Here is a 72,089-nt window from a genome sequence, read left to right as displayed (position 1 = left end):
TCAAAAAAGAAATTGAGGAGGACTTGATAAAATGGAAAGACCTCCCATGCTCCTGGATAAGCAGAATTAACATTGTGAAGATGGCAATCCTACCAAAGGCAATATATAGATTTAATGCAATTCCAATTAAAATCCCTACAGTGTTCTTCAGAGACAGAAAGAGAGAGTCAGTACCCAGACAGTCAGCGTATCTAGTGCCAGAAGGTGCTATATGGGCGACTGGGGGAAACAACCAATATCTGTCCAAGCAACTCATGGTCCAACCTACTTAGCAGCAAATAACCTGTTGTGATGCCCACACAAGTGCAATAGTGGAACACAGCCATGGTGGGGAACCAACTGCTCTTGATTCGGCTAACTGATCCCCTCAGTTGTATGAGACCCATAGCTAGAGCTGGGAAAGAAGTCAGAACCATATCCAAACATAAGCCCACTCTCCAATATCAAGCTACCATCAATCGTGGGCTACAAGAGGGCATACACCTATTAAACTCTCTATAAAAAAAATAAGGGCTATCTCATTTGTCCTGGTGCTAATTTACTCTCTGTTGGAGAATCTTCTTCTCTTTTTCAGACAGATGCAGATCCTAAGGAGAGAGCCACCCCATCATACTTCAAAAGGGCCCCAGCTGAAACTAAGGAAAATTGGTGAAACAAGCACGGGTGCTGTTTTCCTGATGAACCGGATACCAGCACAAGGGGGAAAGAGATCAACACAGAGAAAAATCAACACCTACCAAATCAGAGAGCCAGAACCCCAGAGGCCCCCAACACCTCATCACTGAAGCAGACCAAAAATGAACCCAACATGGCTCAGGAAAATTTTGCAGAAGAGGGGGTGGAAAGAACATCAGAGCCACATGTTGTGTCATGATATGCAGAGACATTTATCATACCAATAACTGAGGGCTAACTCCACAATGCACGACCCATGTACCTCAACAAGGAGGGGCCATTGGGGAGGGGGTAGGTCACAGATGAGCCTAATTATGGTACCAAATTGCCTGTACTTGCAGAATTGAAAACTAATAAAAAATAAATAAATAAATAAACAACAAAAAAACACAAACAAAATGATATCAAATTTCATAAGGAAAGGCAGAAGGCCTCACATATCCAAACATATCCTCAGCAAAAGAAATACCTATGGAGGCATCACCATACCTGATCTAAAGGTATATTACAAAGCCATAGTAATAAAAACAGCATGGTACTGGATAAAAACAGGAGTATAGACCAATGGAACAGACTTGAGGACCCAGACTTTGGGTCAAGCAACTATAGATACTTGATATTAGACAAAGGCCCGAACAATATAGGCTGGAAAAAAGACAGCATCTTCAACAAATGGTGCTGAACAAACTGGATAACCATATGCAGGAAACTGAAACTTGATCCACACATTTTGCCATGCACTATATTCAAGTCCAAATGGGTCAAAGACCACAATATAAGACCAGAAACTTGATGCATACTGGAAGAAAATTTAGGAAGTACCTTACACGATATAGGAATGGAAAAAGACTTCCTGAGCAAAACCCCAGTAGCTCGCAATCTTAAACATTCATTCAACCAATGGGATCTCATGAAGCTGAAGATTTTCTTTACAGACAAGCATACAATAAGTAAAGCCAATAGATTACCCACAGAATGGAAGAAAATATTTACGGGTTATCCAACTGACAGAGGTGTAATCTCTAGAATCTACAAAGAACTCAAAAATCTAAACAGTAAAAAGTCAAACACCCTACTCACAAAATGGGGCAAAGAGCTGAATAGTCAGTTCACAGAGGAAAAATTACAAATGGCAAACACACACTTAAGAAAATGTCCATCATCCCTAACCAGCAAAGAAATGCAAATTAAAACAACTATGAGATTCCACCTTACCACAATAAGAATAGCAAACATCAAAAGATTAAATGAAACTGATGAATGGATAATGAAGTTGTGGCACATTTATACAATGGAGTTCTACTCAGCGGTAAAGAACAATGAAGTTATGAAATTTGCAGAAAAATGGATGGACCTGGAAAGGATTATACTAAGTGAGGTAACCCAGGCCCAGAAAGCCAAACGCCACATGTTCTCTCTCATATGTGGATCCTAGCTACAGATGATTGGGCTTTTGCGTGAGACAGAAAATACTTAGTAGCAGAGGCCAGTAAGTTAAAAAGGAGATATAAAGGGAAGAGAAAGGAAGGGAGGAGTGTACTTAATAGGTTGATATTGTATATATGTAAGTACAATGATTGAGTTGGGGAGGTAATATGATGGAGAATGGAATTTCAAAGGGGAAAGTGTGGGGGGGGGAGGAGGGAATTACCATGGGATTTTTTTATAATCATGAAAAATGTTAATAAAAATTTTTTAAAAATTGAAAACAAAAAAAGATTAAATGAAAATAAATGCTGGCAAGGATGTGGAGAAGTAGGAAAACTCATCCACTGTTGGTGGGAATGTAAGATGGTATAACCACTTTGGAAAACAATATGGAGTCTCCTGAAAAAGCTGACTATAGAGATACCAACAGACCCAGTTATTCCCTTACTGGGCATCTACCCTTAAACCTTCAAACCACAGGCCAGAGAGATTTGCTCAACTGTGTTTGTAGCAGCTCAATATGTAATATCTAAGAGCTGGAATCAACCCAGATGTCCATCACTCAAAGAATGGATAACTAAGATGTGGTATATCTACAGAATAGAATTTTATACAGCAGTAAGGAAAAATGACACAGTGAAATTTGAGGAAAAATGGTTGAACTTGGAATAGATCATTCTCAGTGAACTTACCCAATCACAGAAAAAAAATCACCACGTAGTCTCACTCATCTACAGCACCTAACCTGAATCTACCCAAGATGCCTTACATACCCAGCAAGCATCTCATGGACTAGACAATAGGATGGGTGGTGAGGGAGGGGAGGGCAATGGAGGGATGGGAAACACAAATCTAGACCCAAATGGCAATGATACCATAAAATTCTACTTCCTAAAAGGCAAACCAAATGGCTGAACCTTCACCAGGCCCTTAGAGGGAACACCTGAGCCACAAGACACTGGAGAGGGTATGATGAAGACCAACCTTAATCTTCTACAGCTTCCCTCCCTCCTCCCCCTTTCTCTCTCTTTCTCTCTCTCTCTCTTTTTATTCTCTCTAATTCTTGTATATTAGTTATCTTTTTCTTCCTTTTCTGACCTGTAACTCCCAGTACCAGCATGTGGCTATCATCCACAATGAGCTTTTGGTCAGAGAGACCTACATGGTTTCCTAAAAGAAAGAGAGATTTCTGTCCGAGTACTTGATGACCCACCAAAGGTTAGTGGTAAGACCCTACTGCTGAAGACACTGTATGTGGTCAACACATAAAATGGAACAGCATGGCTGGAAGCTGGAAGAGAGTCATTCCCCAGACAGTCATCGTGTCTAGTACCAGAAGGTGATACATGGGTTACTGGGGGAAAATTACCAATATCTGTTCAAGCATCTAACCTACTTAGCAGCAAATAACCTGTTGTGATGTCCACACAAGTGCAATAGTGGCACACAGCCATGGTGGGGAACCAACTGCTCTTGATTTGGCTAACTGATCCCCTCAGTTCTACGAGACCCATAGCTAGAGCTGGAAAACAAGTCAGAACCATATCCAAACATAAGCCCACTGTCCATTATCAAGTTACCATCAATTGTGTGCTACAAGAGGGCCTAGACCTATTAAATTCTCTATTAAACAAGTAAGGGTTATCTCATTTGTCCTGGTGCTAACTTACACTCCTTTGGAGAATCTTGTTCTCTTTTTCAGATAGATGCAGAGCCTAAGGAGAGAGCCACCCCATCATACCTCAAAAGGGCCCCAGCTGATACTAAGAAAAATTGGCAAAACAAGCAAGGGTGCTGTTTTCCTGATGAACCGGATACCAGCACAAGGGTGAAGGAGATCAACACAGAGAAAAATCAAGTCCTACCAAATCAGAGAGCCAGAGCCCCAGAGGCCCCCAACACCTCATCACTGAAGCAGATCAAAACTGATGCCAACATGGCTCAGGGAAATTTTGCAGAAGAGGGGGCGGAAAGAATGTCAGAGCCACATGTTGGGTCATGATATGCAGAGACATTTACCTATCCATAACGGAGGGCCAACTCCACAATGCATGACCCATATACCTCAACAAGGAGGGGCCAAAGGGAGGGCTCAAGTCACAGATGAGCCTAATAATGGTACCAAACTGATTGTATTTGCTGAATACAAAACTAATTAATAAAAAAAATTCACAAAAAAATACATAAACAAGAGATTTCATTGCTAGCATTCTGAAAATCTGTATATTATCATGAAAATTAATGCAATATATGTATAAAGCTGTTTGCTAAATAATTATTTGCAATTATAAAAACAAATACAATGCTATGAATATATGCTTTGTTAAATAATGTATGGTATAGTCACACAGTGGAAATAATTTCACATGTTAAAACAGTGAGTTAAATTTATATGTACTTCCATAGAATCATGGTTGCAATACATCCTGGACTAACACTATAATATGAGACATTATGTTTATATATGAATCTATTACTGAAGATACAAAAGTGTATGTACATATAGATATTATGTGTGCAGTTTTTCAAAAAGTTGTTAGAAGAAACTCAACATCAATGTTTATAGTTATATATGGGATTAAAGATGATAAAATTTCATAGCACACTTATCATTACAAAAAAATAGAAGAGAGACTAGATAAAAAGAAAGGTTTCAGCTGTGTGGGGGGCGGGAGAAGAGAAAGGGAAGGGATTATGATCATGGTATATTGTCTGCATTTATGAAGGTTGTCAATAAAAAGGTTTTGTTAAAAAGAAGACATGAGGGCTGGAGAGAGATGGCTTATTGGCTAAGGCATTTACCTGCAAAGCCAAAGGACCCAGGTTAAATTCCCCAGGACCTATGTAAGCCAGATGCACAAGGTGGCACATGCATCTGGAGTTCATTATAGTGGATAAATGCCCTGGCATGCCCATTCTCGATCTACCTGTTTCTCTCTCCCCCTCTCTCTCAATAAATAAAATAAAATTTTAAAAATTTTAGAAAAAAAAAAGAATAGATGAGTAACAATACAAAATGCCTGCGTAGATCAGTGGAATAGAACTGAAGATCCAGGTATGAGTCTAAGTAACTACAGCTATCTGATCTTTGACAGAGAGATCAAAAACACTCACTGGAGCAAAGACAGCATCTTCAGCAAATGGTGCTGGAGAAACTGGACAGCCACGTGTAGAAGACTGAATTTGGACCCCTTCCTTTCACCTTGCACAAACAAATATCAACTCCAAATGTATCAAGGACCTCAATATAAGACCTGAAACTCTAAATTGACTAGAAGAAAAAGTAGGGAGAGCACTCCAAGATATAGGCATAAGGAAAGATTTTCTGAGCAAGACTCTAGTAGCCCATGGAATCAGGAAAACACTCAACAGGTGAGACCTCATGAAAATTAAAAGCTATTGTACAGATAAGCAAACCATCAACAGGGTTACCAGACACCCTACTTAGTGGGAGAAAATTTTCACCAGCTGGGCTGGAGAGATGGTTTAGTGGTTAAGCGCTTGCCTGTGAAGCCTAAGGACCCCGGTTCGAGGCTCCATTCCCCAGGACCCACGTTAGCCAGCTGCACAAGGGGGCGCATGCATCTGGAGTTTGTTTGCAGTGGCTGGAGGCCCTGGCGCACCCATTCTCCCTCTCTCTCTCTCTACCTGCCTCTTTCTCTCTCTGTTGCTCTCAAAAAATAAATAAATAAATAAATAAATAAATAAATAAAATTTTCACCAGATATACCTCTGAAAAATGTTTAGTATCTAGAATCTACAAAGAACTCAAAAACCTAAACAATAAAATAATCAAGCATCCTACTCAAAAAGTACAGCAGGGAATTGAACAGATCATTCTCAAAGGAAGAAATACAAAAGGCCATTAAACACCTAAAGAGATGTCCAACATCGGTACTCATCAGGGAAATACAAATTAAAACAATTATGAGATTCCATCTCACTCTAGTCAGAATGGCAACCATAAAAAAAAAAAAAGTCAAGTTACAGCACAGGCTGGCAGGGTTGTGGGGAAAGAGGAACCCTTATCCAGTGATGGTGGGAGAGAAAACTTGTACAGCCACTATGGAAATCAGTATGGAGAGCCTGAAAAAGCTGCAAATAGAACCATCAGATCCAGCTATATACTCTTTTGGGCATATACCCTAAAGGCTCTACTGTATGCCACAGAAACATGTGCTCAACCATTTTTATTGCTGCTCTATTCACAATAGCCAAAAACAGGAAACAGCCCAGATGCTCATCAACAAAAAGATGGTTCGTGAAGATGTGGTACATATACACATTGGAGTTCTGCTCAGCAGTAAGGAAAAAGTGAAATAATCAAATTTTCAGGAAAATGGAAGAACTGGCGAAAAATTATGCCAAATGAGGTCGGACAGGTTCAGAAAGACAAACCCTGTATATTGTCTCTTATATGTGGTTCCTAAGCTGGACCAGCATCAATTGACTATGAACCATTATAAATATCAATAATATGGACACAGTACTAGAATGAAGATAGGAAAAGGAGGAGGGAGGGAAGAAAGGGCTACTCAACAATAAGCTAAAGGTCAGCAAAAAGAAAGAAAGAAGAGAAAGAGAGAGAGAGGCCTGGAGGACAGATGAAGGGGAGAAGGGAGGAATACACAAAACTAATGACAAAATGAACCAATTTCACAGAAACCTTCTTCCTGGATACCAGTCTACAAGTCATTACCCTCAATAAGGGGGAAAGGGGACCCAAACTGAAGAGCCCCATAAAAAGTGGAGAAAGCATAACCCTAGAACCATGGGCTCTAGCAGGCAATTCCCGGGGCTAGAATTGGATCCCCCACCACCACCTCAGTGAGTTTGTTGGTTAGGGAGACACAGGTCCCTAAAGTAATACAGGCCATTGCATACACACTTTGTTACCTGGAAGAGCTAAAATGTAAGTCCCTATTGCTTATGACACCACAACTTGCAGCCACAGGACATCAAGTGACCATGCTGGAACCAAGAGGACATCCAGTTCCCTCCTGGCTAGCCCTGATAGCACTAGAAAATACAATGAGAACCACTGGAGAGTAACAGTTGCCAATAGAGTAATTAAGCAGGAGAGCCTGCCAGATTCAAAAATCAACCAGCCATGTAAGAAGCACACACTTGTGCAAGAGTGGCACACAATCTGCCACACACAGGTAACCAACTGCTCATGGATTGAACATGAGACCTGCTCAGGAGGGGAGAACTCATTTTTGGATCTGGAAGTCAAGCCAGATTTCCTAGGACAGGAAACCAATAGGCTCCAGACAGAAGCTCCACTGCTCTTCAACTAACAAGAGTGGACAAATACATCAACAAGCCTCTCTAAAAACCATGCTTATCTCCTTTAATTCAAATTGCTCTCACTTTTGGTTGGAGAATGTATTCTATCTTATAGATAGTGGAGAATCAGGGTAGAACCAGCATACATCAATACCTCAAGAAAAAATAGCCAACTGTCTTATCATAAGATGGGTCACCTCTGCTTCATCTTCCAGGGTCCATAAGTCATTATAAAGGAAGTGGTAACATGAATACTGCTGTCATGGCTAGCCTGAAAAGCAGTTCCAGGGAAATGGGCAACAGACACTGCGTTCACTCAAACCTCATCAAAGCAGAGATGTAGAGGCTACAGAGAAAGCAACACTAGATCACTATCTTGCCCACCAAAGTTCAGCTAATACTTTGGAAGAGGGGCTAGAAAGACTGTAAGAGCCTAAGGGTGGGAATAGCCTGAGGCTCAGTGTTGCATTCCCACCACCACTGACTGAGGCCTCTTGGTCCCCGCAATGAATACCAATAACTCCAACCAAAGAAGACTCTCTGAAGAATTAGGGTGAGAGAGAGGGGTGCCTAAGAGTACAACCATTTTATTTAAATATTCAATAAACAATATTTAAAAAGCTTTAAGTGCCTGGATACATGGCATGGGAACTAGACTGACCAGCTGAGCCCCCAGTGAATTTCCATAAAAGGCCTCAACCAGAGTCATCAGGCTTGTTTTCCCCTTTCTGGGGACCCCTTCCTGCTTTGCAACAGGAATTCTGCCTTTTCTTCTCCTAAGCTCTATAAACACAATTCTTTAAAAACTGTATCCTGTATCTGTGGATTTTATTCATTGAATTAATTAAGACAAGACCCTGGATACCACCAAATCAGTGGAAGCTCTGCATGACTGTGACTGTCTGGCACCTTAACTCTTGGGTGAAAGCCCAACCAAGAGCCAGGAATGGTTTCATCACTCTTCAAAGACACACTAAATTTCCATATTAAGGGGACACCCAGGAAAGAATGCTACAGACAGACTGGAACTGGCCTAGGGAAGTTACATGTGCTACAGGCAGCAAAGCTGTAAGCCACACCCACTGGAGGGCACATGACATCATCACCAGCTCCAAATGTTAGATATGGACCTGCAGGAGCCGGTAGTTGCCTTACTGAGTTTTGGTCTTACTTTGGCCTGATCTTTCTTTAGGATGGCCCTATTCCTCCTTTTCAAAATGGATATGTTTATTCTATGGAAGTATGTACTTGTTTTATTATTGTTGTTGTTGTTTTTATTTTATAAGGGTTCATAGTGAAGAAATTGTCTTGCATTTTAGAAGAGACTTTGAGCAATGTTAGAAATTGTGAGACTGGGTGGGGGAGACTCGTACTCATCTGAACTAAGTACATGTAGCTTTATGAGATGGCCATGAGCCTTTGAGGACCAGAGGTAGAAGACTATGGTCTAGAAACTATGGGTTTGGGTGTCAAGTTGACAACAGGGACTTGAGATAGTTAATCTTCACTGTCAACCTGACTAATTTGGAATCACCCAGGAGACACACTTTTGAGGTCATCTTAGAAGGAGTTTCCAGAGAGGCTTAACTAAGGAAAGAAGACCTATCTTGAATATGGGTGACACCATTCCATGGGGCCAACACCCCAGACTTAGTAAAAAGGGGAAAAAAGGAGAAAATCAGTTGAAAATTAGCATTCATCTCTCTCTTCCTCTTCTTGCCAATACACTGTGACCAGCCACCTCATATTCCCACCACCGTGACTTTTCCACCATGATGAACTGTATCCTATCAAGCTGTGAGCCAAAAGGAATCATCTTCCCTTAAGTTGCTTTTATTAGATATTGTGTCATACCAACAAGAAAAGTAACCAACACAATTGCTTATTTTCTGTAATCCATTCTTGGTATGAACATCAAGAACAAAGACTAAGTCTGTCTTCCTCATAAGCATATTCCTAGTGTTCAGGACTTGACTTATGTGTTACAAAGTCCCTTTTAAGTGTCGTTAAGATGAATATTTTTGTAGGGTAATATTTCAAGTCATTTTTATAGTCACCTCTTGAATAAAGTATCTTAAAATTTTATTCTAGTCTATGCAATATCTTTTTGCAATGAGTATTGGATTTCAATAAAACTTGCCAGTATGGTACCAAATAGTAGGATATTCAGTGATGAAACTATTCTGAGTTCCTGAAGAACACTGGTCTGATAGGAAGACAGGCTTATAAGCAACTATAATACAGTATGGCATTTAATAAAAACAATGCACAAAATATAACTGAATCATTGTAGGGATTTGTATGTAAATGTACCTCATGGCCTCAAGTGTTTGTGATTAAGCTCCCTACTCAGTTCTCAGTCACTAACCTCAGTGGAGGTTAGTGAGTGGACAACCTTTGGGGTTGATTTGTCCAGTCTACTGGATGTTCAGAGCTAGTTCATTCAGACATCTCTCTCTACCCCTGCTGCTGCTATATAATTTACGCCAGATACCCTGCTTTCTTCACCAGGATGTAGCTTCTCCTTGTAACTATAAGCCTGAAATAAATCCTGTCCTAAGCTGTTTCTGTTCAGGTGTTTTGTCTCAGCAATCAGAACGTAACTGCTGCAGAAAACTAGCAGCAGGAGTGTGGTCATTACTGTCATGAACTTGTTCACAGTGAGGAATATGGAAGGATGTGATAGTTTAGACTTGAAAAGCCTTATTATGCTCTAGGCAAAACTTGCTGGGCCATTCTAATGAGAGTTTGAAAGAATATAATGTAGAGAGAAATGTGAACTATAAAGCTCTGGTTTATGAGGTTTCAAAGGTGGAAAAAAGGATCTTTTGGGAACTGGGATAGAGGCTGGCTGTATTCTACCTATGTTCTGAAATTTTGAGCAGATTTTAATTCAAAAATAAATAGACTGATATGCTTGACAAAAGAAAGCACAGAAGAAAAATACATGAAATATGTAAAGTTGATTTAGAAAGAAATGTAAGCCACTTTAGTCACAGGCACAGAGACTGGTTTTAGGCCACTTAAAGACGCAATTGTGGGGCTGGAGAGAAGGCTCATCAGTTAAATGTGTTTGCATGCTAAACCTGATGGCCTGGGTTTGATTCTACAGTACCCACACAAAGCCAGATGCAGAAAACAGAGTGTATGTAGTTTGTTTACAGTGGCAAAAGGCCTAAGTGTGTCCATCCTCATTCTCTGTCCTTGAAAAAAAAAAAAAAAGGATAATTAAAAAAAAAAAAATTTTCAAGGTAGAGTCTCATTCTAGCCCAGGATGACCTGGAATTCACTATGGAGTCTCAGGGTAGCCTCAAACTCATGGCAATCCCCCTACCTCTGCCTCCCAAATACTGGGATTAAAGGCATGCACCACCACACCCAGCAAGTATAAAAAATTTAAAACGATACAGCTGTTTAAAGAACCACTATTAAAGATGAGAAAAGGGTTCTACTTTGGGACAATGCAAAAGATGCCCTAAAGGCAAAACCTGGCCCACTGAAGGCTTAAGCTAATAAGATTTCAAATTATTTTGAAAGAATGGGATCTGAAGGAAAAATGGTAAAGGAGTGCCTACTTCTCATGGTCAAACTTTATTCCTCCCTGGATTTACAAATAAGGTGAAATCCACCTGGTACTGGTTTTGAAAGCAGGAGAAATGGAAGAAATAGGTTCATGAAGTTTACTCAGTTTTGATGATAGCAATGTGAGGCAGAGTCATAATCGCTGCATGGAGGCCTTATGAAGCCATAGTATAGAGCTATAAAGATGAAACATGGGGGCTGGAGAGGTGGCTTGGCAGTTAAGGCGTTTTCTCACAAAGCCAAAGGATCCCGGTTCAACTCTCCAGGACCCATGTAAGCCAGATGCACAAGACGGCGCACATATCTGGAGTTCATTTGCAGTGCCTAGAGGCCCTGGCATTCCCTCTCTCTCTCTCTCTCTCTCTCTCTCTCTCTCTCTCTCTCTCTCTTTCTCTCTCTCAAAAATAAAATATATTTAAAAGACATAAAAATAAAATAACAATAAAACGATGAACCACAGGTTACAATGGAGACCCCAGGATTTTGGAAATTCCAGGACTATGGGATGCCCACCAAAGAAAGCTGCTTGTTGTGGCTTGGGTGGAAAGCAAGCAGCCCAGTGGAAGCCAGGATTGGGCCCTTAGGAACCAGAGGACATCACTTCTCCACGTGCCAGACATAGAGCTATAGGGTTTGATATTTGCTCTGCTGGTTTTTGATCTTCCATTGATCCAGTCTTTCCTTTTTATGCCTTCTTTTTGCAATGGGAATGTTTTACAAATATATAATTTGTGTTTTAATTGTACAGGTTCATAGTTAAAAGACTATATTAAATTTCCACCAGGCGTGGTGGCGCACACCTTTAATCCCAGCACTTGAGAGGTAGAGGTAGGAGGATCACTGTGAGTTGGAGGCCACCCTGAGACTCCAGAGTGAATTTCGGGTCAGACTGAGCTAAAGTGAGACCCTGCCTCAAAAAATAACAACAACAGCCAAAAAAAAAAAAATGGCAATATTAAATTTCAGAAGAGACATTAGACTTTTCAATGGTGTTGGGATTGGTAAAGACCATGGAAATTTTTATAAAAATATTTATTTATTTGTGATAAAAAAGAGAGGAAGAGTTCAAGTATGGGCATGCTAGAGCCTCTGCCAATGCAAATGAGTTCTGGATGCATGTTTCACTTTGTGCATCTAGCTTTAGGTGGGTACTTATACTAGAACCTGGGCAGGCTCTGCAAGCAAGTACCTTTAACCACTGACCATCCCAGCCCCAAAACTATGAGGACTGTCAACATTGGACTGAATACATTTTCTATTGTGAGGTAGTCATGATTGTATACTGTCCCAGGGAAGAATGTTGCAGTTTGAATGTAAAATGTCTCCCACAGTGTTTGTGATTAAACTTCCTTCTTAGTCCTGAACCTGGGCTGGAATTAGACGCTGCCTCAAAAACTTAAAAAAATAAAAAGTAAAAATCTCCAGCCATGGTGGTGCACACTTTTAATCCTAGCACTCGAAAGGTATAGTAAAAGGATTGCCACCATTAGTTCAAGGACAGCCTGGGACTACAGAGAAGAGTGAGACTCTACCTTAAAAAAATCTATGTGTGGGCTGGAGAGATGGCTTAGCAGTTAAGCGCTTGCCTGTGAAGCCCAAGGACCCCAGTTCGAGTCTCAATTCCCCAGGACCCACATAAGCCAGCTGCACAGGGGTGCACATGCATCTGGCATTCATTTGCAGTGGCTGAAGGTCCTAGCGTGCCCATCCCCCACCCCTCTCTCTCCCCCTCTCCCTCCCCCTCTCCCTCTCTTTCTGTCTGTCACTCTTAAATAAATAAATAAATAATTTGAAAAAAATCTGTGTGTGTGTGTGTGTGTGTGTGTGTGTGTGCATGTGTGTATCTCACAAAAAATAAAACTAAAAAAGAACCTAGGTGAAAGTGAAAGCAAGCCAAAGAAATTATTTCAATTCCCTATTTTCTTAGTCTCACACACAAAAAAAATTTCTAACCATTTATTGCCACATTAAGTGATAAATCACTTCTCATCCTTTTGGCTAAAGTCAAGTGTAAAAACAACAACAAAAAAGAAAATATAATTATTCACAGAACATGAAGAAAGTAAACCCTTTATACATTATTGGCAGGTTTGTGGTGTATGAACTCCTTGAAAGAGTAAAAATAGGGCTGGAGAGATGGCTCAGCAGTTCAGGTGTTTGCCTGTGAAGTCTAAGGACACAGGTTTGATTTCCTAAGACCCACATAAGGCAAATGCACAAGGTGGCACGTAGGTCTGGAGTTCAGTGGCTAGAGGCCATGGTATGCTCATTCTCTCTATCTGCATCTTTCTCTGCCTCTCATAAAATAAATATAATATTTTTAAAAAGAGTAAAAATATCCCCAAACCCTGCACAGCTAGTGTGTTCCCTGGGGCCATGCACACCCCAAGCAATCCATGTGCTCTTGAGTCTCCCTAGCACTCTTGGGTCATGGACACTCCAAGCAGCCTGCATGAGCCCCTGTGAGTTGGCCCCCACATGCCATCCTTGCTGCCCCCACTATGCCAATGTCCCCATCCCACCCAACAGCCTCAGTCTATCTTTCTGACCTTGGTTGCTCCTCTGATTTCTGGCCACCACCCCATACCAACACCCCGCATCAACCAACTCCCTGGTCTGACCTGATCTGTGGAGCCCAGCAACCCCTACAACCTCCTCACCTATTTATTTTCCCCCTTCCAGCAACCACTTTGGGCATCACCTCTGCCCCACAAGGGGAGCACAGGAAAATCTGGAAACCACCTGCCAGGGGGAACTAGTGAGTCCTCCATAACTTGTCTAGCTAGATACAATAGGGGAGCAGGGACAAGTGCTATTGTCCCTGTGCCCCACATGAAAGTCACAGCTGATCGAAGGCAAAGAGATTCCAGACCTCCTACTTCAGTCTTGATGTCAACCACCAGCCCAGAGCCGCTGGTGCATTTGTACCCTCCACAACTTGCACATCCATGCATACAATGCCATCCCACTCTAATCCCATTCAAGCACAAAACAGAACATTCACTGAAGGTCCTACAAGGGCAAATACTTGCTTCCTCCTTAATTAAATAAGACTTTTACCAGGAGATGACTAGACCCCAATGCAAAAAAAAAAAAAAAAAAAAATGAAATAACAACAAACTGAGAGATCTCCACCAAGGTTGTCTAGTTCTACAATGGAAGTCTCCAATGGAAACATAGAGGAGTCAACAGTAATAGAACCCCAAAATTAAAACACAATAAGGTATGTGACCCTGACCAAGCAAATTCCTGAACTGGAAACAAATCATAAATATCTAACATCCCATAAATGAAAGGCAGTAGAATCATCTCTTATAGCACACAGTTTTTATCACTAGGCTTAACTTGATTGAGGAAAACAAGAGAGATCTCAAAAGAGAAATAAATGAACTGAAGGTGAGTAAAAAAAAAAAAATAGAGGACCTCAATAACCAGCTGGCTAAGCTTAATGAAGACATGATTAAATGCAAGATTGAACTCCAAAGAGCATTAAGAAAATCAAACCATGACCCAAAATTGGAACTCGACAAAGTGATGGATATGATAGAGAAAAAGGCAACAAAAAATACAAACTGAATGGAGCTTATAAAAGCCTCTCTAGAAACCCTCACTAACATAATTAATCATGTGGAGGACAGAACCTCAGATCTGGAAGACAGGACAAAAGAAATAGTGCATGAACCCCAAAATTGGTAAATTCAAAAAAATCACATGACAAGGAAAGGAGGAGGGGGAAAATTTAAGAGGATGGTATTGTATATACGGGGGTGAAAAGGCCTAAGTGAGGTCAGGGGAGAGGTTGAGTAAAGGAAGGGCGGGAGGAGGGCTAATCAAAATCTAACAGGGTATGAATAAGTCATTTGGAAACCTACTTTTCTGAACAATGGCACACCCAGAAGCCATAGACTGCTACTATAAAATTTTCAGTGCCAGGGATAGGATACCCTCCAGTGAGTTGTTGGCCAGCAAGGTCCCTGATGCCCCCAAAATATTATTGGCCATTGCCAAAACTTTTGGTTTCCCACCAGGGGTAGATGGTAAGACCCTATCGCTGAAGACTCCACATGCTTGGGCTGCAAGGTCACGGAGAAATCTTGTTGGAGCTGAGCTAAAAACCATCTCCATGTAGGCCAGCTGACAGAAAGCTAGAAAAAAAAAAAAAAAAAAAAAGCTATGCTGCATGCAGCTCCACGAGAGATAGAGAGAGAGAGAAAAGTCATCAGTGGAGATAAACAAGAATGGACAATAGCCAGGTGTGGTGGTGCACTCCTTTAATCCCAGCACTCGGGAGGCAGAGGTAGAAGGATTGTCATGAGTTCAAGGCCACCCTGAGTTGACAGAGTTAATTCCAGGTCAGCCTGGACCAGAGTGAGACCCTAACTCGAAAAACAAAACAAAAAAAAAAAAAAATGGACAATGCAAACCTTATGTTTGGCCAGCCAGGCCAAATGAGCCAGTGGATGCAATAGTAGCATGTCTGTAATGGGAGAAAAGAACCACTCTCTTATTGGACTGGAGGCCTGCTCCATGGGAAAGAATACATTCCTAACACTGAGAAACCTATGATGGGGGAAGTCATGAGCCCTAGGGGTGAAACACCTACTGGTGTCTATATAAATGCATATATTATTCTTACCAAACAGCCCAGTAAGCACTTCACTTAATGTTCATATTTATATCTATATCTATATAGATATGTATACATATAGATATATATATATAGTTTGTTTTGTTTTTAAATATTTTATTTTTATTTATTTGAGAGACTGAGAAAGAAAGAGGGAGAATGGGCATGCCAGGGCCTCCAGGTGATGCAGTTGAACTCCAGATGCATGTTTACCTTGTGCATCTATCTGGCTTATGTGGGTCTTGGGGAATTAAACCTGGTTTCTTTGGCTTTGCATGCAAGTACCTTAATTACTAAGCCATTTTTCCAGCCCTTTAACCATATATTACTATTACTCTCACTTTTGGTTAGAGAAGCTTCTCTTTTCAGATGGCAGTGACCTCTATAATGACTTAAAGGGCTAAAACAAAGTGAAAGAGGAGTGCTCAGCACTGAAACATCTTATCACCACTTCCAAAGCTCAGGATCCATTGCAGAAGAGGTGGAAGAAAGAATGTAACAGCCAAAGGAAGGGTAGAACTCCTTATGATGCACTCTTTCAGAAAGAAAATGGCCTGGATATCCATGACCTCACAATGCCTGTCACTACCTACACAAGACTATCATAATAGGAGGAAAAGATGATGACATCAAAATAAAAGAGAGACTTATTGAAAAGGGAAGTAAATATGATGGAGAGTGGAGTTGTAAAGGGGAAAGGTGGGGAGGGAATTATCATGGCTTCTTGTCTATAATTATGAAAGTTGTTAATAATTTTTTAAAAAATCAAGTGAACAGAATATGAAGGAATTGTGGGATACCTTAAAAAGACCAAACATCTGGATCATGGGTATGCCAGAAGAGAAGAAATTCAGGCCAAAGGTAAGAAGAACATATTCAACAAAATTATTGAAGCAAACTTTTCCACCCTCTCAAAAGAGACCCATCTAGATACAAGAAGCTCACAGAGCACCAAACAGTCTGGACTAAAAACAAACAAACAAACAAACAAAAACTCTAAAAGGCACATCACAGTTAAAACTCTAAACAATGAAAACAAAGAAAGATTGCTAAAAATCACAAGAGAGAAACAATTCATTACATACAAAAGCAATTCCATCAGAGTTACCTCAGGCTTTTCAATGGAAACCATGAAAGCCAAAAGGGCTTGGAATGGAGCACGTCAAAGCCTAAAAAATTATGGTTTCCAACCCAAACTAGTGTACCCAGTGAAATTTTCCCCCATAAGAGATGGAGATAGGAAAAATTTCCTTGACAAAATCAACTCTATGATTGTATGAACACAAAGCCAAACCTACAGAGAATACTTCAGGGAATACTCCACACAGAAGAGTCAACCAACCAACCTCAAGAGTCTACAAGAGGAAGATCACAATAACCAAAACTACAGCAGACTTGAAAACATACAAAGCCCAAGAAAGTACCAAACCCCATAAGGTCTCCAACATGCCAAGGACTAAATCAAACCTCACAATTATAACCTTAAATATTACTGGTCCCAAGTCTTCCATCAAAAGACACAAGCTACCAGGTGGATCAAAAAATGGACCCTTATACCTGCTGCCTTCACCACTAAGGACAGAGACCTCTTCAGGGTGAAAGGATGGAAAATGATTTTCCAAGCAAATGGAAATAAAAAACAAGTGGATCTGGCTACGTTAATATCTGACAAAATAGACTTCAAACCAAAAGTAATCAAAAAGTCAAAGAAGGCCACTTTTTACTCATCAGGGTAATGATATAACAAGAGAACATCACAATTATAAATCTATATGCACCAACCACAGGTGTACCACATTTTATACAACAAAACCTACTTGACAACAAACCAGAAATAAATGTGAATACCATCATAGTAGGAGACTTCAATACCCCACTGTCATCAACAGGTTTATCAACCAAGCAGAAAATCAACAGGGAAATAATAAAGCTTAACAACCCCATAGATAAACTAGACCTAACAGACATCTACAGAACTTTCCACTCCAATTTACAAAATACACATTCTTCTCAACAGCCCATGGAGCCATCTTCAAAATAGATCATATATTAAGGCATTGAGAATGCCCCTGTAAATTTACAAAAATTGATTTCACTCCCTGCATCATATCAGACCACATGGCATTAAAGCTCATCAGCTCCTGGACACTTGACAACACACTATTAGATAATGAATGAGCCATGGAGAACTCAAAAAGAAATTGTAAAATTTCTAGGACTGAATAATAACAAAAACACAACATACCAAAACTTATGGGACACAATGAAGGCAGTCCTAAGGGAAAAATACATAGCACTTAAATGCCTTTTTAACAAAGACAGAGTGAGCTCAAATGAATAACCTAACCATCCTCCTAAAGACATTGGGAAGAACAATCCAACCATAAGAGTTCCAGATGAAAAGACATAATTAAGACCAGAGTAGGAATTAATGAATAGGAAACTAAGAAAAGTGATGAAATGAAGAGCTGGTTCTTGGAAAAAAATAAACAAGGTTGATAAACCCCTGGCCAATTTCATCAAACAAAAAGAAGTCTCAAAATCAATAAAATTAGAAATGAAAATGGAGAGACCAAACAGACATCAATGAAAATGGAAAAATAATCAGGACATACTTCTAAAACCTCTAGTCTACAAAATTGATTAACCTGGAAGAAATGGATGAATTCCTAGATACATACCACCTACCAAAACTAAATTCGGAGCACATAAGTCTCCTAAACAAGCCTATTCATCCATTGAGATTGAAAATTTAATTTAAAAAATCTCCTCAAAAGGAAAAGTCCAGGACCAGATGGTTTCTCAGATGAATTCTACCCAACCTTCATTGAAAAACTGAAACCACTTTTCCTCAAGCTGTTTCACAAAGTCTGAGAATAAGGGATGCTTCTAATTCCTTCTATGAAGCTAACATCACCCTAATACCAAAACCAGACAGAGATCCAACAGGAAAAGAAAAGAAGATCTATATCCCTCTACTAGGTATGTACCCTAAGGGCTCCATACTTAACTGCAGAGATATTTGGCCAACCATATTTTTAGCTGCCTAATTCATAATAGCTAAGAACTGGAATCAAACTAAATGCCCATAATTGAACCAAAGGACAATGAAGATGTAGTACATCTACACAATGAAATTCTATTCAGCAATAAGGAAAAATGATATAATGAAATTTGTAGGAAAATGGGCTGACTTGGAACAGATCATACTTAGCAGACTTACACAAGCACAGGAAGACAAACACCACATGTTCTCCCTCATCTGTGGTTCCTAACCTGGAACAGCTTGAGTTTCAGGCGTACTTGACAGGCAACTCCAGTGACAGACAGGGTTTGCGGGGGGGGGGGGGGATGGAAACGTGAGGAGATACACATAAAACTAAATCCAAAATGAATTGGTACCATAGAAACCTTTCTAGATTAAAAGATATACCCCTCAACAGAAGTTTGGGGGAGGGGGGCTGTCTTGTAAGAAGTGCCCTGGAGAGCATGAGATGAAGCCTAACCTTAGAACATTTGGCTCTGGCCTGTTACTCCCAGTACTTGAAATTGGTTACTACCCACATTGAGCTGTGGATTGAGACCTCTGAGATCCTCCAAACAAGACAGGCTTCTGTCAAAGCACTTGATTACCCCCTGAAGTAAAAGGTAAGACCCTATTGCTGAAGACAACACATGCTGCCAACACAGAACATCAAGAGGTCTGGCTGGAATCTGGAAGGAAGCAGGTTCCCCAATGGTTAGCCCATATAGTGGTGGAAAGCACTAAGTGAGCTGCTGGGGGAAAGTGTCCAACAATGCTGTAAGCAAGCAAGGCACACTACATATGAAAGTAACCAGCCTGACAAGATATGCACACCTGTGCAATGGTGGCACCCAGCCTTCGTGAGTAACCAATGTTTTTCTGATTGGCTGAGAGATCCACTCAGTGAAAAGGAATCCATAGCTGGAAGTGGGAACCAAATCAGAATCATATGGAGACCAAGATTATTGTCTCCAATAACAAGCTTCCACTAGTTTTTAGCCAAAAAAGGAGCTTCACTCATCAAAATCTCTCAAAATTAACAACGCTTATCTCCTTTAACCTGTGCTGATCTCACTTTCCATTGTAGAATCTGCTTTTCCTTTTTAGAAGGCAGCAAGCAACAAGAACAATCAAAATCTTTCAATAAGAATAGAGAGCTGATTCCTTGCTAGAGCTACCACTTGCACATCAGCCAGGACCCAGGCAAAACCAGAGACACTGGTGAAATGAGCAATAGTGCTAATTCCATGGCAAGTCTGACATCTTGCCACAAGGTGAAGGAGACAGACACTGAGGATACTCAACACCTATACTCAAAGCAGAAATACAGAAATTTCTGAGAGCTCAACACTAAAGAAGATTTAAAATATACCCACCAAAGCTCAGGGAATTTTGTAGAAGAGGGGACAGAATGATTATAAGAGCCACAGGGTGGGAGGGACTATGCAGAAGCATTGCCCTCTACTCTCCACAATGTCTGACTGCTGCTCTCACAACTCATAGCCCACAACCCCATGGTGAGTACCAGCAATCCCACTGAGGAGGGCCTTCAGTAGAATGCAGGAAGGGAGGAGGGAAATGATGTACTGGTACCAACACATGATGTGTCCATACAAAGGTTCTCCTTAATAAAAAAATAAATTGATATATTTGTATTATGAACCAACTATTCTTCTGTTAGGTATAGAGCCCCAAAGAATTGAAAACATGTGTTCTAACAAATATTTATAGAAACATTATTCATAAGTAGTAAAAAAAAAAAAGGAGGGGAATGGATCTGAAAGGATTATACTTAGTGAGGTAACCCAGGCTCAGAAAGCCAAACTTCACATGTTCTCTCTCATATGTGGATTATAGCTACAAATGATTGAACTTCTATGAGTGTAGGAATTAAACTCAGTAGCAGAGGCCAGTAAGCTAGAAAGAGGATATAAAGGAAATAGAAAGGGAGGGTGAGAGGGGACTCAATAGCATGGTATTGTATATATGTAAGTAGAAGAACAGATTAATGGGGGTGAAAAGGCCTAAGTGAGGTCAGGGGAAGAGACTGAGTAAAGGAAAGGTGATGGGAGGGCTAATCAAAATCTAAGAGGACAGAAATAAGTCATATTGAAACCTACTTTTTTGGACAATGGAAAACTCAAAAGCCATAGATTACTACGAGAAAATTTTCAGTGCCAGGTATGGGATACCTTCCAGTGAGTTGTTGGTCAGGGAGGTCACTGATATACCAAAACATTACAGGCCATTGCTGAGGCTCTTGGTTTCCCACCAGGAATAGATAGTAAGCTCCTATTGCTGAAGACTCTGGGTCACTGAGAAATCCTGCTGGAGCTGAGCTGAATACCTCCTCCATGCAGACTAGCTGACAGAAAGCTGGGGGAAAAAAGCTATGCTGCATGCATTTCAATGGGAGAGAGAGAAATCACCAGTGGAGACACTCAACAGTGGGCCCTACAAGCCTTAAATTTGGCCACCCAGGCCAAAGGAGACAATGGGTGCAGTAGTGGCATGTCTGTTATGAAGGAAACCAACCACGCTCTAATTGGACTGGAGGCCCACTCCATTGGAGGGAATACATTCCTGATCCTGAAAACATACAACAGGGGTAGTCATGACCCCTAGGAGTATAATGTCTGCTGATGCCTGGCTAAATGTATATACTATGTTGACCAAACTGCCCAGTCAGCACTTCTCTTAGTGTTCATACACATATATTAATACTACTCTCACTTTTGGTTAGAGAAGCTTCTCTTTTCATATGGTAATGACTTTGGGATGACTCAAAAGGCACCATGGTGCTGAGAAAAAGTGACAAAGTAGTGCTCAGCACTGAAATATCTCTATCACATCTTCCAAGGCTCAGAGTCCATTGCTGAAGAGGTGGAGGAAAGAATGTAAGAGCCATCTGAAATGGTGGAAACCAACTGCCCTCTAATTGGACTGGAGGCTTGCTCCATGGGAGGGAATACATCCCTGCTACTGAAAACTTAAAACAGGGGTAGTCATGAGCCCTAGGGGTGTAACATCTGCTGTTGTCTGGCTAAATGTATATACTATGCTCATCAAACTGCCCAGCAAGCACTTCTCTTAATGTTCATACCTATATATTAGTGCTACTCTCACTTTTGGTAGAGAAGCTTCTCTTTTCAGATGTCAGTGACCTTGGGATGACTCAGAAGGCACCATGGTGCTGGGAAGAAGTGACAGGAGTGCTCAGCACTGCAATATCTCTATCGCACCTTCCAAGGCTCAAGGTCCATTGCAGAAGAGGTGGAGGAAAGAATGTAAGAGCCAAAGGAAGGGTAGGACTCCTTACAACGTGCTCCTCCAGACACAAAATGGCCTGGATATCCATGATCTCAGAGTGTCTGGCACTACCTACACAAGACCATCATAATAGGAGGAAAAGATAATGACATCAAAATAAAAGAGAGATTGATTGAGAGGAGAAGGGGATATGATGGAGAATGAAGTTTCAAAGGGGAAAGTGGGGGGAGGGAGGGCATTACCAAGGGATATTGTTTACAATAATGGAAGTTGCTAACAATAATAATAGTAATAATAGCAGCACTAGGGAGGCTGAGGTAGGAGGAATACTGTGAATTCAAGGCCAGCCTGAGATTAATTTCAGGTCAGCCTGAGTTAGAGCAAGAACCTACCTCAAAAAAACAAGCAAAAAAATGGATGGTCAAGCATGGTGGTGTACACTTTGCATCCCAGCACTTGGGAGGCAGAGGTAGGAGGATCACTATGAGATTGAGGCCAGCCTGAAACTACATAGTGCATTCCAGGTCAGCCTGAGCTAAAGTGAGACTCTACTTCAAAAAGCAAAACAAACAAACAAACAAACAAAATACCAAGCATGCTAGCACACACCAGCCTGAGACTACATAGTGAATTCCAGGTCAGCCTGAGCTGGGCTGGAGCAAGATCCTGCCTCAAAAAAAAAAAAATCAGAATTATTTGTAGTCCATGTCATTGTTCACCTAGATTTGTCAACCTCCACCGACAGGAGCCTCATCACCTCATCTTCTCCAGGGACAACCCACTTCCTCTTCAGATTATTCAACCATGAAGGTGTTTATTTATATTTTACTGTTATTTATTTGTAAGCAGAGAGAGATAAAGAGGGAGAATGGGCATGCCAGGACCTCAAGCTGCTGTAAACTCCAGACACATGTGCCACTTTGTGTATCTGGCTTTATGTGGGTACTGAGGAATCAAACTTGGGTCATTAGGCTTTGTAGACAAGTGTCTTAACCACTGAGCTATCTCTCCAGCTATCCTTTTTTGTTGTTGTTGTTGTTGTTTGTTGAACTAGGGATTCACTATAGCCCAGGCTGACCTGGAATTCACTGTGTAGTTTCAGGCTGGCCTCAAACTCACATTGATCCTCCTACATTGGCCTCCTGAGTCCTGGGATCAAAGGCGTGCACCACCATAACCAGCTGTTTATTTGTTTTGATTTTTTAATTTTACTTTACTTTTTGGGGGGGTCTCGCTCTAGCCCAAACTGACCTGGCACTCACTATGTAGTCTCAGGCTGGCCTCGAACTCACAGCGATCCTCCTACCTCTGCCTCCCAAGTGCTGGGATTAAAGGGGTGTGCCACCACACCTGGCTTGTTTGTTTTTGAGACAAGGTCTCACTCTACAGCCCAAACTGGCCTAGCACTCACTGCCTAGTTCAGGCTTTAACTTGTGACAATCCTCTGCCTTGGCTTCCTGCGTGCTCAGATTATAGGTGTGAGACATTAAAGAGCTCTTTTTACTAAACCCAAAGTGTGTTCACTGGGCTGTGGATGTAGCTCATTGGTCGAGCACTTGTCTAGCGTGTGCAAGGCCTTGGCTTCCAGCCCCAGCATTAGTGTGCTCTCATTCCACCCAGTGATTACTGTTTGTCTACTAACAGTTGCTGCCAATAGCTGAGATTATCAAATGTCAGTCACTTTGCCTGTGTTCCCTCATTCAGGCTTCTCAATAACTTTGAAGGATTACTTCAGAGATTAAAAAAATAAAAACAGGGGGCTGAGAAGTGACAGAGGAGTGCTCAGCACTGAAACACCTCTATCACACCTTCCAAGGCTCGGGGTCCATTGCAGAAGAGGTGGCAGAAAGAATGTAAGAGCCAAAGGAAGGGTAGGACTCCTTACAACGTGCTTCCTCCAGACACAAAATGGCCTGGATGTCCATGACCTCACAGTAAGCCTGACACTGCCTACACAAGACATCATAATAAGAGGAAAAGATGATGACATCAAAATAAAAGGGAGACCAGTTGAGGGGGGGAGGGTTATGATGTAGAGTGGAGTTCCAAAGGGGAAAGTGGGGGGAGGGAGGGAATTACCATGGGTTATTGTCTACAATTATGGAAGTTGTCAATAAAAAAATAAATTAAATATAAAAGATAGTCAAAAGGTACAACCCAAATCTACATCAATGGCAATTATGGTTAAGACATCAAACAATAAAATATTGACTATTAAAAGGGATGAAGTGCTGATACATGCTACAACACGGTTGAACTTGGAAATACTATCTTTGTGTGTTCGTATGTGTGTGTTTATGTGCTTGGATGCAAGCATGTGCATACCCCGGCACCTGTGTGGCATACCACGGCACCTGTGGGGCATCTGAGGGTAATTTCAGGGGCCCATCATCTCTTTCCACCTTACTTGAGGCACTGTCTTTCATTCTTGTTGTTCAGGGCTGTTTCACCAGGCCAGCTGATGTGTGAGCTTCTAGCAGATTCTCCCGTCTCTGCCTCCCTTCTCACAGTAGGAACACTTGGACTACGGATGGCAGCCACAGCATCCGGCTCTTATGTGGTGGGTTCTGGGGATCTGAACTTGGGTACTCAGACTTGTACAGGAAGTGCTTTGTTCACAGGTATCTCCTCAGCCCAAGAAAATATTGTCAGGAATGAAATAAAAAAGGCAAAATACCATAACTCAATGTACATGAAATGTCTAAATAGGCAAATACAGAGAGACAGAAAATAGGTGGTTGCCAGGATGACACAAGTGAAAGCAGAGTGGCTGGTTGCGTGAATCAGCTTTCTGTCAGTGTGACACAGTATCTGACAGAAACAACATAAAAGGAAGAAAGGGGATTTTTTCCACGTTTTTCTCTCTCTGGGGACCCCTTCCCGTTGGGAGGGGAAAACTTCTCCCAGCTTGAAAGCTTGCCTGCTTTCCCTCTTTCTTACTTCTACCTGCTTAAAATAAGTTCTTCATAATTTACCAAAGCAAAAAAATGGAGAAAAGATTTTTGGCGCATGATTTGTTGGCCCCATCACATTGGACTTATGGTAATGCAGAACATTATGGTGTAGGGCAAGGCACGGTGGAACCAAGCTGCTCACCACAAAGCAGCCAAGAAGTAGTGAGAGAGGAGGATGAAAAACAAGGGAGCAAGGGAGAAGTCAAGCCAGAAGCGGAGGGCAGCATACACCCCCAAGCAGGTGTGATGGCTCCCACCTTCTAACCTCAGCACTCAGGTGGCCAAGTCAGGATTGCAGTGTGTTCAAGGCCACCTGAGCTAGAATAAAATCCGGTCTAAAAGAACAGAACAAAACAAAAAGCAAAACAACAAAGGAAAGGCCCCCCCATTATGCTTCCTTCAACTAAGCCTCTCTTCCTGGAGCTTTTCCCACCTCCAATCCCCTCATCAGCCCTGGCTTCGTTTGGCATCCACACCCTAACACTGCTAGTATACACTGTTTCTCAGCGACTCCTCCAGGCGTATGAAATGACAAGGAAACATTCCAAGCAAAGTAGTAATTGGCACAAAGGCAGAAAAGAGTTTAAGAGAGCATGCCACCTTAGCGCCACAGCTTGAGAAGGGGGTAGGGAGGTAGGGTAAAATGTCAGGGGGCAAGGGTTAGGCCCAGGATTGTTTTAGTAGACATGTCAGATCACAACAAAAAAATTTACTCAAGCTGGCTTACCATGAAGGGAAAGAGAAAGCAGTGAACAATGTTGAGCCTGCTAGAAATGACATTTATATATATATATATATATATATATATATATATATATATATATATATGATCTGAGAGGAAGTGAAACTCACAATTACCCAGAAATGAAAATAACAATAGCTAACTAAATTTAGAACCCTTATTCTCTGCTAAGCCCTTCCTTTGAAGCATCTCACTTAATTACTAAGTAAATGACACTTTTTTTGTTTTCATTTTATAGATGGAACTCACGTGACTTGCTTCCTGTACCACTTGAAGTCTTTTAGGCAAATGCAGGTTCCTCATGCTTTCCCTGTTCCCTTTACTTTCTCTGGACCCTCAACTCTAACATGTCTGACTTTCCAAATATTGTTTAAAGAGTCTCTTCTCACACTAGAATGAAAATCAACTTAAAATAATTTGTCAGGCCCACACCTTTAATCCCAGCACCCAGGAGGCCCAGGTAGGAGGACCGCTGAGAATTTGAGGCCAGTCTGAGACTACATTAGTGACTACCAGGTCAGCCTGGGCTAGATAGAATGAGACCCTGCCTTGAGTTTTTCCGTGAACTCTGAATCTCCAGTGCCTGCCACATGCTTGACTCCCAAAATATATCCTTGAGTAAATGGATACATAAATACATAAGAAGCGTTATTAGTAGTAAATACGAAACAATAAATCCAAACGGACTGCACATCTTCAGCGGGCGGCCTAATGCATGTGGGGATGAGTAGGCAAATATAAAAAGTCCACAAAAAGGGCTGGAGAGATGGCTTAGCGGTTAAGCGCTTGCCTGTGAAGCCTAAGGACCCCGGTTCGAGGCTCGGTTCCCCAGGTCCCACGTTAGCCAGATGCACAAGGGGGCGCACGCGTCTGGAGTTCGTTTGCAGAGGCTGGAAGCCCTGGCGCGCCCATTCTCTCTCTCTCCCTCTATCTGTCTCTCTGTGTCTGTCACTCTCAAATAAATTTAAAAAAAAAAATTTTAAAAAAAGTCCACAAAAAATGTTTAAGTGAGGTAAATAAGTTTTTAATTCTCATGTAATATTTTGGGGGAGGGGTTGATATAGGGTCTCACACTAGTCCAGGCTGACCTGAAATTCACTTTGTAGTCTCACGCTGCCCTTGAACTCACAGCCATCCTCTTACCTCAGCCTCCGGAGTGTTGGGATTAAAGGCCCCCACCACTATGCCCGGCTTGATGCTATGTTTACATCTTACATATCTTACCATGTAACCCTAGTTATTCTCGAACTCACTACTCTCCCCCACCTCAGCCTCCTATGCTGGGAATACAGGTGTGCACCACCACGCCTTGCCTCTCAGATACCCTTTAAGGCAGATGTTCAAAGCCGACTGGGCTGCATGTGTGGTCAGGCAATGGTAGTAGCTACAGATTTTCTGGTAGGTAGCAGTCGCTTACACAACTGCCCATCAGTGTGGAAGCAAGTTTTTGGCACTCAGAACCACGGTGGCAGGCCCGGAAGGCACATGACCGCCAATGCACGGGGGGCGGGGGGGGGGGAGAGGGTTACTCTCGTAAACCAGGAAGCTCGAGCCTCAACCGACTCTTAACTCCCGGCTCGGCTCCGGTCTGGCGGCCTCCGGGCCGCAGGGGGCGCTGTAGGCTTGGCCGGGAGCCGCTAGGCCGGAGCAAGCGGCGTCTCCGGTGCGCATGCTCACCCCCGCTGCGGGCTCGCTTTTTTTTTTTAAATGCTTTTTTTTTTTTTTTTTTTTTTTTTCCGGGCGGCCCCGGCGGCTGCGTACTGGCTGTGGGATGGGAAGTGAAGCCCCAGCGAGCGGCTGCGGCGGCGGGGCTGTGAGGAGCAGCCGGGGGGAGGCGGCGGCGGGGCGGCGGTGAGCAGCTGGAGCGCGCGGAGCCGGGCGGAGGGAGCACCTGCAGGCACAGGCGGCGGCCCCACCATGGCGATTCGCAAGAAGAGCAACAAGAGCCCGCCCGTGCTGAGCCACGAATTCATCCTGCAGAATCACGCGGACATCGTCTCCTGCCTGGCCATGGTCTTCCTGCTGGGGCTCATGTTCGAGGTGAGCCCGCCCTGCTTCTCCACCGCCGGGGCTCCGGGGCTCGATCGTCGGCCGCGGCGTCCGGGAGGGGTGGAGGGGCGCTCGGAGACCCTTGGGTGCCCCGGCCCGGGCCCGGTGCCCGCCGGCGCCCTACCGCCCGCGGCCGGCGCGGCGATGCGGAGTCCTCCCCCGCGGGCCTCTCCGCCGCCCGCCGGGGCAGTGCGGGGTCGGCAGCGCGTCGCCGGGGACCCCCGCCGCCGCCGCCCCCGCCCGCCGGCCGGCCGCGCAGTTCCTGGTTCCCGCGAAGGGTTACGTGGCAGCCGGCGAGGGGCCGGCGGGCGGGCGGGGGCGGCCCGGCGCGGTGGGCGGATCGGGGGGCCCGGCCCATCGCGGCCCTGGGGTATAACGTTCGGCCCGCCCCGGGACTGGGGTACCGGGGAGCCGGGACCCCCGGAGGTACCGACGTGGTGGTGGGGGGGCGTGCGACCCCGACCGAGCGCCGAGGCTGCTGCCTGCGGAGGGCGGGGACCGCCGGGCGCGCGCGCACACACACGCACACGCACACACTCACACTCACACTGGTGGTTTAAACGCTTCCCTTACCACCACTTTTCCCAACTTTCTGTCCTGACACTTCTTGCTTTTGCCTCCCTTAAAGAAACAAGGACTGAGCCATCCTTAACAGCTGTGCCGAGGAGCTGAAGCTGCAGACGAGGAGAATGTCAGGAGTGTGTAAATTCTCTTCCCACAGATCTAGTATTTTGATGACTTATTTAACAGCTGTTGAATGTGGGTAATAAACTTTGCAAGGAGAACCTGTAACATCCTACGGGTTTTTTTTTTCTCCTCCCTCCTTCCCTCTCCAGTACATCCGCCCACTTCTTTTCTTTTCCTTTATAATTTCTATCTACAAGCTTCTGTGTCTCATGAAATGTACCGATTGTTTTGCTTATTTATTATTTTGTTTTCTCTCCCACTGCCATGTAACCTAGTCACAGTAAAGATTTTCATTGATTTTTTTTTTTACTAGTCTGAATTTCCACTGTCTACAACAGTGCTTTAAAGATAAGATTGAAAGTGAGAAAAACTGGGAGGAGAGATTGCTGGTGACCAGAAGTTGAATAGGTTTTGTTTTGCATAAATCGAGCCCATTTAAGGGATTTTTAAAAAGCTGTTACTGGATAACTGACTGCTTTATTTTTGCTTCTCTTGGAATACATTTTTCCTCATAGTGACACATATGGTTGAAGCCACTACCAGGGAGGTAGCAGGTATAGTTGAAGAGAACATAGAAGGAAAACTGACGTGTCACAGACTCACTAGGTCAGCCAAAGGCAAGACTTATCTGCCCTTGATAAAGAAGTGGAAATCGTTTGTACTTCTCACAGCTGCTGTCTCAAGTATCAGACAGTATGGCATGAAAACATCTGTCAGTTTCACAGTGGGGTGAATAACTCTGTGGTAGAATGCCTGCTTTAGTTAATTATTTGTTGGAGATCGAACCCAGGGCCCAGAGCAGGTTAAGGCACAGGTTAGGCAAGTGCCCTGTCACTGACTTATCCCCCCGGTGCCCAGTGCTTGCTTTGTTTAGCATGTACCAAAGGCAGCTGCAGCGTGTGCATGCGCACGCACGCACGCGCACACACACACACACAAATAATAAATTCAGAAGTGTTCAGCATTGTGTGTGTGTGTGTGTATTCCACTTTGTTATTAAAAGTAATACTTTAACCAGAAGTCGTTTGGGGCACATGCCTGTAACCCCAGCACTGTGGACGCTAAAGCAGATGAATTGAGTGCAAGGCCAGCCTGAACTACATAGTGAGTTCCAGGCCAGGCTAGGCTACATAGCAGGGCCAGCTCAAAACAGAAACAAAGAAAAAATAGTAGTGGAGCATAGTGGCACACACCCTTTTATCCTAGCACTCAGGAAACACAGGTAGGTGTATCACCCTGAGTTGGAGGCCAGCCTGGGGCTACATAGTGAATGCCACATCAGACTGGCCTAGAGTGAGACCTTGCCTTGAAAGAAAATAATAAGTACTTTTACGTATACATTGAACAATTCTGTGTTACTTGCTGTATTCCATCTCTATATAATAAGAATTCCTGACTTTAAACTAGCTTTTCTTAGCAAGACAAAGCTGAAAAATGAGAAAAAGTTTCTGCCAGGTGTGTTTTTACATTAATTCTGAGAACCACTTTATTTTGGTATTATTCCCATTTGTTAATGGTGAGGAGCCCCCCCCCCCCACACACACACATATCCACAAAGGTACTCAGTGGAGCATGAGACTCTTAATCTCGGGGTGTGGGTTTGTGCCCCACATTGGGTGCCAAAAACTTTTTTTAAAATAAAAAAATGTCCTAACTTTAAAGACCTAATTTAGGGGTACCATAATCTGTAAAGCATATTTATAATACTTTGAATAAAGTGAAATAGAAATTAAAAATTCTGACACTTAAATACTATAACTTTGTTTTTATGTAACTGTTTCAGTCTTTTGCTGTATTTACCAGTTGAATTTCACCACTCATACCCTTTTTTTATTCTTTTTTTATTATATATATACATTTTTTTATTGACAACTTCTATACTTACAGTGAGAAAACCATGATATTTCCCTCCCCTCCCCCACTTTCTCCTTCATAGCTCTGCTCTCCATCATATCCCCTCCCTCTGGCCATTAGTCTCTCTTTTAATTTGATGTCATCATCTTTTTCTCATCCATTATGAGGGTCTTGTGTGGATATTGCTAGGCACTGTGAGGTCTTGGATATTGAGGCCAAATTCTTTCTGGACAGTTCTACGTAGGGAGTGGTACCCTTCCTTTGGCTCTTACATTCTTTCTGCCACCTCTTCTGCTGTGGACCCTGAGCCTTGGAGGGTATGAGATGTTTCAGTTCTGAACACTTCTCTGTCCCTTCTTCTCAGCATTATGTTGCCTTTTGGGTCATTGCCACTGAAAAGAGAAGCTTCTCTAATGAGAATTGAGAGTAACATTAATATATGAGTATGTACATTAAGTGTAGTGATTTCAGGGCACTTTTGTGAGAGTAATATGTGCATTTATCCAGACACGAGCAGGCTACATACCCCTAAAGCTCATGACCTCTCCTGCTATAGGCTTTTGATTAGGTTTTCACTACCAGGCATGTATTCCCTCCCATAGAGTGGGCCTTCAGTCCAATTAGAGAGTAGTTGGTTTTCCCCAGAGCAGACATGCCACTATTGTACTTGTTCAGACATTTGGCCTATCTGGCCACACTTGAGGCTTCCAGTATCCATTGTTTTCACCACTGATGACTTCTGTCTCCCATAAGACTACATACAGTGCAGCTTTTTCCAGCTTCCAGTTGGCTGGGCTACAGGGAGAAGGTTTTTTCTGCTCAGCACCACCTTGTTTTCTCAATGACTTTGCTGCTCAGGCATGTGACATCTTCAGCAATAGGATCTTACCATCTCTTTCTCATGGGGAACCAAGGGCCTTGGCAATAGCCTATAATGCTTGGAGGCAGCATAGACATCCCTGGCCTATGACTCCCATCCCAGGCACTGAAAATTTTCTAGTAACAATCTATGGCTTCTGGATGTGCCATTATTTTAAAAAGTAGATTTTCATGTGTCTTATTCAGAATATCTTGAATTTTGATTGATGCCCCCCAATCTTTCTTTTATACAGTCTCTTCCCCTGACCTTGTTTAGGCCTTTCCCCTCCCTGTAATCTGTTCTTCAACTTACATATATACAGTACCATTCTCTTAAGACCTTCCTTCTCCTCCCTCCCTTATAGCCTTTTTCTAGCTTATGGGCCTCTGCTACTGATTATTGGTTCCGTTAATGATCTTTTTTTTTTAAGTATGTGAATTTCCACCTTTATGTCAATAGTAGTGTTTTTGTTAAATTTATCTATGTATTTTTGCTTTTTTGAAGTAGGGTCTCACTCTAGTTCAGGCTGACCTGGAATTCCCTCTGTAGTCTTAGGGTAGCCTTGAACTCACGGCAGTCCTCCTACCTCTGCCTCCTGAGTGCTGGGATTAATGGCATGTGCCATTTATTTACTTGAGTGAGAGAATATGGGTGTGCCAGAGCCTCTTGACGCTGATAATGAACCTCAGACATGCACCATGTCCTGCATCTGGCTTTCATGGCACTGTGGAATCAAATCCAGGTAGGCAAGCTTTGTAATCAAGTGCCTTTAGCCAGGGAAGAGGGAAGTCTGTACAAATTATTCACTTTTCTTAACATATGTTAAAACTGAGGCTCTAAACACATGCTGTCTGATAGGGAAGGTAGCAAGTTGATGAGCTTTGCTGTGTGCTTTTTGAAGTAATTGCTGTTGAATCTCAGTTAATATAATTACAGAAGTACAGCATGTGTGCTGAAATAACAGAGAAGTTGGTAGGTTACTGAGCTGTTGAGCTTTTGTGTAGTATGTTGAAGAAATGCGAGAGGGTTTATGGTGAACTCAAAGCGGAATGGCAGACTGTACTCTAGGCACATGAAGCAGGTAGCTGGGCTAGAAAAGTACGGACTTTGCAGTTAAAGGGATCCTTGTTCAAGTTGGGTCATTTGTGTATTTGCTTCTTTGTCTGTCAAATGAGCCTTATTGGATTAATACCTAGTTTCCTGTTTGGCCTACTAGAAGGTATTGGGACTAGGGAGATGGCTCAGTGGTCAAAGGTACTTGTTTGTAAATAAAGCCTGTTGGCCCAGATTCAGTTTCCCCAGTACCCAGTAAAGCCAAATGTACAAAGCGACCCATGTGTCTGAAGTTTGTTTGCAGAGGCAAGAAGCCCTAGTGTACCCATACTCACCCTCTCTCTCTCTCTCCCTCCCCTCATCAAATGACTAAATAAATATGTTTAAAAAGAAGGTATTGTGCTGAGCATGGTGGCGCATGCCTTTGATCCCAGCACTCGGGAGGCAGAGGTTCACAGAGGCCAGCCTGAGACTACATAGTGAATTCCAGGTCATCTTTGCCTAGAATGAGACCTACCTGGAAAAAAATCAAAGTTAAAAAAAAAAGAGAGTTATTATTTCTTCTTGGAAATCATTTTTATTTGTTTTTGTTTTTTTTTAGCCATTATCTGTCTACATATACAAATATAATTAATGACTTCGTGTTTGAGCTAGGCAGATTTAAACAAAGAATGTGAGAAGGAGGTGGGTGTGGAGTATATGCCCTTAGTTCCAGCCCTGGGAAGACCTTGAGTTTGAGGCCAGCCTGGGGTGACCAGCTACCTGGCAGTTCTAGGTCAGCCTCAGCTAGAGTCGCAAACCTGCCTGGGGGGTGGAGGGAAGATATGAAAATACTGAGAAGCTTTCCTTCTAAAGGAAGTGACTTTCCCAATTATTTCCAGATACAGGGTCACGAATCTATGGGTTGTTTGCCCCTTTCAGGTTTGGGGGATATTTACAACTGCAGTTGTCTAAGTATAGTTTAGAAGGTTTTATTTTTAAACATTGCTGTCTTAATGACATTGTCATTGCTTTTCTCACTTTTTAAAAATAATTTATATACCCTGGTGAAGTGGAAAGGCGTTGACTTCCTGGGGAACACAGGTGTGTAGGTTGCCACAGACTAGCAAACGATCCAAATTTATGAATGCGAGGTCACAAATGCCGCAATATTTTTTGAGTGGTAGTAAGTTAGATCTAAATAAATAAACTGATGTATCTTACTATTTTATCTGCCTGAAATGCGAGGCTTGGGATACCTGGAAATGACAATGAGAATGATTTACGAGTTCATTTTCCTATGCATTTTTGGGGAAGGTGCATAACTTGTATTTTTCCTCCTCTCATTTTGTTTCATGTCACATGTTAAACCAGCTGGAGGCCAGATTTTAATTTTATTTGGAGGCCTAGCGTAAAGGATAATCTAATTCTTGTTGCTTTTAAAAATTTGGTACTATATTTATCTTTGAAGAGTTTCATTTGTTGTTTATAAAGGGTTCTAACACAACATTTTCTTCACTGTGGTATTAAGTGACCTCATATTACAAACCAAAAACAGGGATATATGGGGGCCGAGGGGAAGGGAGAGTTTATATGACGTCTAAACAAAGTGTAAAAGGTAAATGAAAGTTAGTAAGCAATCAACTTTGCTAAAAATAATCACATGAAAGTTGTTTTACCCTGGAAATGCGCGCTGCCATTCTCTAGTAAATGTGAACAGCCCAAACCTTAAAGCAGTAACTTTATTGGACTTTTCTGTTCAACTTGTCTCCAGTTCCTCACTTTAGTGGCCATATTCTAGACTGTTTCTCATCACCCAGGCCGATTTCTCCAGATCTTGAATTCCAGGGTGGCCGAGTTCAGGGATGACCTGCTTGTAACTCATCTCCTCATCTTGCTGCCACGGAGCCACTTCTGTTCGTAGACCAAGCTCTTCCCTGTCCTCCTGTGTCTAGTGTCCTCACTGCTTTCTGTTGCCTCCTGTAGACTCTAGGGAATGCCCTCTGTCCACAGCAAGAGATGTTCTAACATTCCCAGTGGATGCCTGAAGCATATCTATTACCACACTCTGGATGCACTAGGATTTCTCACATGCATACATACATACCTATGATAAAGTTTAATCAGAGAATAAGAACCGTGATAATAAAATAGATAATAAAATAGAACATTTATATTGTAATAAAGTGACATGAGTGTGACCTCGGTGTCCTGTCATACTGTGTTGACCTGTCTCGCCGTGATGTTTGATGGTACATGGTGAGTCTAAGTGAGGTCAGCGACGCAGGTCTTGGACTACAGCGTAAGGGTGGCATGAACACAGTGCTGCCAGGGCAGCCACTGACAGGCCGGGCATGTGCACAGTGTGAATACACTGGACAAAAGGTTTGGACGGTGAGTCAGCACAAGGTTTCATCACTATTCTCAAAAAGATTTTCATATAATGTGTTCATACTGTTCTTCTGGAAAACTGAAACCAAAGAAGTGAAACCATGGATAACGAGAGGGGCTGCTGTTTCTGCCTTGGCTTCCTCTCTTCTCCACTCCTCTTCTTCCTCCTCTTGCCCTTTCACCTTTTGGTCACTTTCCATGTCTTTGTGACCCAGGCTAGCCCCCAGTTCATGATCGCGCTGGTCTCCTGAGTGCCGCAATTGCAGACACACCTGCTGTTTCTGCCTTTTCTGTCTGTGTCTCTCAGTTCACAGTGCTGAGTTACTAGAAAAAGTCATACGTGCATGCTGATATTACTGATCACGGTTTTCATCTCAGTGAAGAATGACACCCGGTGATCTTTTTGCTTTTTCTAGTCATCTCCTTTCCCTGTGACTCATGACTCAGGTCTCCAATGTGATATTGCCTTTTCTCCCATAGGGAAAATTGAGAGTCTATCAAATGTTAAGTTTGGCAAGATGGTACATTCACGTAATCTTAGGATTTGGGCCACTGAGGGAGGAAGATCTGGAGTTCAGGCTAGCCTGGGTAAAGATTTCTTCAGCTTCTTGCCATTTAAACCCACTTTTCTCATTCTCTAATACCAAAATTCAGATTGCTCCAAAATCTAGAGCTTTTTGAACACCAGCGTGAGTCCACAAGTGGGAACTTCCACACCCAACTCTTGACAAATGACAGTCAGACCACAGGGGCCCTGAAAGTATTTTTGAAACTACCTTTAGGCTCTGTGTATAAGGTATATATGAATCAGAAGTGAATTCTGTTTAAACTTGCGTTCATTCTCAAGACACCCCATGGCATATGTAGAACCTCCAAAATACTGGGGGGGGGGTAGCCAAAGTAGTGCTTTGGATTTTATATTTTATTTGTGGGGTTTGTTTTATTTTGAGGCAGTCTCACTCTAGCCCAGGCTGATCTAGAACTCACTGTATCACCCCAGACTGGCCTTGAACTTCAGGTAATCCTCCTACTACAGCTTCCTGAGTGCTGTGACTAAAGGCATGTGCCACCATGCCTGTTCAAAGTACTTGGATGTCAATAATTTAGGGTACAGGACAAGCTAGGAAGAAACGTTCAAGAGGGACTGTCATACACTCTCTAACATATCTTTCCAATCCTCAGTCCACTGTCCTGTGTTTAACTTCTTTTTCCTAGCACTACCCTTGCCCCTGTATAAACTCTTTGTGTCCCTTTGTTCCCTGATAACAACACAATCTCCACTTGGCATGTGCTAAGTACAATTTCGTCCCATGTGGGACTTTGGTTGACTGCGTGCTGAGTACTCCTTTTCATACTTTTTGACATCACACAAGCTGTAACCAGTGGTGACTTCTAAAGTGATCTGGTCTGTCACACTCGTCCTGTGACATCTTTGTTGAAACTGACTTTGTTAATCCAAACCTGTTTTGAAGTATCTCTCTCTTAACTTTACGGGTTCTGGCTCTTCATTCTCTTTCTGTCACTACACATTTCTTCTTAGTTATTAACATTCTATTTTCTATGGACACAGCATATTTTGGTACCCTCTTTCCCCACGTCCCTGCTCCCATTCCTCTGGGGGAGCCCTTCCCAGTTCGGTTGCAAGTATTCCCCATGGAGTTGTGGGTTATGCGTTATGGGAGCAGCAATCGGTTTTGTGGGGGAGGCAGTGCCTCTGAGCATGATGTCTTAACCTGTGGCTCTTACAATCTTTCCTATCTCTTGTACAAAACTCCCTGAGCCATAGTAGGTGAGTTTTAAGTCTACTCCAGTGATGAGCTCTTAGGAGCCTCTGGATCTCTGCTTTGGTAGGTGTTGAGTATCCTCAGAGTCTGTCACCTTCACCCTGGTGCTGATTGTCAGGTTCACCATGGAAGCAGCACTCTTGCTTGTCTCCCCAATTCCTCTGTGGTTTCAGCTGTGGCTCAGCTGAAGTGTGAGAGGTAGTTTATCTTCCTTGGGTCTTGCTACCTTCTGAAAAAGAAGAACAGATTCTCCAACAGAGAGTGAAGTCAACATAGTTTAAATGGGATAAGCATTATTAATTTAGGGAGAATTTGATGTATATAACACTTCTTTTAGCCAAAGACTAGTGAGAGCTTGACACTGGAGAGCATAATCTTTGTCTCCATAGGATTCTGATCTGGTTCCCAACTTCAGATATGGGTTCCTTTACATTGATTGGATCTCTTAGCCACTCAGAAAGCTGTTGGCTACCCACCAAAGCTGTGTGCCTCTATTCTACTGGTGTGTACAACCTGTCAGGGTGTTTGCTTATGAGTAGCTTAGACCTCTGGTTGCTTAGACTGTAGGTGGCCACTTTCCCCCACAAGCTCATGTAGCGCTTTCCACCACTAGACAGGCTGTCAGGGAACTAACTGGCTTTCTTCTGGATTCCAGCCAGGTCTCTCCATGCTCTATGTCAGCAGCATATAGTGTCTTCAGCAAAAGGGTCTTAACTTTTGCCTCAGGTGTGTAATCAAGTGTTTTGACAGAAGCCTGTTTTGTTGTTGGGGTCTTTCTGACAGCTTATTGTGGGTAGCAACCTATTTCTGATACTGGGAGTTATAGGCCAGAGACCAAAAAAAAAAAAAAAAAAAAAAATAAGATTAGGCTTCATCTCACCCTCTACAAGGCCCATCTTCTCAGGTGCTCCCCTTATTCCTATTGAAGGTTATATGTCTATTAGTCCATCTCCAAGGATAAAGGTTTCTGTGGTACCAATTCAGTTTGGATTTAGTTTTGTTTGTTTTCTGCCACCCTCCCCTTGCCCTCCCCCCAATCCCTTCCATCCCGATTGTCTGGGCCTTGAGGTGTCTACCCAGTATGTCAGCAACTCCAGCCGGTCCAGGATAGGACCTGCAGATGAGTGACACCATGTGGCATTTGACTTTCTGTGATTGTGTGAGCTCACTGAGTATGATCTGTTGTTCCAAGTCCTGTTGTTTTTTTTTCTGTGTGTGTGGTATGTGCACGTGTGTGTGGTATGTGCACGTGTGTGTGGCATGTGCACGTGTGTGCATGCATACAGAAGCCAGAGGAAGACACTTGCTCATCATCATATTTCCTTGAAATGATTCACTGAAACTGGAAGAGGACTGGCTGACCAGCAAGCCCCACAGATTTCAGGTCTCTACCCCCCTCCACATGCACAGGCCTGGGGTTACGCAGGGTGTCTACGTGGGTGCTGAGGGGACAGAACTTTGGACTAACAAAGCTCTCATAGACCTTCATGTTTACGCAGCCAGCGCTCTTAGCCGCTGTACCATCTCCCCAGCCCTGAAACTCGGATCTTTAGCTAGGATCTTTCCCTGTATTCTTCATTTCATTAGTAGTATTTTTTACCAATTCGTTGAGACTATAAACATCAATAATCCCTAGTGCCTTCTCTTTTGCTTATTGAGCCTTAAATTGTGTCATTAAGTGCCTCTATCCCACCACCACTGCCTTCGCTCAGGCCTTACTAACCTGCTCATAGTCTCTTGTAGAAGTCGTACATATGGCTTGCATGCTTACTCTAATTGGTCTTTTTTTTTTTTTTTTATTTGAGAGCGACAGACATAGAGAGAAAGACAGATAGAGGGAGAGGGAGAGAATGGGCGCGCCAGGGCTTCCAGCCACTGCAAACGAACTCCAGACGCGTGCGCCCCCTTGTGCATCTGGCTAACATGGGAGCTGGGGAACCGAGCCTCGAACCGGGGTCCTTAGGCTTCACAGGCAAGCGCTTAACTGCTAAGCCATCTCTCCAGCCCCTAATTGGTCTTTTGTCTGATATTTATTCATTAAAATTGTTCAGCTGCCTAGTATGTTCCTGGTCCCACACTCAGTTCTGAACATACTGTGACAGGAAAGATAACCCAGGCTCTCTAGCCTGTGGAGCATCTTTAGTGATGAGTAAGATAGGAAGGAGCACAGTCACACTCGATTATGTGGTTAAAGGAAAAGACCACATGTTTGTCTCTGAGATACTCTGCCAAGAACGTGTCTACTCAAGGGAGAAAGAAGTTTTCCTTGAAGAGATGTGATTGAACTGAGCTCTAAAAGGAAAGGTTTCCCAACAGTCTAAGGTTTCCGTGGAAGGCCAACAAGCAGGAGGAAATGGTTTGAGCTGAGACCGTAGAGGCAGAAGGGCGGGTTGAAGGCCATGTTATCCTGGAAAGGTAGGAATCCAGTGAAAGATTTGTAGTGGGTAGAGTGGAGAGCATGCAACATAATTAGATCATTGTGCGTGGAGTGTGGAGAGGCCAAGGGGGCGTGAGCAGTACTTGTAGTGGACTACATTTTGCAGTCTTTCTTTCTAAAGAGCATAAACACCCCTCCTTAAAATCCTCAGTCATGATAAAATCAGGTGCTTTCTCACGGCGCTGATGTTTCGGGACTTTTCTTCTACCTGTCCCTGATGTATGTGCTGCACACCTGCCCTTAGATTTACTGTGGCTTTACACCATCAAGTGTGCCTGTACGCCCTCTTCCTCACCCCTGGTGCGACTTGTGAACCTCAGCAAGACGGCTCCAGCACCACTACCTGTGAGAAGCATTTCCAGAACAGCCAAGTTCACCCTTTCTCCTGAGTACACACAGCGTTTGCTGTTGGCACTGGCTCTGCAGTGTTCTCTTGTCCTGCTGGGACTGAGCTCCTCGTCATCAGGGATGTTCCATTCATCCTTGCTTGACTCTTTCGTGCATGGCACTGCCTCTGGTGCCAGTAAATGTTGACAGTACAGCTGTGGACCTCTTAGCCAGGTGTGGGGATTAATACAGATCCTTCATCTGATCCATCTTTCTTTTGTTTATTTTGAATATTTTTGTTAATTTGTTGGTAAGCAGAGAAACAGAGAGGGAAAGGGTATGCTAGGGCATCTAACCACTCCTAACGAACTCCAGACGCATGTACCACTTTGTGCATCTACCTTTACGTGGGTATTGGGGATTTGAACCTACACTGTCAGGCTTTGCCAGCAGGTGCCTGTAACTGCTGAGCCATCTCTCCAACCCCTGATCCATCTTTCTTATCTCCACTCTGATCTGCTTTTTAAAAAATTAATTTACAAATAACATTTCTCATGTATGTGTGTACATGTTCATGTGATTGTGCACCGTGTGTGCAGGTGGGCATACATGTATGTGTGTGTGCATGTGGAGACCACAGGGTGAGGTTGGGTATCTTCCTCAGTTGCCCTCCCCCTTATATTTTAGACCTGGAATGCACTAATTCAGCTAGACTAGCCAGCCAGCAAGTCCCGGGGTTGTTCTTTCTCTGCCCCCCAGCTCTGGGACTGCACCCACACATCACTGTGGCTCCTGGCTTGTACCAGGACACTGGGGGGCAGAACCCAGGTCCTGACATTTGCATAGCAAGCGCTTGACAGAATGAGCCATCTGCTAATCCCCAGCATTTTTCTTCATAGGAATTTTGTGTTTACTGTTCTATGATAGAGAATCCTTACTTCAAAAATTTTTGTTTATTGGAACTAAACTACCCAAATCTGACGGTCAGGAGTTCCCACTGTTCCTGACAAGGTACCACAGGAGGTAGGGTGCTTTGGCTCTTAGAGTTGAGGATAAATTTTGTCTGTTTTTTTTTTTTTTTTTTTTTTTTGCTCCTGTTTACTTGGCAATGAGTCACAAATTTACTTGATCTTTTTCCTTTTTTTCCAGATAACAGCAAAAGCTTCTATCATCTTTGTTACCCTTCAGTATAATGTTACCATCCCTGCAGCAGGTAGGTTGTTTTCCTGAACACGGCTGGAGCTGGCTAGGATAGTGGCACCCTCTGCAAAGTGTGAACGCTAAGCTCGGCAGGAATCTCCACGAGTCTCACTCATGATGAGACTTTATGTTATTTTGATGATTTTTGTAATACAAAATCTGACATTTTGAATTTTTTTATTCAGCGACTTACATGAAATGTAGTTTTTATATGTTTATTATTTATTAAATATTTTTGTGAGCCGGGCGTGGTGGCACACGCCTTTAATCCCAGCACTCGGGAGGCAGAGATACGAGGATCGCCGAGAGTTCGAGGCCACCCTGAGACTACATAGTGAATTCCAGGTCAGCCTGAGCCAGAGTGAGACCCTACCTCGAAAAACCAAAAAAAAAAAAAAAAAAAAAATTTGTGAATGGTCTCAAAAGTCTTCCAAAAACCTTTTTGTTGCTTTTCATAAAAATTTAAGAACAGATATTTTAAAATTTATTTCGTATCTTACAGCCAAGGTGTCAAGGTTCAGTTTTCTGGCCTGTAAGCTATATTTGAAACTAGAATAATCCATTTCAACTTCCTTTACGTTTTTTGTTTGTTTTTCCTCTGGCGGTTTTGATTAGAGCGAATGTCAGTAAACTCTAGGAATTACCAAGTAATCATATCCAAACTATACTTTTATTTCCGAATTATGCTGTATGAAACTTATGTTGTTATGGGAAGTTGCTTATAGTAAACACTACAGTAGGATTCACTAGTATGAGTGAGTGAATAGGGTATGTAGAGTGAAAGACCAGGATATGTAGTTAATGAGTTGTGAACAGATTCAGGGAAGAAATCTGCTTTGAGGTTTTCTATTTCAAATGTAAGATCAGATATACAACCCTGAGGTTTTTTTGTTGTTGTTGTTGTTAAATGTAGCTTTTTAAACATTTGATTTACTGGTTTACATAAACTATGCTGTTGTTTTAGTAAGAGTATGTTAGAATAAACTTTTACATAAATGGTCCCATACTCAAGACTCAAGAACTAGGGTCAGCAGTTCACAAATACTTTATTAGAAAGTATTTCTAATAGAAAAATTTCTTTAGAAAAATTAAAGCAATTTTAAGAATATGCTGTCAAATTTGGAAATAGAGATAGGAAGTTTCACAAGTTCTCAGAAAGGTAGGAAATAGACCAAACATCACTGTCATTGTGACCTACCCACCTGGAGGCTATCAGTTAATTGAGTGTGGCCTCCTGTCACATTATTTGGTCTTTGACGGCTGTAACTAACATGTGTTGAGTCTTTGTAAGTAATTTCTGAAGCTTTGGACTTCACAGTAGCCACCGCCTCCGATTTGGTACTCACTGAGGTCACGATGTGCAGGAGCAAATTATTGTGGTATTTTATAGAACTGTTCAGCTGGATTAGTCTTCTGCTTGTTTTCATAACTGTGTTGTACTTGGTGCTGTTTCTATAATCTTACATATATTTTTGTGTGTGTGTGTCCTTTTTGGCCTTCAGAAGAACAAGCTACTGAATCAGCGTCCCTTTATTACTATGGTATCAAAGATTTGGCTACCGTTTTCTTCTACATGCTAGTGGCGATAATTATTCATGCCATAATTCAGGAGTATGTGTTGGATGTAAGTATACATTCTCAGAAGTCTATGTTTTATAAAATATTAGCTCTTCATACCGTGATAGTTATATGCTATGTATATTTTATAATTCATTTCCTAATTACTAATAGTTGCTTTTCTTTTTAGAAAATTAACAGACGAATGCACTTCTCGAAAACGAAGCACAGCAAGTTTAATGAATCTGGTCAGCTTAGTGCATTCTACCTGTTCGCTTGTGTTTGGGGCACATTCATTCTAGTCTCTGTAAGTCTGCTTGCCAGTCAGCATTGTTCTTCTGTCTCATCTAATAGTATGTTAATGAACTAGAACCAATCACGAGTTCCAATAATTATCCTCTTAGTTTTTATTAAGCAAAAAATGCTAAGCTGTTCAGTATTTCAAAAAGCCTTCCACATTTTCCATCATAAATTTGTTATATCTTGAAGGCATTTATAGGTATCTCTGTGTTCACAAAAAGCATAAAATTTCAGTGACTGTCATCTCTAGGTCATGTGAGCTGTAATATTTTCTGTCATTTCCTCCCTTAGAAACAGTCCATTTGCTTTCCAGACAGTTTAAAATGTGTAAATTTTCGGGCAAGACAGCCCCTTTTATTCTCTCACTCTAATGAGGAGAGTGAAGGCAGTATCTGCTTTTGTATTAAATGACAATACCTTACTTTATATCCCTTTCCCTGGTTTACATTCTTTTGAGATTGCTAGGCACATCATCCTTTCAAATCACCATGCCAGAAATGATAACAGACATAGTTTCAGAATCCAACACTCAACATCACCAATAGATTATAACTCAGTTTTACAGTAGTCATGTACCCATTTTATCTTCTGATTTAATACAGGTAAATTTTTGTGTAAAATTTTCAGTTTTTTTTTAAATAGCATAAGGGTTATATTTCTGTGAGAAAATATTCTCGTTAAATATATTCTTTCCTACAGAAGTTGTTAAAGTCACTTTAGTTTTGGAGGAGTTGTGCTGTGCTTTATTACAAATGTACTAATTTTCACTGAATACGTCCTGTGATCTAAGGAAAAGATTAGGATGGTGCTTTATGGATATGAACTTGGTAGCATTGTGACCTGCTCTGGTTACATAAGACAAAATTTATCCCTTCTATAGCTTGCTCCTCCTCTGTTAAGCCCCGTCACTGTTTTGGCCTATGTTGGTTTGCTCACATGTGTATGTGTGTTTTGTTTTGTTGGGGTTTTTTTTTTTTTTTTTTTTTTGGTTTTTCAAGGTAGGCTTTCACTCTAGCTCAGGCTGACCTGAAATTCACTCTAGTCTCAGGATGGCCTTGAACTCATGGCAGTCCTCCTACCTCTGCCTCCCAAGTGCTGGGATTAAAGGTGTGAGCCACCATGCCCGGCATGTGTTTGTTTTTTGTTAGTTTTCTTTTCTTTTTTTGCTCTGCTAGATTGGAACAACCCTTGAAAATCAAAAATTACATTTTACTTGCCTTTATTTCTCATGTTGATTTTTACTTTTGTAAAGAAAGAAATTCAGATTGTATTTAAAATAAGACTTTTAAGCTGGGTGTGGTGGTGCATGCCTTTAATCCCAGCACTCAGGAGGCAGAGGTAGGAGGATCGCTGTGAGTTCAAGGCCACTCTGAGACTCCATAGTGAATTCCAGGTCAGCCTGGGCTAGAGTGAGACCCTACCTCGAAAAACCAAAAAAAATAAAAATAAAAAATAAAGTAAAATAAGACTTTTGATTTTGGTGTGTTCTTTGAAACTGGATATGGGAAACTGAATGTTTGCATGATGCTTAGACTAATTTTCATGTCTTTCAGGAAAACTATATCTCAGATCCAACAATCTTATGGAGGGCTTATCCCCATAACCTGATGTCGTAAGTCTGTTGTTTGCTCTCTTCCTTCTTTCTTTCTTTTTCTTTGCTTCTCTCTCTCTCTCTAAAGACTTTTCCTTACTACAAACTATGATCATTTCACAAATAAGCAGAATTCATTCTGGTTCTTTTTAGGACTTGAGGAAAATTCATAAAATAGATGAAGGTGTGTCTCCATGTTCGCATTGTCATTAGCGAAAGGTCCTGTGTATTTCTTTTCATTGCCTCTTTTAAACATCTTTGCTAGCTTGAGACAGCTGATTTTAGCAGTAATCTTAATGTGGGATTTTCTTGTTTTTCCTTTCTGCCCCTTCATCCTTTCTCCTCCCTGCCTCTGTCTTCTCCATACTTTTCCTCTTTTCCTTCTCCTCCTACTCCCTCTCTTTCTAGCCTGAAAATTGTCTATCCAGTGCTTCCAGGGGCTTAGTAGTCATGAAGGTGTTTAGCTGAAGTAATGAAGACTCTTCTCTACTCCTTGTTCGTTGTCCTGTTGGGCTGCTCTCTTGCAGTTCTGGTTGAAGTACGTGGTGTCTATATTACTGCCATTGTGCTCCAGCCGTCTCAGGCATGTGTGTCTTAGGCCGTGCACGCGCCCGCCATGTCCACATGGGCCTTAGCAGCACCGGCCACTGTCATTTCTGTGTGATATCTTCTACTCTGCCAGGTGAATTGTAGGTACTGGTCACCTAGATAGTACCTACTAAATACTTAGTAATATGAGAATTAATGAACAACTCATGAAAGAGAGGAATAACATGACCATACATATCTTTATTTTTTTTTTTGGAAAAAAAGCAGTAATATCCACTGATATTGCATCAGTCTCTGATTCGTAGAGTTAATTAAGGTGGAGGAAATAGCTCAGTTGGTAAAGTGCTTGCCTTGCAAGCATCAGGACCCGTGAGAACATACCAGTTGTGATAGAGCACATGTTCCCCCAGGGCCGGGCATGTAGAGACCAGCAGATCCTCTGTCACTCGCTGGCCAGCTAACCCGGGCTAACTGGCAAGCTTCAGGCCAATAAGGACCTTGTCTCAACAAAGGTGAGCAGGGGCTGGAGAGATGGCTTAGTGGTTAAGGCACATGCCTGCAAAGCCTAAGAACCCAGGTTCGATTCTCCAGGTCCCATGTAAGCATGGTAGCACATGCATCTGGAGTTCGTTTGCAGTGGCTAGAGGCCCTTGCACGCCCATTTTCACTGTCTCTCTCTCTCTCCCTCTCTCTGTCTCTAATAAATAAATAAAAATAAGTATTTAAAAAAAAAATAAAAGGTGAGCAGCCAGGCGCAGTGGTGCATGCCTGTAGTCCCAGCTACTCGAGAGACAGCATTCCTGAGGGGCAACACCCAGGGTTGTCCTCTATTCTGCGCACACACACATATGCATGTGCACCTCACACACGTAAAAATTATATTACTAGGGCTGGAGAGATGGCTCAGCAGCTAAGGTGCTTGCCTGCAAAACCTAACAACCCTGGTTTGATTCCCCAGTAGCCATGAAAAGCCAGATACACAATGGTGCATGTATCTGGAGTTCATCTGCAGTGGCTGGAGGCCCTGGCATGCCCATTTTCTCTCTTTCCTCTATCTTTCTTTACTTGCAGATAAATAAATAAAAATATTTTTAAAAATGATATCAGGGCTGGAGAGATGGCTTAGTGGTTGAGGCACTTGCCTGTAATGCCTAACAACCCGAGTTTGATTCCCCGATACCTAAGTAAAGCCATATGCACAACATAGTAGGTTTGTCTGGAGTTCATTGCAGTGGCTTGAGGCCCTGGTTCACCCATTCATCCTCCTTCCCTCTCTTCCCTCCCTTACCTTGCAAAATGAACAAAATTTTAAAGAATTATATGAATAGATTGAACTTTTACAAAGTAAAATTATAGCCTGAATATGGTAGTTCACACCTTTAATCCTAACACTCAGGAGGCTGAGGTAGGAGGGTTGCTACGAGTTCAAAGCCAGCCTGGGCTGGAGTGTGACCCTGCCTTGGGAAATAAAAAGAAGGGGAAGGTAGACTAAAGAGCAATCAGAAGGGTGAGAAGAAGATAATATAAAGAGGAGACTATTGAGTCTAGATTGCTTAAGATCTGTCTCCAGGGAGCCCTCCTATGCCTTATTCCTATCTTTAAAAAAATACTTTTACTTACTTATTTGCAAGATTGGAGGGAGGGAGAGAATGGGCACACCAGGGCCTCTTGCTGTTACAGATGAACTACAGACACATGCACTGCATTGTGCATCTGGCTTTATGTGAGCACTTGGTGTTTCAAGGTAGGGTCTCACTCTGGCCCAGGCTGACCTGGAATTGACTATGTAGTCTTAGGGTAGCCTTGAACTCACGGCGATCCTCCTACCTCTGCCTCCTGAGTGCTGGGATTAAAGGCGTGCGCCACCACGCCCGGCCCCCTTATTCCTATCTTTAATTGTCTCTACGTCCATTTTTTGAGTTTCTTCATATTGCAACTAGGCAGAATTGCAAAATTCCCTTAGAAAAGAAACAGTATATTTGAAATCGAAATTGTTTCAGTTTCTGGTGATTGTTAATCTTTGCATAGCTTTTGCTCTGGTGTCAGCCTCTCTTTCTTTATAGCATATCATATGTTTAGAGAAAATAATGAGTTGCATAATAACATGTGTCAGTCTTTTTGCCCTGTTTCCCTTATGATGAAACCTTAGAGATCTGTGGGTTGATCATATCCCTTGCATTTTCAGTAGGTAACATGATCTCACCAGTTTTAAGAGTCTAATAGACAAGAGCCCCAGGTTCCTCCTGGCTGGTGTGCATGTCACTAGACTTCTGCACATGGTGGCTTTGCCTGTTGACTATTGGTGAGGATTTCCTATGAAATAGACAGTGGCTGCTAGAGTGTCTTAAAGATGGAGAATTGCATAAAGTTATAACTTGAAGATAACTGCTTTCTCTACCCTGACTTCTAGTATTAATTGATTTAAGTTTTTAAAAAATCTGCTTTAAAAGATGTTTTTGCTTTCTTGTACAGATTTCAAATGAAGTTTTTCTATGTATCACAGTTGGCGTACTGGCTTCACGCCTTCCCTGAGCTCTACTTCCAGAAAACCAAAAAAGTAAGTCGGGAATTTTTTTGTTATTTTTATTTATTCATACGTATAAATAAGCGAGTAAGAGAAAGAAGGTGCACCAGGGCCTCCTACCATGGAGATACATGGGCCATTTTGTGCATTTGGCTTTATGTGGGTGCTGGGGAATTGAACCCAGGCTGTCAGGCTTTGTGAGCAGGAGCCTTTAACCTTTGGGCCATCTCTCCAGCCCCAGAGTAGTTTTGTTTTGTTTTGTTGTACTTTAAAAAATTGTTTTGCTGGGCATGGTGGCACATGCCTTTAATGCCAACATTTGCCTGTCTGAGGTATGAGGATTGCCATGAGTTTGAGGCCAGCCTGGGCTATAGTGAGTTCCAGCTCAGCCTACACTGGAGTGAGACCCTGCCTCCTCAAAAGAACCAAATTAAAAACAAAAAAACAAAACCTTATCATTGAATTTTTCTTTGAGGTCTTTCTAAAGTTAAATACTTTATTTTTTCTTAAAGTCTTTCTTGAAAAAACTTTAGTCTTTATTTAATTTACATTTGACATGATAGTTGCTCACTTTTAAGCTATATTACTGGTAATTTACATTAACATTTAAGGGCTAGAGACATGGCTTAGTAATTAAGGCACTTGCCTGCAAAGCCAAAGGGCCCAGGTTCTATTCCCGAAGACCCACATAAGCCAGGTACACAAGGTGGTGCCTGCATCTGGAGTGCAGCAGCAGCAGCTGAAGGCTCTAGTATGTTAATTCTCTTCCTCTGTCTGCCTCTTCTCTCTCTCTCTCTTTCGAATAAATTGTTTTAAAGTTTAATTTTAAAAAGTTTAAAATTTTACACAAGTTTATAAAATGCAGCAGTGGTTTCATCTTACTGGTCGTCTTAGCAGTTTGTTTCACAAGTGATTAGTTATATTGCAACCAACAGTTCTGCCAAAGAAAAATTGAGTATTGACAGAAAAATAAACTATGGTTAAATATTCACGAGAGAGCCGTTTCCCATGTGGGTAGAACCTTCCCTTTTTGGCTTGGTTCCACTGGACACATCTAAATTAATTAAAGTTAAATAACAATACAATACACTTTCATGGCCACATAGCCATATTTCAAATACCCTTTAGCCATTTGTGGATGTATTACTATGGACAGAAGTTTGTGTGTTTTTGGTTTTTTGAGACAGAGCTTCTTTATATAGCCAGTCTGGCCTCTAACTCATGGTCTTCCTACTTGCACATCCTGAGTGCTGGGAGATTATAGGTGTGGGCCACCTTGCATGGCCTAGACACAAGATTTGTGGCCCAGTCCGTGATTATAAAAAGTTTTGTCACTCAGCACTATTGAGAGCATCATCATGTCTTGTCTTCCTACCGTGGCTCACCTAGCTTAAGTACATTTAGGTGTTGACATACCCATGCACATATTACCTCCAAGTTTCACTATTAATCTCTGTCTCTATCTTGCTCACTGGCCCTGGTAAGTAAAAATGGAGCATTTTAAAGCAATTGTTCATTTTAGTTCCTGAAGCATTTTTTTTTTTCTTATCAGTTCCTGCCAGATGGCATTGCTCCAGAAATGCAATCTCATTTTTATGGAATAATTTGCATAACTTAAAACTTAACTGAAACTATTTTTAACACTTACATGTGACAGTTGAAAGTAATTAACATAATTTGAATGTAGCAGCTGCATATGTGTTAAACAGTTTCTTAACATTTACTCTATGAATTTATTTTTGGAAGAGCACTACTGGAAGAAACTGTACAGTGATTGTTTGGAGCTAGTCTCACAGACAAGTGAATAAAGAAAGGATCACTGCTAGGAGCAGTTCGGGGGTCTGTTGGTGGCAAAGAAATTTCATTTATTATGTACGCTTCAATCCAAACAGTTCTTCATTTTGCCCCAAGAAGGTTCAAAATACCATTTCACAGCCAGGAACGTTGTTGCCCTATAGTCTCAGTTACTCATGAGGCTGAAAGGATTGCTTGAGTCCAGTGGTTCAAGGCCAACCTGAGCAACATAGCTAGAGATCCTACCTCAGAAGTTCATAACTTATTTTTCTGATGTTTTATTTTTCATTTATTAGTGAGAAAGAAACAGAGAGAGAGATAGGATGAGCACATCGGGGCCTCTGGCCACTGCAAACAAACTCCAGATGCATGTGCCACCTAGTGAATCTGGCTTATTTGAATCATGGGGGATCAAACCTGGGTTATTGGGCTTTACAGGCAAGCACCTTAACCACTAAGACATCTCTTCAGCCCAAAACTAATAACTTAGCCAACTTAAACTTAAGAGCTTTCAGAGAAATCATGAAATTGCTAAGTGTTTTGTTGATGCTCAATTGTGATCTGATTATAGATAACATTCCTATGTCATAAAATATTAAATTAGAAATAATTTTTCCACTCTTCATGAAAGGGATAGTCACATTTTAGTACTCAGCTTTGGTGGTAATCTTACCACTGTAGCCACCTTTGAATCATCTAACGAAGCTTTTCCAGGGCCCATCTCTTTGCATGTTTTACTGCTTGCTCATCAATCCTGGGTAAGCTTTTTATAAAGGGTGGAAGTTTCTTAGGAGTATATGTCTTCTCCAAACATTTATTATTTATTGCTCAAAATGGTACAGATCTTATAATGTGAGATCTTCTTAAAAATGTAAGTCTAGGATGGCTCCATCCAGGGCGTAGGGGGGAGTCTGCCTTTCATTCAGGCATTTATGTGATGGTTTGTGGTAAAATTTGTCTTTTACTATAGTATTGCCAAGTAATGTATTTTCTTAGAAAATAGAAATTTATCAGTTTTCTTTTTAAATAAGACATTAGAATAATAGCTAAAAATATTACTTAAACTTAATTATAATTTTGGAATTTATGACAAGCATCCTATACTTCTTGGATATTCTGTGAAAAAACGAGATTACACAGATTGTTATAAATGAGTTAGCCATGATCTCCTGTTTGTATAAGCTGGGTGAACATGAGTGTTAAGCATATATGCTAATCAGATGTGAGGGCACACACCTGTAGTTCTGCCACTTGGGAAGCTAAAAGGCAGAAGGATCACAAATTCCAGGCTAATCTTTGGACTGTAGCGAAACTTAGTCTCAAAAATTAAAAAAAGCAAGTTATAACTTGGAAATTCATTTTCATTATATATGTATATTTGCATTCAACTGTATTTAAAAAGTATTAATCTCATTTTAGCTTCTGATACAAAAGCTAATTTATGTGTAATAATCATAGGATGTTCAGCCACTTTTTTGTTCATCCGGACTGCGATCTAGAGCAGTGATGAGCCACTGTTGGAGCGCGCTGGTGCCCCCTTGAATCTACACTGTGGCCATGAATGGGTATCATAAAAACTCTGCAAGCCTCCTCAGGTCCCGTCTGTGTCCCACACCTCACGTAATGTGCATGCTCTGTTGACGCTGTGCTAGGCAGGAACTTGGTTATTGGCCATAGGCATGTGAGTAGTAAGTCGTTTGGGCTCAGTCCCATGGGTAATGAAAAATGTTGGGGAAGTTTGGCCTGAGACAGCATGTTAAAGCAGCCATTTTCTATAAAATTTCTCTTTAAAAAATTATTTATTTATTTGTAAGCAGAGAGGTACAGGCAAAGAGGGGGAAAGAGAAAGAGAGTATGGGCATGCCAGGACCTCTAGACACTGCAAACAAACTGCAAATGCATGTGCTGCTTTGTGTATTGGGAGTCATTAGGCTTTGCAGGCAAGTGCCTTAACTGCTGAGCTATCTCTTCAGCTCTCTGTCTTTTTAAATATTTATTTATTTGCAAGCAGACAGGTATCTGTCTCTCTGACAAGCAAGCCAGGACCTCTATCCACTACAAAGGAACTCCAGACACATGCCACTTTGTGTATCTGGCTTTATTGGTTACTGGGGAATTGCACTCTAGTCCTTATTCTTTGCAGCCAAGTGTCTTAATCACTGAGCCATCTTTCCAGCCTCTCCCGCTCCCCTTTTTGAGGTAGGGTCTCACTCTAGCCCAATCTGACGTGGAATTCATCATGGCATCTCAGGCTGGCCTCAAACTCACAGTGATCCTCCTACCTCTGCCTCCTAAGTGCTGGGATTAAAGACATGTGCCATCATGCCCAACAGAGAGGAGAGAGAGAAAGAAAATGGGCATGCTTGGACCCCATTCCAGCCCCATAAATGTTTTTAAAAGCTTGGGTGAGCTGGAAAAATGGCTTAGTGGTTAAGGTGCTTGCCTGCAAAGCCTAAGGACCCAGATTCAGTTCCTTAGTACCCACTTAAGCCAAATGCACAAGGTCACTCATGTGTTTGGAGTTTGTAGTGGCTAGAGGCCCTGGCACGCATGCTTGCTCTCACTCTCGCTCTCTCTCTCTCTCTCTCTCTCTCTCTCTCGATAAATAAAATTTAAAAAAAAAAAAAAAGCTTGGGCAATTCTTGGTTGTGATTGTGGGAGCTGGCAATATATTTTGATGATTGACTTGGTCAGTTTTCACTGAGTTGATTGACTACCAAAAGGGCAGAGCTAAAAGGCTAAAATTAAAATTGAGTCTGAACTGAGAAAAGAAGTTATGCACATCTTTCTTAGCTATGCTACGCATGCCCTAGTCAGGTTGAGATTAAAAGACAAAAGAGACCAGACATGGTGGCACACATCTTTAATCTCAGCACTTGGGATGCAGAGGTAGGTAGATCATTGTGAGTTTGAGGCCAGCCTGAGACTACAGAGAGAGTTCTAGGACAGCCTGGGCTAGAATGGAATGCTACCTAAAATAAAAGATAAAAGACAGAAAGGCTATTTGAAATACAGGTTTTAATTTGTAGTAAACCTTTTAGGTTTATTAAAGAGAAAAAAGATAGTAGTTTAGGTTGCTAAAAGACCAGTATATGCTTTTAAAACTTAAAGTTGATTTTTTTTTTTTTTTTTTTTTTTGGTGGGGGATGGTTCAAGGTAGGGTCTCACTCTAGCTCACACTGACCTGGAATTCACTACGTACTCTCAGGCTGGCCTCAAACTCATAGCCTCCTACTTCAGCCTCCCAGATGCTAGAATTAAAAGCATGTTCCACCACATCCAATGTGATTTTTTTTTTTAATCGTACATTTCTAGAAAGTAGTTTTTTTAGCAAATTTGTTGCTCACTTTTATTTACACGTGATTTTTATGTAATCAACTCAATCCAATTCAAAGCTGCAAAGTTTCCTTTATAATTATTATTTCCTGCTCTGTTTCCTCATCAGAAATTTGAAGTGTTTGTTAAAAACATAACTGAAAGACTATGGAAATGACTTCAGTATTCAGTTACTCACATGCCACCACCCTGTCTTCCATATTCACAAGTACTAATTCATACTTGTTCTTGGATCCTTATTCTGTGCAGATAATTCAGAAAATTTTGATTGTTCAGGTATATTAAATAACAATATTTTATTTAAAATTATAGTTAAATAAAAGTTTTTCATTGTGTGCTATGTAAAATTATTTTGTAACCCATAGTAATGATAAACACTTCACTTTGGGAAACACTGGAATATCACGTACACAGTGGCAGCTTGTATTCCTAGCAGATCTGATTACATTGATAACACTATAGTTAAACTATTTTTAAATTATTATAATGAGAAGAAAGAGGCTTCCTTCTTGTTATCTTGTTATTCCATTGTTATCACAGCATCCTTCATCTGTTTCATTTTGTAAAGAGAAATTGAAAGTATGAAAATGTGAAGATCTTAAAACAACTTCTATTGAGAAATAATTATCCAGGTGAAAGAACCACTATAAACTTAGTATTGCATATTGGAAATAATCTTGAGACTCCCAAGAAAAGTATTGTACGTACAGATTATCTTACCTTTTTTCTTTATAACACTTGATCTTTGTACCATTTTACCAAAAAGGGGGGGTATTTAGTTTTAAAATTTAGTTTGTAAAAATCTCTCATCTTAGATGATTTTGGTGCACTGTATTATCTGCTGAAATACAAGGGGAGAGAAAGGAGGGTGGGAGAGCCCTATACTCAGTTTCACTAAGCTGAAAGAGATGGTTTAATGGGGTTCCCCAAAGAAATTTCACTCTGCCAACATCAACCTATCATGTTAATCATTTTAATTAGCAGTTATGATACATGAGTATACTAACGAGGCTAATTATGGTGGCTTGAGTCAGATACCCCATAAACTCTTGTTTTGAATGCTTGGTCTCCAGCTAATGGCATTTTGGGAGGTGGAACCTTGCTGGAGGAGGTGTGTTATTGGGGGCAGGCAGTCTTATAGCCAGCTCCCCATTGCCAGAGCTTGGCTCACACTCCTGTTTTCCACCAGCCTCTGCCCATGCCATCCTTCCCTCTGCCATTATAGAGCTTCCCCTCAAAGACTGTAAGCCAAAATAAACAACTTGTTCATCACATCACCAGCTTTTGGTTGGGTGTTTTATCTTAGCAACCCAAAGCTAACTGTAGCAGAAAATTGGTACCATATGAGTGGGGTCATTATTGCTACCAACTGTGTGGCCTTTGGCCTTTTGGAAGAGATTTGTTAGAGGAATGTGGGAAGGATTTGAAACCCTGGATTAAGAGACCTTTTGCAGTGCTGTAGTAGAACCTGCTTGGACCATTCTGGTCAGAATTTGAGACAGCTAAATTCAGAAAGAACTGTACAGTGTGTAGGTTTGTGTTGTTACTTTCTTGTTGCTGAGGCAAATATTGTACCGGAACCAGTTTATGGAAGGAAAGAGTTTATTTCAAGCTGACAGGCTTAGGGGAAGTTCATCAGGACAGAAGAAGCTGGCTTACTTCCTTAGATCCATACAGAGAGATACCTCCAACAGCCAGCAAACACAAGTAGCCAGACGTTATAACGTTATACTTGCTCGGAACACGCCTTAGGACTGGACTAAAAGATCTGTTCCCCAGTGACACTTCCCCTGGGAGGAAGCTTAACCTTAGTCAGAGATCCCTGAGGCTATCGGGGACATACATTCATATTCAAACCACCACAGCTTGGTTTATGAAGAAAGAACTTTGTTCAAACTGGACTAGAGGCAGTTTGTGAGAGGCTTACTGTATATCTGCCTGTGACCTAAGAACGTTAGCAAGGTTGAGCTTAGAAGAAATGATCTGGTGTGAGCAGAAGAATATGGACAGAAAGAAATGAAAGTTCAGGTTGAAGACTTCAGCTGCAGTTGTTTGAGAGGTCACTGCCACTGAGATTGGGACTGCTGGGAGAATGCTGGCTGTTGAAAGCAGGCAGCCAAAATGCTGAAGGAGTTTTCCTGCTCTTTAAAGTTTGCTTTATTCCCCTCTGGATTGACAAATTTGGCAGCCTACCTGATGCTATAGAATATAACAAATGCAGAAAAGAAAGGGTCACTGGATGTGCAATGTGGTTTGATTGGAGATGACCACTGGCCAGTATGAGGCAGGGTTGTTGAGTCCCTGTGTGGAGGCCACAAGAGCCATGTGGCTGAATCATGGGTTGTTACTATGGAGACCCCTAGATGGATGGATGGATGGATGGATAGATAGATAGATTGATAGATAGATAGATTTGGAATTGCCAAGGGGAACTGCTGACTCAGGATGGATTGTTCCCCAGGCTATGAGCAGCCTAAGGAAATGAAACCCCAAAGACTGTGGCAGGTCCCAGGTGGACACAGGACTGCAGGATTGGTGTTTGCCCCCTTTATTTTAGATCTGGCATTGGTTCAGTGTTCCCTCGCTATGCCATCCTTTGCAGTTTGAATGTTTACTCTGTGTCATAATGGTTTTTGTTTTATAGGCTCACAGTTAAGAGACCTTGGACTATGGGACTGGCTGAATAATACTGGTTTTGAAAAGACTGGGGACTTTAAAATTGGATTGAATGTACATTTTACATCATGGATGGTCATCAGTTTATGGGGGTCAGGGGTGGAATGTGGTGGATTGAATCAAATGCCACCATAAACTCAGGTGTTTTGAATGTCTGGCCTCCAGCTAATGGTATTTTGGGAGGCAGAGTCTTGATGAAGGAGGTGTGTTATTGGGGTTGGGATTAGGGGTATTAACAGCCAGCTCAGTTCACTCTTCTGCTGCTGTTTTCCACCTGCTGTGGCAGAAGTGATTGCCAGCCTCTGTTAATGCCATGCTGTCCCCTGCCACCATGAAGCTTCCTCTCTAGGCTGTCAGCCAAAATAAATCTTTCCCTCCCATTAGCTGCTTTTGGCCGGGTGCTGTGTCCCAGCAACATGAAGGTGACTGACCGTGTGACTAATAATGCTAGTGAGCCTTGTAAATATACATGGGAAGAAAACAGCTCAAACTAGGAAGAACAGATGTGAGGTCGAGGCATTTCATCAATTCACCATATTGGGTTTTTAAAAACCAGCAAACAAACACAAAACTACTGTAAAGTAGCCAGAAATCCAGTTTGCTAGGGAGTATAGAAGAAAAGAAACAAAAGTAAATTTAGATATTTGAATTTTTATTTGTTGAGGGGAGAAGTGTACAATTAGTTGGTTTCATAAGTCAGCAGGTAAATTTGAACTTACAGCTTTAACAAGTATAACTGACAATGAAAGGAAATGAGTTCTACGATATGACTCGTACCTACTGATAGTTACAGCAGTGTGAATATTGGGCACATGTCACCAGAACGTAAAGACGGTTACTAGCACTGTGTCGGTTTGTCTGTGTATGTACATGTAGTGTGTGCTCCTCAGCATGCGTGTGGAGGTCAGAGGACAACCTCAGGGTACTGGTCTCCTCCTTCCATGTGCTTTGAGACAGAGTCTCTCTGGTTTGCTGCTGGTCTGCAAACCTCTCGATTCTCCTGGCTTGGCCTGTTGCCATAGGTACATTGCGATTGCAGATGCCATGTGGGTACCACTTTGCATCCAGTTTTAGATGGGTGCTGGAGGTCCAGTCTCCAGCCATGGAACCATCTCTCCAGACCCCCATATTGTGTCATTTAATAAATGGTTGTCATTATCAAAAAGAACCCTAAGTGTGGCACTGAAAAGAATTTTGAATTAATCTGATTAAAGCCAGCCAAATGTTCATATTTTACACGTGGGCTTGCTGAAGCCAACAGAGGTTAGATGCGCTCAGTCCACAGAGCTAACTGGGGTGGGAAATTGAGGGTTGGGAGGGGGCCAGAAGGGCCTCCGTCTCCTGTCTCTTTAATAGTACATTTTTCACTGTGCCACGCTGTTGTTAAAGTGTTTCTCCATGTTTCAATCTAGTATGTATTTTCTTATTTGCAGGAAGATATTCCGCGTCAGCTCGTCTACATTGGTCTTTACCTCTTTCACATTGCTGGAGCGTATCTTTTGAAGTGAGTTGGGACTGGCTTGGGTGTGAGTAGACAGAGCAGATAGTATGCAGATGGATCCGAATGCGTAACAGTCTTTCCGGGCCCAATGTGTTCTTTCCACAGCTTGAATCATCTGGGACTTGTTCTTCTGGTGCTGCATTATTTTGTTGAATTTCTTTTCCACATTTCTCGCCTGTTTTATTTTAGTAATGAGAAGTATCAGAAAGGGTGAGTATTCGGCTCTTCTTTTGCTTGTGGAGCAAGTATTTGAAATCATGCCTAGATTGTCAAAGCCTGTGGCCTTGAGAATTCTGTTCCTGTTTAAACTGCTAGCAGCATCTTTACAAGAAAATGAAACTAGTTAGCAGCACTCAGTCTTGGTATTTAAATCTTTGGAATGGAATTTTTCTCAGCTAGCTGCTGTATTTGCCTTATAGTTTTCAAGGCTTTGGGTAGTTGCTTTGCTGTTATGACTTCTTGATTAATTGCATGCTTCCATTTTAGGGAAAGTAGTGATAGAGAAGTAAAATTTTAAAAGAAAGTTAAGGAACAGGTTGTGAAAACTTAAAGTTACTGAACGATTTTGATGGACAATACCAGACTAAAAAGAAAGATTGGAAAGATACATAAATTGTAATGAGTGTAACGTCTATAAAAAGTAAAACATTCAGTTCACAATTGGGCATTTCTTTTGTCCACCATTTTTCAAAGTTGTTCTGCGTATCGGTCATTCTGAGGAACATGGATGGTATTTAGACAAAAACAACAGAAAAAGGAGTGAGACAAAGAATAAAAATTTGCTTTACTAGTGCTCTTTTTTTTCAATATTTATTCATTTACATGCAGAGAGAGAGAGAATGGGCACACCAGGGCCTCTTCCCACTGCAAACAAATTCCAGATGCGTGTGCCACTTTGTGAATCTGGCTTTATGTTAGTACTAGGGAATTGAACTCAGGCCATGAGGCTTTGCAAGCAAGTGCCTTTAATCACTGAGCCATCTCTCGCAGGGTCTTGCTCTAGCCCAGGCTGACCTAAGCTTCTCTGTGGAGTCTCAGGGTGGCCTCAATACATATTTTCCTTTTTCTTTTTTTTTCCTTTTTTTTTTAAGCCAGTCGTAGTGGCACACGCCATGAGATCGAGGCCACCCTAAGATTACATAGTGAATTCCAGGTCAGCCTGAGCTGGAGTGAGACCCTACCTCGAAAAACCAAAAGGAAAGAAAGTATTTATTTATTTGCAAGCAGAGAAGGAGAGTTAGTTTACTGTAGTTCAGAGAACCCTAAATAGGCTACTATATGCTAATGTATCTCCAAAAGTGTGGTTATATAAGAAGGCTGGGGCAATGGCTCAGCAGTTAAAGGCACTTGCTTACTAAAGTATGATACATAATGCGTAGTATTTCCCAGGCATCCAAGTGCTGAAGTGCTTTTTTTTTTTTTAATTTTATTTATTTATTTATTTATTTATTTATTTATTTGAGAGTGACAGACACAGAGAGAAAGACAGATAGAGGGAGAGAGAGAGAATGGGCGCGCCAGGGCTTCCAGCCTCTGCAAACGAACTCCAGACGCGTGCGCCCCCTTGTGCATCTGGCTAACGTGGGACCTGGGGAACCGAGCCTCGAACCGGGGTCCTTAGGCTTCACAGGCAAGCGCTTAACTGCTAAGCCATCTCTCCAGCCCTGAAGTGCTTTTTACAGAATAAGAAACACGTGTTTTAATGAGCATGTACTAGCAGAAGTCTAATTGCTAATAGCTCCTCTTCTTGCTTTATACTTTCATAAATTGGACTTGCCGCATCCTTCTTTCAGATTTTCTCTGTGGGCAGTTCTCTTTGTTCTGGGAAGACTTCTGACCTTGATTCTTTCAGTCCTTACTGTTGGCTTTGGTCTTGCAAGAGCAGAAAACCAGAAGCTGGATTTCAGTACCGGGAACTTCAATGTACTGGCTGTTAGGTACGATCGGGTTACCATGCATACCTCACTCTCCAGTGTGCTACCAATTTCTGTGTGTACATCGTCTAAACAGCAAGGGTAAATCTGGGAGTTGGAAAACATTTGATTTGATTTTGTACCTGTTGAAATTTATTTCTGAATTGAAATACTAAAGCCTTTGTCGAATTTCTAGTATCAATTATTAATGAGAAAAATGTGAAATGATTATTTTTTTGTTTTGTTTTGTTTTTTGATTTTTTTTTTTTTTTGAGGTAGGGTCTCACTCTAGCTCAGGCTGACCTGGAACTCACTATGTAGTCTCAGGGTGCCTTTGAACTCAGGATGATCCTCCTACCTCTGCCTCCCGAGTGCTGGGATTAAAGGTGTGCACCACCACAATTGTCTTGAAATGATTATTTCTTAATATAGTCTTGTCAAAAAGGTGAAAGCTTTAGTGCTAATTTTTACTATGAAAGCAGGGTAAACTTTTTTTTCTGGCATTATTTTCATAAACTAAATTTTTTATTTCTTGATATTTCTCAGAATTGCTGTTCTGGCATCCATTTGCATTACCCAAGCATTCATGATGTGGAAGTTCATTAACTTTCAGCTTCGTAGGTGGAGGGAACACTCTACCTTTCAGGCACCACCTGTGAAGAAGAAACCAGCAGTGACTAAAGGCAGACCTTCTAGGAAAGGAACAGGTTCGTTTCCGTGAAAAATACATAAAATTCAAGAACATTTTAAAAACTTGGTTATGGGGTCAAATTTTCGTGTTGTGTAAAGACAGCTTTATATTCTGTCTTCTTGAGGAGAGCAGGTCTGTTGAGTCCACGGCAAGCAGCGTCGGCTGGGCACTGACAACAAGGACTGCCCGCCTCTGTCCTAACTGCAGGCTCAGTGACTCCTCTGCCCCACAGTTGGTTGCTTGATTCCTTGCATGAGGAGGTCACGCTTCAGAAATGTCTAAGCTTTGCTCACAGATCTTGTGGGTGTGTTTTATGTGAACAGGTTTAGTGAGTTGCTAGGCTGAGTGTGAAAGTGTATATTGTCAGCACCTTGCTCACTTTTTAAAACCTCTACCACCCCTTCCCATCCACATTTTGGTTCCGAGTAGATCAAGTTTTTTATGTTATTTCTGACTGCTTGACCCTTTGACTTGGAAAAGCTTGTATTTAACCTCTTTCCTTCTACTTGCTTTTGATTGAAAATACATTGTCTGTGCATCTACAGTATATATGTAATACTTTACTTGGAACTATAAGATAAGGAGTGTCCTTATTAAAACTAGATCAGCTTGGCTGTCTTCCTTGTTCTTGATGTCTGGTAGTTTTGTCCCTAGGCTTGTCCTAGTAGATCTTGTCCTTCACATTTGGTTCATGCTCACCCCTCCTCCAAATCACTGAGCTATTAGACTGAAAGTATATCAGATGTGTGGGTTGATGTAGGGATAATTGATACATCAACGCATACATATGATGTTTATCTCCAGTTAGTTTGAATTCCAATATCACTTTGATATAGGATTTGGGGGTCCAGGAGGGGTCCTCCAGAATTTATGAACCCCAAGTTCTGTCCTACCTTTAATAAAGAATCAATAAAGATGGACTCAAGCAGGATAGATTATGAATTAATAAATTTATTTAGAGGTAATCACAAATTGTAAAGCTTATTTAAAGGAGATTGGGAATTACGAAATGGAGGCCTTTAAAGAGAGATGAAAGCCACAAACATGTGGAAGGAAAGTGAAGCAGAGGCCTTTAAAGAGGGATTAAGTAGAGCAGCAAGCACGTGGAAAGCTCGCTTAAGAGAAACTGAGGCTTATAAAGAGAGACTGGAGTAAAGCCACAAACACATGGAGGACAGAATTTAGGAGTGTGTGTAAGGAGATTAGAAGAGCACAAGAGCGAATAGTGAGGTTCCAGAAAGAATAAGAGGGAAAATATCAAAGCAGGGACTAAGAAATTCAGAAGAAAATGGGTAATGAAGAGAGTTACACTCACAGTTATCCTGAGTTTAAGGAAATGACCCAGGCAGCAAGCCTGCAGTTAGAGCACACACGTGGTAGATGTAAAGTGTAAGGGGGCACGCATGTGGTAGATACAGAGACCAGAGAAAACTATGCATGTAATCAAAGTGAGAAGTTACACCAACCCATAAAGCAGAGGCAAGCAGAAAAGTTCTCCCAGATCAAGAAACTGTATCATGCTGTCTCCCAACACCACTGCCCAGCCAGGCTGGGTGAGGGGAAAGCCAGACTCGTGTGTCCCTGTGGCCTGAGCAAAGAGGAGAATCCAGAGAGTATAACCCAGAGAGCTGGAGAGCAGACTGGATGCATCCTTTCTAGCGTCAGGTCCACGCCTGCACTGGGAAGACCCAGTGGGTTTATAGATTCGGAGGGCAGACCCCAGGCCAGCCCACGCAGCTAGTGCGCAGCAGGGGCACTGTAAATCACGCTCCATCAGACACCAGTTCCATTTCTGCCCAGAGTTCCATTCTTATGTCAGAGCGAGTTGTCATGTGGGATGGCATCTCCTAGTTCTCTTTGGGCCTCAGTCTCTAACTGAAACTACCTAAAAGAAGCTACCTTTCCTCTGTCGTCCTTCAACTTCTGGTAATGGCTTTATTGGGTTATAATTCCTATATCTTAAGGTTACCCTTTAAAGTATACATATCCATCTTTTCTGTATTAACAAGGTTGTGTGAACTGCTATCTCATTTCAGAACACTTTTTACCTTCCCCAAAAGAAATCCTGTACCCATTAGTGTTTATCATTCCCCTCCCACTTCCCCTGCTCTTGGCAGCCACTAATCTGTTTTCTGTCTCAGTGGATTTCCCCTTCTGACTATTCCTATAAGTGGAGCAATATGTGATCTTCTGTGGCTGACTGCTTTAATGAGCACAGTGTTTTTCAGGTTCCTCTGTGACAGCACAAATCACTGCTTCATTCCTTTCTATGACCAAGTATTCTAGTGTATGCATGTACCATATCTTGTTTATTCAGTTGATAGGCATTCAGGTGGTCTCTACTTTTTATCAATTAGGAATAATATGATGATTTGTGTACAGGTTTTGTTTTTTATTTTATTTTATTTTATTTTATTTTATTTATTTATTTATTTGAGAGTGACAGACACAGAGAGAAAGACAGATAGAGGGAGAGAGAGAATGGGCGCGCCAGGGCTTCCAGCCACTGCAAACGAACTCCAGATGCGTGCGCCCCCTTGTGCATCTGGCTAACGTGGGACCTGGAGAACCGGGCCTCGAACCGGGGTCCTTAGGCTTCACAGGCAAGCGCTTAACCGCTAAGCCATCTCTCCAGCCCTGTGTACAGGTTTTGTATGCATGCCTGTTTTCTCCTCTTGGTCTATACTCAGGAGTGGAATTGCTGGGTCATTTTTGGGAGCTGCCCTGCTGGTTTCCAAAGTGGCTGCACCATTTTACTTACACTGGTTTCTTGGAGGGTTTTATCTAGTTGTATATGAACCATTTGGTTAAAATTAAAAAAAAAAAAAAAAAAAGATTGACTTTTTTTCCTATTTTTCTTTCTCAAGAAAGGATCTCACTCCAGTTGAGGCTAACCTGGACCTCACTATGTAGTCCCAGGCTGGCCTCAAACTCATGGCAATCCTCCTACCTCAGCCTCCAAAGTGCTGGGGCAAAAGATGTGTTCCACCACACCCTGCTAAGACTAGCCTTTTTCTAATGAATGATCATGATAACATTTTGAAAAGTTATGTCGTTTAGTTATATAATACAGAGTTTAGTTCTGTGGAATTTATGTAGATATCTGTTCTGATGCCAGTGGAACACTGCCTCAGTTGCTCCAGCTTTTTGAAATCAGATGTGAGTTTTCTTTCTTTTCTTTCTTTTCCCCCCTGTTCTTGTTATTTCAAGGACCTTACATAGCTGTCCATTTTAGAATTGAAAACTCAGCTTTGTAGTTTCTGATGTAAAACAGATTGGCTGCTTGGAGGAACATGGACACAGGTGTCTTCATTTGTTTTGGTCTTGAATTTCCTTCATTTGAACCTTGTAGTTTGCAATCTACAAGTCTTTTGTATAATATCAGTATTGTTTGTTCTTTGAAACATTTAGAAGAATTTACTAGTGAAGCCATCTTCTGTAAAAGAAGATTAACTATAGATTCACATTCTTTATTTAAAAGATAATATTAGGGCTGAAGAAAAAACTCAGCAGTTAAAGGTGCTTGCTTGCAAAGCCTGATAGCCTGGGTCCAGTTTTCCAGTAGTCTCAGGGTGGCTTTGAACTCACAGCGATCCTACTACTTCTGCCTCTCAAGTGCTAGGATTAAAGGATTGTCCTACCACACCCAGCTCTAAATAAATATATTTAATACAAGATGTGATGGGGTCCTGGAGGGATGGCTTAGCAGTTAAGGCATTTGCCTGCAAAGCCAACGACCCTGGTTCAATTCCCCAGGATCCACATTAGCCAGATGCACAAGGGGGCGCATGCATCTGGAGTTCATTTGCAGTGGCTGGAGGCCCTGGCACGCCCATGCTCTTTCCCTCTCTCTCCCTTTCTCTGTCAAATAAATAAATAAATAAAAATAAAAAATTTTTAAAAAGATGGTTTTTTAAAAAAAAGGATGTAATGGGGCTGGAGGGATGGCTTAGCAGTTAAGGCACTTGCCTGCAAAGCCAAAGGACCCAGGTTCGATTCCCCAGGACCCAACATAGTCAGATGCACGCGGGGCGCACATGTCTGGAGTTCATTTGCACTGGCTGGAGGCCCTGGCACACCTGTTTTCTCTCCCTCTCCTTTCTCTGTCAAATAAATGAATAAATAAAAATAAAATATTTTTAAAAGATGTGATGGATAAAGTGAGGAGGGAGGGAATATCATGGTTTATTATCCATAATTATAGAAGTTGTCAATAATATATATAAATAAATAAATAAAAGATAAGATTATGTTTTTCTACTGCTTAATGTCTCACTAACTTGTATTTTCAAGACATTTATCAGTTGTGCATAAATTTTTAAAACTTTTGGCATAAATTTATTCATGGTATCTTATTTTATTGTTGCCTACAGATAAGCAGTGATGTCTGGTTTTTATTTCTTATGTAATTTTTGCCTTTTCTCTTTTATCTATCAGTCAAAATCTACATTTGGGGACCATGATGTAGTATGTTTGGACAGGTAGAGCACCTACCTAGAATGTGTGAGGCCTTAGATATAATCCCACTCTACAGATCAAAACATTTGTCTCTGCTTAATTTCCTTAGTTGCATCTTGTATGTGAAATTGACTTTTTTTTTTTTTTTTTTTTTTTTTTGAAGTAGGGTCTCACTCTAGCCCAGGCTGACCTGAAATTCACTACTTAGTCAAACTTACAGCAATCCTCCTACCTCTGCCTCCTAAGTGCTGGGACTAAAGCGGTGTGCCACCACACCCAGCTGTGTCGTTGACTTCTTCCAATCTTGCCACTTAAATCTGCTGCTCAGTTGTTGGTGGTCTACCTTCTTGACGTGGGTCTCTGGGTTACTGACCTTGACCTCCCTGTGAAGATCACCTTCGGGGGAAGGCACATGGCCCTCAGCCCTGCAGTGGCTGTACTTCAACAAGTTTTTTGTTGTTCTTTGACATTATTGTCTAATTGTCAGTTTTCCTTAAACCATGAGTTGAAGTGCACCAACTTACTAAATATTTGGTCATTTTCTCTTTTTAAAATATTTTTTATTTACTTGTGTGTAGGGAAGAGGAAGAGACAGAGTGTGAGTATGGGTGTACCATGACCTCTTGCCACTAAATACAAACCCCAGACACGTGTAAATCTGCATCTGGCTTTACAGGAGTACTGGGGAATTGAACCTGGGATGGCAGGGTTTTGCAAGCAAGTGCCTTGAACTGCTAAGCATCTCTTCAGCCCTCATTTTCTACTTTTTTTTTTTCTGCTACTGATTTCTAACTTAATCCCATTATGATTAAAGAACATTTTCCAAGTGATTTCACTTCCGTAAAACTTGATGAGACTTTCATTCAGCCTGTATCCAGTTATGGTAAATGCTTCTTCTGTATCCCAAAAGAACATACATTCTGCATTTTGGGGTATGAAGTTACATTTGTTGTGCTCCATATTTTTTTTTTTCTTGACTGATTTGTTAGGGGAAACTCTCCTTGTCTATTTCTAAATACTATCTACTAAAGAATTTATGTCGGTATACTTAAAAAATTATGTTAAAGTCTCATACTGTTTATAAAGTTGAATTTCTTCTCATAGTTTTGTGAGTGTTCTATATACTTTTAAAAATATGTTATTAGGTATATTAAAATTTAGGACTGTCCTATCTTCTGTTAAAAATGTTCCTTTATTATCAGATGTGTGGTCTACCTGAATTTGTAGCTACAATGCTACTTTAGGTAAAACTTTGTAAAGGCATAATATCTTTTCCTCAATTTTTCACTTCAAACCTTTGTTTCACATAAAAATGGTGCCTCTTAGCTGGGCATGGTGGCACACACCTTTAATCCCAGCACTCAGAAGGCAGAGGTAGGAGGATTGCTTTGAGATCAAGACCAGCCTGGGACTACAGAGTGAATTCCAGGTCAGCCTGGGCTACAGTGAGACCCTGCCTTGAAAGAAAAAAAAAAAAAAGAAGGAAGGTACCTTTGTATATAAATAATATTACTTGCATTTACTTATAAAAGTGAGTAATTTTGATACTTTCTCGTTTCAGAAAATGGTGTGAATGGAACAGTGACTGCAAATGGAGCAGACTCTCCCCGTAATAGGAAAGAGAAATCTTCTTAATGAATTATAAGCTAATCGATTAATGTCCCCAAAGAAATCTGCTTTCTACTCTATCTTTCAGCACTAGAGATTTTTCTGTTCTTGAAAATACAGTTTGTGCTCTTTGATTCTTGCTGTGGTACTGTTTCATGCATTTCTAAAGGGCATTGAGGGGAGGGTGATAACTACCAGTGAAAATATTTTAGCTTAGACTAAGCTACTTGCCTTGAAAATAGCTTAAGGACCACCACATACTTTATTTTGCTTTTTATCTTTGAACATTTTTCTAATGGTTTGGAGAGAAAACTTTACAAAAACCACACATACCCAGTGAAAACTTTCTTGCTGTCACCAGTTTTTTATAATACTAGAGAGATGACCTGTTCCAATAGGTCATATTTTTTAAGTTATCCTTCAGGGTAAAATGAAAATATTATAAAGTCAGATGTCAAACTTTTAATATGTTCTCAGTGGTCTCTAATTTTTTGGGATTTTTGTAGCCTTTACACCTGGAAAAAAAAACAAACAAAGATTTGTAAAATTACCAAAATAATTGTGTGCTTTATTTTGTAGGTAGTGGTTGTAAGTGTTATATCCCCATTATTGAAAAAATAGTAGTTGAAATATGTGAAGATTAGACCATATGTTAGATCAGAATGTCATTGACATAAGACTCCTTAGGAAATAGTCTTTCCTGTGCATTTTCAACACGTTATGAACTGGCAATCAGAAAATGTTTACTGTGAAGAGGAATATCCAGCTTACAGAGCACTTCTGGTATGTTTGTCAATCACAGTTCTTAATGAGGCTTGCTGGAAGTCTAATATGCATAGCATCTTAGAGAAATATTGTTTAACCTGAAAACCCTTTTAAAAAATAATGCCTACTTGATTTATATCTATTAAAAAGATGTCAGGTAATTATATTTGGAAAACTAATGCACTAACCTTAAAGAAATTGAAAATTCAGGTGGATAGTCTTAACACGAGACAGTACTTTATGTTACAACTATAGCTTTGGACCCATCTTTAATTGAGAAACATTTATCTGTATAAAACATATTTTTGGATAAATATATATATATATATTTGTATCTACAGAAAGGCTCTACAAAGCATTTGAGTAAAACACTTGGTTCCCTTTTCTATGGTTATCCTGAGAACCCTGTACATGGTCTGTTCGCGTCTTCACAGCATGCAGTGCTCCATTTGATGTCGTCTTGTTCCTCATTTCTCACTCCTGTCACCAGCTCATAAATGTGTGTGCCATTTTGCATATCAAAGTTGCAGGCTGTGGGTCTGAGGTTAAGTCACCATGCTGCTAGCTGGTTCGCTTTCTCTTCCAGCTGTTTATCTACTTCCTGGAAAAGTTGTAGCTCTCTGTAGCATTATGGGCTTTCCGTGGAACCAAATTTTTGCCACTAAAAACCGGCATTATATTGAACTATACATTGAGAAAAATCAATCAAAATAAAAAATTTTTACTTTCACAAGCTGCTTCCTGGACAATTCCTTCATTATTAATGTTTATGCTACTTTTCGTATTTCATTAAAATGTATGTACTATCTTAAAATTGGTTAGTTCTATTGAATATGAAGGTTGCTAGAGGAAAAAATGGTTTGTAACCAAATAAGTGCAGGGAACACTGGGGCTGAGGCCCTTCTTTACTTTAGGACTATTCAGTCCTCCTAGACTTGCAAATGTGAGTGTACTGACCGAGGGTACAGTCAGCATTGTCTCCCACCTCATCGGACTGACATAATCTTTTTTGTTGAATTATTTGCAGCATTTGCATTCTGTAGCATAGAATATGGGTTTTAGAAAAGAAAAAAAAATGCTTTTTTTGGTATGTTTAGAACTTTACAAAACACACATGTAGCAGACAGCTTCAGGTTCGCTGAGATGAACTTCCAGACCAGGCATGGTTATGGAGGAAGGGATTTATTGAAGCTTACAGATCCAGGGGAAGTTCCATAATGCAGAAGAAGCTGACCTGCCATCGCAGGTCCAAGCAGAGAGTGAAGCAGAGCTTAAAATAAAAAAAAAAAATTAATAGGTTGGTATTGTATATATGTAAGTAGGATGATTGAGATGGGGAGGGGATATGATGGAGAATGGAATTTCAAAGGGGAAAGTGGGGTGGGGGAGGGTATTACCATGGGAAATTTTTTATAATCATGGAAAATGTTAATAAAAATTGAGAAGAATAAAGAAAGAAAAAAAAAAAAACCCACAGCAGCACAGCACACTTCAGGAACTCTAGCTAGGCACACTTTGCATATCTTTAGATTTGAATTTCAAACCCACCACCACACCTTAGGACTGGACCACCCAGTGACACCACCTCCAGCCAGGTGGCTGCAGATGCAAACTACAAACTAATAAAACAGTGAATATATTGGGGACCATCTACTGAAACTACCACAACACATACACACGTGTATTTATAAATTCTGAGTTGGAAACCCATGCTTCCCAAGTGCTTTGTGGAAAGCTTTGCCTCACTGACTTTGGATGCTACCCAGGCCATCATTATCCAATGATGAACCTTGAAGCCTGATGGGAAACAGACTGGACTGAGTAAGCATGGCTGACGTTTGCTACTAAGCTCTTAGTGACCTTGAACTAGTTGCCTTGTCATTGTGAGGTTAAACTCTTTCTCCCTAAAACGCTTGCATTCAGAATGTGGCTGGAAGTGGTTCTGGTGGTTTATTCTGGAATGAGAGTATTAACCACATGCTTCTGAACTCTTGCAAAGTCCTGAAGTTCAGAACTCATCCTGGAGGAAAGTTTGAGGGGAAATACTTGTGGCATAGATGTAATTAGCAAGACACCAATGATACCCTTTTATCTGTTGTGTTGCAAACATCTTTACTGAAACCTGGTTCTGCTGTCTACAAATGGCAAACACTGAAAGTGGCTTTTATGAGAGAGAGAATGGGCACTCCAGGGCCTCTAGTCACTGCAAACGAGTTCCAGATGCATGTGCCACCATGTGTATCTTATTTACATGGGTTATGGGGAATCAACCTGGGGATTCTAGGGGGGAAATGCTTAAGCAGGCATTTAGGAGAGAGACCACATTGGCAAGCAGCCCATTCTGCAAGAATGAGACAGGAGGTAAGAAGGCATGCTGGACGTGGTAGTCTGATTGCGAAGCCTTTTCTGAAGGCTGCTGGCCTTTTACGGAAGCACACCCGCGCTGCTGTGCTTCATGCACACATGAGACAGTGCATCCCAACAAAAACCAGCTCTGTTTGTCCAAGCATGAGTTGCTTTACAAAAAGTTGTACTAATAGCTAAATGACATGGTAACACTGTTTGGTACTATTTGAAAAGAGGCTAAGCCACTTTGTCTAGCTCAAAAAATGAAAAAGATGATTTGTGTATTTTTCCGAGCTAAAATAAAGTGTGGATGTCAATGAAAACATATTTTAAGAGGCTTATATCCATGACATCTTGTTCACGATTAGTAGTAGCCCGACTTTAAATAGACAAAAAACACTTAACATTTTGAAGATCCAAATTTCAACCAATTTAAGTAATAAAAAAAAATTCCAATTGGTTTCAGCTATCATTAAGTTACACTATGGGTAAGACTAACTACAGTGTAAACTTTGACTCCACCAGTCAGTTCTGAGCAAGTAAATGTCCAGGTTAGTTTCCAGACATAGGTCTAGTCCATGATTTTTTCAACTTTGATTGTTCACAGCCTACCTGTACAACCACTTGTCTGTCTCAGTTCAATATCCAGTAAGTTACAAGAGATACTAAGCACTTCTATATTCGATGATTTTGCCCAACTGGACACTTAAGTGTCTGACACACACACGTACATTGGTAGGTACAGTATATATTTAAGTGCATTTTTGACTTCACATGTTTCCAACTTAACAATGGGCTCATTGGGATGTGATCGCATGTTGAGGGTCTATAACAGCACCTGCCCCACAGGGTAGTCCTGAAAACCGAGGTGGCATGTATAGGACTGTGCCTGATGTTCATTCAGTCCTAGTTCATGAAATCAGGTTGTGGCAGACAGCAGAAATGGGCATTTGTTACTGTTGTCTGCAACTGTTTTGCATCCATGCTTTTCTCTGAAGATACAGTGTTCCATAGCCACTTGTCTGGAGCTGTGGGCTGAAGTGTCACAGAAAATGCTCAGGCCAGCATCCTGGTCAGCAGAGTTAGGGCCACTCTTTGGAATGCTGTAGCCATAAGGCTGCACAAAAATAAAGCATCCACATCTCTTGTGAATCTTGTACATGATGCACTTACAATAATAAGTCCCTTGAGTAGTTTCTAAAGAATATTTTAAAGTCAAGCATATAGTTTGTGAACCTATCTTTCCATTTCAGGTGGTTTATGCAACTTCTAGAGAAGTTTCTGGTGCTTCAGATGTGTCATATCTTCTGCTAGAAAGATTTAAGCTCTAGTAAATGAGGGCATCACATGATGTTTATCAAGAAGTTGGAACTGATTTTTCAAAATCCCCTAGAAATTACATATATTGTTGTGTACTAATTGCACTTTCCATGTCAGGGTAAATTATGTGTTAAATCTGATGGGTGGTCAGATTTGCCATTCTAAAATAAGATATATTTTGGGTTTGTCATTTGTTGCTTCCTAATTCATAGTGCCTTTGTCTCCTCTTCTGTCATTCATTGGGGAAGGGTCTCAGTTGGTCACAAGTTGACCTTGGAACCCTCTACAGACCAGAAATCTCAGCCTCCCAGATGACAGAATTAAGGGTGTGGGGCAACACACATCCTTAGGGACTTTGACTTTGTTAGAGGATCAGTTTGTCACAATACCTACTCTTGCATACTCTGTGCTGGTATTTCTTGAATACTGTTCAGTTAAATTAGAATTTGCCTGTATTTTGTTCTACTCAGCCTACTAGAATACTCTCATAGCAGGCAAACCCAACACCTAGGGTCACTTTTTTGGTTACTCTGAGAGTCTTAAGGCCCACATCTAGCACCTTAAGCTCCTTACCTGCAGATATGTAATGTCAGATTGATTAATACATCTAATAATCCTGCAGATAATTAGAAAACCCAAACATTAAATTAATCCAAGATGCAAAAATCTCTACATAATGATACAAGAAACACAAAAAATCAAGACAATATAAATCCTCAAAACAATTATAAAAATTATCTGGAGAGATAGCTTAGCCCTTAAGGCATTTGCCTACAAATCCAAAGGACCCAATTTTGATCCCCCAGGAACCACATAAGCCAGATACACAAGGGGCACATGGAGTTCCTTTGCAGTGGCTGGAGGCCCTAGCATGCCCATCTGTGTCTGTCTCTTTTTTTCTCTCTCTCTCCTTGAAAATAAATAATAATACAAAAATCCATCAGAAATGACCTCCAATGAGACTGATGTAGAGGAAATGCCTGAGAAAGGTTTCAAAAGAATGATTATAAATATGCTCAAGGAAATCAAAGGAATGAAAGAAGACACAGGAAACCAATTTAATGAAATAAGGTCAATACAAGACATGAATAATGAAATAGAAATGATAAAGAAAAAAATCAGTCAGAAATACTAGCAGTGAAAATCACAGTACATCAAATGAAAACCTCCAGAAAATCTCACCAGTAGAATGGATGGAGAGAAAAGAATATCAAAATTAGAAGACCAGGTGGCAGATCTAATATAGTCCAACAAAGAGAAAGACAAACTAATAGGAAGGTATAAATGGGAATTTCAAGATACTTGGAATACTATAAAAAGATCAAACATAAGAATACAGGGTATAATAGAAAGTGAAGAATTGCACTCCAAAGACAGAGTAGGCATTTTCAACAAAGTAATAGGAAAAAACTTCCCCCAAATGGGAAACAGATGCCAATTCAGATACAGGAAACCTTTAGAACACCAAAAGGACAAAACCTGGAAGGAATCTCTCCTCACCATATTATAATTAAACAACCAAACACACAAACCAAAAAAATACACATTGAAAGCAGTTAGAGAGGAAAGTCAAGTCACATAAAAAGGCAAGCCCATCAGGATATCAGCAGATTACTCAACACAGACTTTAAAAGCAAGAACAGCTTGAAATGATGTATTCTAAGTTCTGAAAGATAACTGTCAACCAATGTTACTTTATTCTGCAAAGCTCTTTATTCAAATAAATGGAGAAATAGGACATTCTACAATAAAAGCAGGCTAACAGAATATTTAGAAACAAAACTAGCTCTACATAAAGTACTTTATTTTTTTACAACAATAACACATGTTTAAATTTTTATTTATTTGAGAGTGACAGAAAGAGAAAGGCGCAGAGAGAGAGAGAGAGAGAGAGAGAGAGAGAGTGGGCGAGCCAGACCCTCCAGCCACTGCAAAGGAACTCCAGACACGTGCCCCCCCTGGTGCATCTGGCTAACGTGGGCTGGGCTAGCAGTTTGTGTGAAAAGCTTGCTGTTATGTTCATGTCCTGAGATGTGCAGGGTCGCTTTGCATAGAAATGAACTGGTGTGAGCAGAGGGATATGGCACAGAAAGAAAAAATTTAGGGTGAACTGCTGCCCATTCAGCTACTATTAAGGGATAACCTTTGAGATTGTTGCCAGCTGACCTGCACTGGGGCAACAGAAAGAATATAAGACTCTTGAAGGGGTCTGAGTGCTGTAGGAGTATCCTGTTCTTCAAAGTCTGCTTTATTCCCCCTCTGGATTAACAAATTGGCACCTACCAGTGTTTGGCACACTCTTCTATTGCTATATTGTCCACCTTATGTTGGCTAGGGGGTAATGTTCATGCCATCAATTCCCCTGCCATCGTGGAACTTCCCCTCTAGCTAAAATAAACCTCTTCTTCCCACAAACTACTCTTGGTTGGGTGATTTCTACCAGCAATGTGTACCTGACTGCAACACACTCTATTCACAATAGCTAGGAAATGGTACCTAGATGTCCCTCAACTGATGAGTGGATAGTGAAGATGTGGCAAATTTATACAATGGACTTCTACTCAGCAGTAAAAAAGAAAGAAGGAAAGAAATTTGCAGGAAAATGGAAGGATCTGGAAAGGATTATACTTAGAGGTAACCCAGGCCTACAAAGCCAAACTTCATATGTTCCCTCTCATATGTGGATCCTAGCTATAAATTATTGGACTTCTGTGTGAGTAGGAATAAAACTCAGTAGCAGAGTCCAGTAAGCTAGAAAGAGGACATAAAGGGAATAGAAAGGGAGAGACAGGGTACTTAATAGGATGGTATTGTACCTATGTAAGTAGAACAGATTAATGGGGTGAAAAGGCCTAAGTGAGGTAAGGGGAAGAAATTGAGTAGAGGAAAGGAGGAGGGAGGGCTAATCAAGATCTGAAGATAGAAATAAGTCATATGGAAACCTACTA

At 41.4% G+C, this 72,089-nt stretch overlaps 1 protein-coding gene across 1 annotated transcript; it reads left to right on the top strand.

The window, feature by feature from the left end:
* The first annotated feature begins 27,432 nt into the window (after positions 1-27,432).
* On the top strand, positions 27,433-66,205 carry Tram1 (translocation associated membrane protein 1). Its single transcript, XM_004653295.2, has 11 exons — positions 27,433-27,632; positions 40,162-40,225; positions 41,715-41,836; positions 41,960-42,076; positions 43,623-43,681; positions 46,682-46,766; positions 55,973-56,043; positions 56,146-56,250; positions 57,834-57,977; positions 58,500-58,660; positions 64,664-66,205. Exons 1-11 carry the CDS (start codon positions 27,510-27,512, stop codon positions 64,735-64,737), a joined length of 1,125 nt encoding a protein of 374 aa, XP_004653352.1. The 5' UTR covers positions 27,433-27,509; the 3' UTR covers positions 64,738-66,205.
* Positions 66,206-72,089: the final 5,884 nt, after the last annotated feature.

The sequence above is a fragment of the Jaculus jaculus genome, chromosome 2 (genome assembly GCF_020740685.1).
Source record: "Jaculus jaculus isolate mJacJac1 chromosome 2, mJacJac1.mat.Y.cur, whole genome shotgun sequence".
Taxonomy (NCBI): domain Eukaryota; kingdom Metazoa; phylum Chordata; class Mammalia; order Rodentia; family Dipodidae; genus Jaculus; species Jaculus jaculus.
This window is presented reverse-complemented; position numbering and strand designations above follow the sequence as displayed.

Excerpts from the sequence above, each read along its gene's own strand:
- Tram1 (XM_004653295.2), top strand. The coding sequence starts at position 27,510 with ATGGCGATTCGCAAGAAGAGCAACAAGAGCCCGCCCGTGCTGAGCCAC. Across the intron at positions 40,226-41,714 it reads TGTTACCATCCCTGCAGCAG|AAGAACAAGCTACTGAATCA; the intron begins GTAGGTTGTTTT and ends TTTGGCCTTCAG. Across the intron at positions 57,978-58,499 it reads TTCAATGTACTGGCTGTTAG|AATTGCTGTTCTGGCATCCA; the intron begins GTACGATCGGGT and ends GATATTTCTCAG.